Source organism: Oncorhynchus masou, chromosome 8 (assembly GCF_036934945.1).
Source record: "Oncorhynchus masou masou isolate Uvic2021 chromosome 8, UVic_Omas_1.1, whole genome shotgun sequence".
Taxonomy (NCBI): Eukaryota; Metazoa; Chordata; class Actinopteri; order Salmoniformes; family Salmonidae; genus Oncorhynchus; species Oncorhynchus masou.
In genome coordinates this window covers 19552029-19622272 of record NC_088219.1, presented here as the reverse complement: position 1 = coordinate 19622272, position 70244 = coordinate 19552029, and the positions used below count along the sequence as shown (strand labels likewise).

General features: G+C 41.7%; 4 protein-coding genes and 5 non-coding genes across 15 annotated transcripts in view; 7 read left to right on the top strand and 2 right to left on the bottom strand.

Moving 5' to 3' along the window:
• The window catches only part of LOC135544335 (uncharacterized), a 15619-nt gene extending 206 nt beyond the window's left edge, over window positions 1-15413 (bottom strand). Inside the window, exons 1-6 of one of the 5 annotated variants that reach the window (XM_064971870.1) lie at window positions 15004-15413; window positions 3179-3319; window positions 2404-2461; window positions 2118-2150; window positions 1030-1187; window positions 1-846 (exon numbers count right to left, since the gene is read on the bottom strand). The exon at window positions 1-846 is cut by the window's left edge and continues 206 nt beyond it. In XM_064971870.1, the coding sequence (XP_064827942.1) occupies window positions 169-846; window positions 1030-1187; window positions 2118-2150; window positions 2404-2452 (918 nt within the window). In that variant the 5' untranslated portion in view covers window positions 2453-2461; window positions 3179-3319; window positions 15004-15413 and the 3' untranslated portion in view covers window positions 1-168. The other 4 variants (XM_064971871.1, XM_064971869.1, XM_064971867.1 and 1 more) reach the window with 4 other exon arrangements.
• Window positions 15414-24772: 9359 nt separating this feature from the next.
• On the top strand, window positions 24773-34429 carry LOC135544334 (trimethyllysine dioxygenase, mitochondrial-like). 3 transcript variants are annotated; one of them, XM_064971865.1, is made up of 9 exons: window positions 24773-24893; window positions 25001-25099; window positions 25277-25451; window positions 29380-29556; window positions 30227-30506; window positions 31316-31435; window positions 32920-33156; window positions 33471-33609; window positions 33794-34429. In XM_064971865.1, the coding sequence occupies exons 3-9, from the start codon at window positions 25280-25282 to the stop codon at window positions 33923-33925; spliced, it is 1257 nt and encodes a 418-aa protein (XP_064827937.1). In that variant the 5' UTR covers window positions 24773-24893; window positions 25001-25099; window positions 25277-25279; the 3' UTR covers window positions 33926-34429. The 3 variants fall into 3 exon arrangements, with proteins under 3 accessions (XP_064827937.1, XP_064827936.1, XP_064827938.1); XM_064971864.1 differs by having other exon boundaries at window positions 25274-25451; XM_064971866.1 differs by lacking the exons at window positions 24773-24893; window positions 25001-25099 and having other exon boundaries at window positions 25362-25451; window positions 29069-29556.
• Window positions 34430-34932: 503 nt separating this feature from the next.
• On the top strand, window positions 34933-42019 carry LOC135544330 (H/ACA ribonucleoprotein complex subunit DKC1-like). Its single transcript, XM_064971859.1, has 15 exons — window positions 34933-35029; window positions 36071-36129; window positions 36304-36390; window positions 36744-36835; window positions 38086-38270; window positions 38384-38448; window positions 38834-38960; window positions 39046-39176; window positions 39456-39599; window positions 39711-39831; window positions 40030-40148; window positions 40364-40467; window positions 40816-40855; window positions 41000-41152; window positions 41539-42019. Exons 1-15 carry the CDS (start codon window positions 35014-35016, stop codon window positions 41596-41598), a joined length of 1503 nt encoding a protein of 500 aa, XP_064827931.1. The 5' UTR covers window positions 34933-35013; the 3' UTR covers window positions 41599-42019.
• LOC135544769 (small nucleolar RNA SNORD17) lies at window positions 36445-36657 on the top strand. The gene has a single exon (XR_010456390.1). It is a non-coding gene; the product is annotated as a small nucleolar RNA SNORD17 (small nucleolar RNA).
• Window positions 36883-36962, top strand: LOC135544761 (small nucleolar RNA SNORD83). The gene has a single exon (XR_010456382.1). It is a non-coding gene; the product is annotated as a small nucleolar RNA SNORD83 (small nucleolar RNA).
• LOC135544770 (small nucleolar RNA SNORD17) lies at window positions 38576-38760 on the top strand. The gene has a single exon (XR_010456391.1). It is a non-coding gene; the product is annotated as a small nucleolar RNA SNORD17 (small nucleolar RNA).
• On the top strand, window positions 39236-39368 carry LOC135544765 (small nucleolar RNA SNORA36 family). The gene has a single exon (XR_010456386.1). It is a non-coding gene; the product is annotated as a small nucleolar RNA SNORA36 family (small nucleolar RNA).
• On the top strand, window positions 39881-39958 carry LOC135544760 (small nucleolar RNA SNORD83). Its single transcript, XR_010456381.1, has one exon. It is a non-coding gene; the product is annotated as a small nucleolar RNA SNORD83 (small nucleolar RNA).
• A 141-nt stretch (window positions 42020-42160) lies between the features above and the next one.
• On the bottom strand, window positions 42161-59216 carry LOC135544333 (55 kDa erythrocyte membrane protein-like). Its single transcript, XM_064971862.1, has 12 exons — window positions 58809-59216; window positions 47605-47733; window positions 47373-47451; window positions 47114-47199; window positions 46901-46969; window positions 45155-45351; window positions 44268-44371; window positions 44049-44129; window positions 43853-43933; window positions 43553-43755; window positions 43366-43440; window positions 42161-43184 (listed from the first exon to the last, which is right to left on the bottom strand). The coding sequence occupies exons 1-12, from the start codon at window positions 58929-58931 to the stop codon at window positions 43008-43010; spliced, it is 1404 nt and encodes a 467-aa protein (XP_064827934.1). The 5' UTR covers window positions 58932-59216; the 3' UTR covers window positions 42161-43007.
• Window positions 59217-70244: the final 11028 nt, after the last annotated feature.

Here is a 70244-nt window from a genome sequence, read left to right as displayed (position 1 = left end):
GATGAAACTGAGAAATGTCAGACATGTGGGGAAATTGTTGTGTTTGTATACAATTGTGTTTGTTATGGTTTTGCTCACAGTCCAACCTGTATTTGGTAAATGATCTTCTGTTGTATTGCAGTACTAATGTGTTATGTTTGTACTTAGATAAACAAAACAAAAAACTGTCTACTGGGGGTCAGGTGCTGGGTCGGAATAGTGGTAAGGGTCAAAAAGGTCACGCCCCCAATCATAAGGGTCAGAAGGTGCTAGTGTCTCCTCTGTGGCCATTTCTTCTTCTTCTTCCTCCTCCTCCTCCTCAACAGGGGCCACCACAACAGGTGGGAAATTAGGGGGTGGTGGTGGCTCAGTCACCTGGACAGAGCGAGGTGGGTGATCGATCAAGCAGTCAGGGTCCCAGTAAGGGTCGCAGTCAAACTCCATCCCTTTAATGACAGTGGGAGGAGGTGGGAGAGACTTCTTAGGGGGGGGTGGAGATGGGGGAGGTGATTCAACAGCTGGCTCCGCAGGTCCGGCAGCGGCTATGACCACCTTGCCGGTTTGGGGTTTGCAGGTAGGGTTGTAGCGTGGGTCACAGAGGACTGGGATGGCCCCTGAAGGCAGGTAAACGATGTGAGCTTTACAGAGGGGATCTTTGGGGTTACACAGATAAAGGACATCAGCCTCAGTTAGAGAAAGTGGTGCTGGTGTAGTAGGAGGGGGCTGAGTGGTAGGAGGCACTGTGGTGGTAGGTGGAGGGGTTATCACACCCAGGGCATTCTGGTAGCCGGAGGCGTCTGGCCCATAGACCTGCTCTAGGTGACGCATCTGCTGATACAGTATCCTGATCTTGTCAATCTCATACAGCTGAGAGAAATGGAGAGAGATTCACACAGGATTTGAGAATGAGAGGGAGGGAAAGAGAAAATAAGTCATCAGATTGGTTGTGGGATGGGCAGATGACAAGAACCTGAATTAAATCTTGTTTAAAGATTCATTATAATGCTAAAATAAAATAAATCTCTCTCATGATGTGATCCCTTTACTCACTCCTTCAATATGGCCTATGCTGTTGTAGAATTTGTAGTAGGACTGGAAATCAGGCGTGCCACGGTGCCACTTGGGGTCCGGGTTGACGTTCCGTTTGGAGCGTGACTGAGACAGGAAGCCATGAGCCTGGGCAGAGTCGATGCTGACCTCCCCTACAGCTGCATTTAATGAAAGGAATCATGGTGGGAGAGAGGGTGGATGGAAACAAAACATTTAAGCAAAATAAATAGAAAAACACACACACACACGTCAAACATAAATCAAAGAGTAGGCTACCCAGTAAAACAAGCACATGCCGATGTTGTATTTTCTAATATTAGGGTCATTCCACGAAATGAGTGCCTTTTCCATCCCTTTGACATTTTAAGTAGAAAAATATATAGAATTTTAAACGCCTGCTATATTAAATGAAGTGCCCTTTAATATAGACCACATGGAGAATTCAATAAATCTGATTTTGAATACGAAAAAGCATTTAGCATTTTGACATGTCCCTCCATCAACCCTGTGTTACTTCTAGGAAGATTTTAACCCATTTAATCCCCAAAGTTTCACCATCTTTGTAAAGCCCTAGTTATTTTTTTGCTTTGACAAAGTTATTTCTGAAGATTATTATTTATTTCATGTGATTAGTGTTTACATTTACGTTTTTCCCTCATTTTAAAGTCAACCCTGTTTTGTGAACTGAACTCTCGTTTTAATATGGTGAAACATTTTCTTATTTTTTCAAAAGAAACATTGAACATCTAATAGTCAAATCATAGTGTATATGCAGGTGAGCTGTTCTGGCCATTTTCTGGTGTTTTGTGGTGGAAAACTGAGGGTGTCAAGCGTAACACATCAACCCTGTTACCCATAGACAGGCTAGAAATGTTTTAACAATTTCATTTTTTTCCTGCAGCTTGCAGTCAATGGTTACTTTATTTAGCACTTAAAAGGCACTAAGTCTTTCAACCTTTTGAGATGGGAAAATGTGTTTTTTTATTAAGTTGAATATGTGCTCATTAAGACAGAACGTTCCAATCAAAAGTTTTTTTGACCAAGTTACACTTCTCAAAATGCACACAATTGGTGGAACGACTCATTACTTCTAGCCTTCAGAGGTGTAGCATCCAGCAAACCTGCAGAGGGGGATCAGGGGTAGAGGAAACAAACAGGGTCAGAGGAGGAGAGGCGGCTTATGCTTTGGAAATATCTGCACTCAAAACTTTATGAAAACAATATAACATTTTCTATTTCATAAAAATCTCTTTGCATTATCACTTGCATCGACTGATAGAATCTTACTTTTGCAATAGAAAGATAATACCCCATTCTATAGGCTATATTTAGTTGCCATCTAGGCATAAATGTTGGTTTAATGTGGAAACAGACCTGGCAGTAGGCAGCATAGTGTCCCCGTCAGGAGAACCTGAACAATCATCCTTGCGCCCTGGAGAACACACAGGAAGAAGCATGACTGGCGTAAAATATAGCTTGAATTCTGTTTTGATTATAGAACACACTAACATGCTCACCCAGTAGAGTTGTACTGGCATACAGACCAGCTGCATGTGCCAGGATGATCAGAGATAAACTGACAATTCACAATGCTCCAGTTCCTCTCATATTTGAAACTACGTCAACATTAGCCTGTACTGCCTGCATAAAACAATAGCTCATCTAGATGACTTCACAACAAGATTTTAATTTACCCCATGAATCACTTCAATCATCATCATTGTTGTTCTTATAACAGATTAATTACATTACACAGGAGCCTAAACTGGAATATAAAGATTTTCCCACTTCACTACAGAAAAGGCTGTTTTAGGTACGCAATCAACCTTTCCCAATAATGATAAATATATGAATTGAATTAACCTAGCCAGGCCTCTTGACCACCCTAATGATCAAAGTATATATCATATTAAGTACATCATCTGCAAATCATATTCTTACTTACCTGTACTTGGATCTCTTCACAGTCTAGTCTCAGCCAGACAACTTTACAGTTCATAAATACTGTACTCAACACCACTCATAATTTGGGTGCTTTCCATTGGCTATTGACCCCAAGTAACTCCACCCCTTGCACCTCTACCATCATTTTCTTCTTGATATGTGGAAATGGTTAAAGCGCTCATTAAGCGCTATTATAAGTGCGTACACAAGGGTAATAAAGTCAAACTTCAAATGAAATCCAACGCGCTGTACAATGGTGACACCCAGGCACCCGCTGAGGGTTGAACATCTCCATGGGGAGGCAGGGTTCCTTGATGTTATGGTCCCACTCCTGCAGCATATGGTCCTGTTAGAAATACTCAGAAGAACATCTCAACTCACAAACACATTGTAGGCCACCTCTTTATGTCATATCACTACCAGTATGGTATGGCATGAACCTCATCACCTGACGCATGCATGTAGGTCAAATTTGTTCATACATTTCCCAATACAGAATACTTTCCCAAGTTTTTCAAAAAGGTCGAATACAGCCATTTTTATCTCAATATCAAATCATTTCTGGGTAAGAATTAAGTATCTTACTGTGATTCTTTTTGACCATTTTAATTTTAAACAAACAAAAACAGCTTCTTAGCAAGCAATTTCTCAAGCAAGAATTTTGCTAGGACTGTCAGGGAGTGTTCTGAGAGGGGAGGGGGAAACGGAAATTAGCTGTTATTAGCAGAGAGGGTTGGAACCATCTTTCTTATTGGCCTATTAACTAATTTGCCGCACGGTGATGTCACCATGGAAGGCCAAAACTCCCTTCCACCATGACATTTCAGACAGTCTTTTCAAACAGCTCAAACAACAGGGATTTATCATTATTTTCACAATTTCACATATTATTGCAACCTCAGTATGAAAATATATATAACACACAAGAAAATTGTGTTTTTGTCACACCCTGGTTGAAGTATGTTGTGTTTGTCTTCGTTTATTTGGTCAGGCCAGGGTTGTGGCATGGGTTTTTGTATGTGGTGTGTTTGTATTGGGATTCTAGCTTAGTGGGGTGTTCTAGATAAGTCTATGGCTGTCTGAAGTGGTTCTCAATCAGAGGCAGGTGTTTATCGTTGTCTCTGATTGGGAACCATATTTAGGCAGCCATATTCTTTGAGTGTGTCGTGGGTGATTGTCCTTATGTCCTATGTCCTTGTTCTGTGTTAGTTTACACAAGTATAGGCTGTTTCGGTTTTCATTACGTTTATTGTTTTTATAGTGTTTGTGTTTAGTGTGTTTGTCATTAAACATGAATCGTAATCAACACGCCGCATTTTGGTCCAATCCTTGCTACACCTCTTCGTCAGAGGAGGAGTTAGAAGAAAACCGTAACAGTTTTTGACTGCACTGGGCCTTTAAGCTCTGTTCAGATGTGTGTTGGACTCAAAAGGGGGTAATACAAAACAGCTATTTTCCTGACGAAACCTGGTTGAACGGCAAAAGTAACCCCTTCTCACAAAACGGATGGAGTTTTCCGTTTTAACTTCTGTTACTTGGCAAATTAAACATTTGGTTGGGGGTGTACGGTTGACTTCTGTTTCAGTAAATACTGCTTAAAAATTATATCAAAACCTCTCTTTACCACCTTGTTACTAGAAATGACAACACCTGCGTTTCTTTGATGGTCAAGTAAATATTTAAGTCAGGCTAAAAGTACATCGAACATAACCACATAGCACCCATATATGTCATCAGTAACAGTTTTCACTGTCAGACATTCAAATTTTATGGCTCTGGGTTACGTTTCCTTTTTTTACCCTTGCTTTGGGGAATTTAGCCAGAACACCGGGGTTAACACCCTTACGATAAGTACCATGGGCTCTTTAGTGACCACAGAGAGTCAGGACATCCGTTTAACCTCCCATCCGAAAGACAGCACCCAACACAGGGCAATGTCCCCAATCACTGCCCTGGGGCATTGGTAGAAAGGAGTCTACATGAGAGAAATGAGCATAGAAGGATACACACACACACACACACACACAGCAAGCCTCTGTCAAATTGCCGTCAGATTACATTGCGCTACTTTACGATCTCCCTGAGGGAGACAAATATCACAGAAAAACATTGTACCGCTGTGATCTTTAAGGAAAATACAGGTACCTTGTCATCATGTTCTCCACCGGGAATTGAGAAAGCAGTGAATCACTACCCTTCATAAACCAGACAGGCGCTGTGGCAAGGGGCCTCCTTGTTTACTTCTTTACTTTGATAACACAGTCACTACTATCTAAAACACATACAATTAGTTTTAGGCCTATTTGTAAACCTATAGAAATTATTCTTAAAAAAAAATATTTTTACATCAATGGAAAAGCGGGACTGAGGGGTGGCAATATGTCAGTAAGGGACTTCATCTGGGTTGTAGTCGTGGCAGAGGCCCCCTGAACAGGCAAGAGACGCACTTTAAGGAGGCGGAGGCGTCTCAGAGAGGTGCTTAAAACAGGTGTGAGTGGGGTGGGGTAGGAATCTTAGATATGCACTGAAACAGTGGGGAGAACCTGACAAGAAACATTCTCACCATAATAATCATATATAATATCCTGTAATGATACAGCAGAGGATTATAAACCACTTTCATGGCCAACCTGTCCTAACCAGTATATCCCCCACCCCCTTCAAAAAACAAACATTCCAAGGAAATGTTTGGGGCGTACATTAAGACAACATACTACCATTATATGGCAGACAGTAGAGATGACTCATATATACTTTTGTGATAATACTGTTAAAAGGTAGTCTTTTCCAGTCGTGTGTCTTTGATACCTCTACAATGATTCACATTAGGGATAAAACACTGTGGGCAACAGTATTTGGGGTTTTAGGCTGGGTATCTGTAAAGCACTTTGTGACTGCTGATGTATATTAAAAGACCTTTTTTAGATTTGATTGATAGATATAAACATCAATATGGAATTAAGTTCAAAATATGTTATTCGTCACTGGCCTTACAAGTTGGGATGTTGTAGCAAGGAGACTGCTATCCTCCTCAAGATAAAGGGAATCGATTGGTGTTGCGAAAACCTTGGTTAGTTGTCAACGTAATAATAAGTGCTACTTTGATTTACGAGTCAACATTCAAAGCTGTATTATTACAAAATACCTTCCAGCTACAGTCGAGTTCACGTCATACTTCAACAACACCTGGGGTGGTAAACTACAACTAGACAGAGTCTCAATGCAAGATGGATAGGGTCTGAACAAACACTTTATTTCTCACTTCCTCATCCAAACATACACTTCACATTTCTAATACCTTGTGTAGTGTTTGTCATGTGATCTTCCGATCTTCCACTAAACTCCTATCTGTATGAGTTTACGGGCCTGTTTGCGCTGTCCCTTCCCATGTTTGTCACATGCTTGGTAAACAACAGCTGTAGTTCCGCTCCAGTGGTCGCGCCTGGCCAGTGCTGTCAGACCGAGACAAGTGCAATGCCCCTTAAGATTGCTGGCAATTGCCCACGACTCCGTCTCTCAACACAAGCTAGTCTTAGTGGCCCCATTTAGAATGTAAAACCACATAGAAGCATAGCACATGATCAGCAACTAGTTGCACTAAATTCCAACAAATTAGACAAAACAGAAATGACTGCTGGGATGTTCACACTAGAGATCCCTGGCAATGTTATTTGCGGCAACTGTGACCAAGAAATACTTACCCTCTGGTGGAACTGGCTGAGAGCTGCACCTTATGAGTCAGAAAATGCTGGTTTTGCAGTAGGTCTGATGAGTTTATCTACTTGCACAAACAGCACTTTGGACACCAAGGGGCATAATGAACTAGTTCAATGGATGCCATCAATTCCAGAAAATATGTAATTGGGCAAATAGAATGAAGTAGACTTCTTGTTGGATGACCACGTCAGAGTTTAGCAGATAGGATGTCTGCTTTGTGACAGAAGTGCTCACATTGAGGTAGGTATAGGGAATAACCATTACCTGCACTGTAAGCACTTTATTACATAGTAGACAAGCTCCCCACAAAGCACCAGCACAAAACGTTCTCAGTAAACCTTGTGAAGCATCAGGGGTCTCCACACATTCATTCAATGAAATGTAATGTAATTAGGGGGTGAAGTGTTAAAAAGATGAAAGGAAATGTTTTATGTATAGACTCTTCCAATTTTCCACAGTCCACAACACTTACGGATGGTCAATTTGAACCAATCCTAGGGATCTGAAACCAGGCATCGAGTTGGCAGATATAGTTTCTGAAGGCACTGTTCACTCACACCCCTTGACTTTTTCCACGTATTGTGGAAAACGTATTGTTGTGAATTTATGGATAAAATTTTGATTTTCTAGTCACTGGCCTACACACAATACCCAATAATGTCAACGTGGAATTATGTTTTTTGAAATGTCTTGAGTGAATAAGTATTCAACCCCTTTGTTATGGCAAGCCTACATACATTCAGGAGTAGAAATGTGCTTACTTCTTAGGGATAGGGGGCAGTATTTTCATGTCTGGATGAAAAGCATGCCCAAAGTAAAGTGAGTGTTACTCAGGCCCAGAAGCTAGGATATGCATATAATTAGTAGAGTTGGATAGAAAACACTCTGAAGTTTCTAAAACTGTTAGAATAATGTCTGTGAGTATAACAGAACTGATTTGGCAAAACGCCGAGCACAATCCATCCAGGGAAACATTTTGAGGTCATAGTGTTTTCCAATGATTTTCTATGGGAAACCAGAATTTATTAGGGCCCAGATTGCAGTTCCTATGGCTTCCACTAGATGTCAGTCTTTAAAAAATATTTTGAGAAATGAAGAAGTAGTGCTGTTCTTTGTACGTGTCACTCGGAAGGTCTCTAGTATTTTGATGTGCGTGAACAGGAGCGCGCTCTGTGTTATTTTTCTTCGGTATTGGAAACAGATTATCCCGTCTTAAATTTTATTGATTATTTACATTTTAGGATACTTGAGGTTGGATTAGGAACGTCGTTTGAAATGTTTGGACCAAGTTTACAGGTAACTTATTAGATCATTTGTAGTCATGTTGGGCGAGTTGGAACCGGTGTATTTCTGAATCAAACGCGCTAAATAAATTGACCTTTTGGGGATATAAAGAAGGAATTTATTGAACAAAACGACCATTCATTGTGTCACTGAGACACTTGGGATTGCAAAAAGAAGATATTCAAAGGTGAGGCATTTATTATATCGTTATTTCTGACTTTTGTGTCACACCTGCCTGGTTGAAAATTATTTTCATGTGTTTGTTTGCGGGGCGCTGTCCTCAGATAATCGCATGGTGTGCTTTCGCCATAAAGCCTTTTTGAAATCTGATACAGCGGCTGGATTAACAAGAAGTTAAGCTTTATTTTGATGTATTACACTTACATTTTCATGAATGATGAATATTAATATTTCTGTAGTTTGAATTTGGTGCTCTGCAATTTCACCGGATGTTGTCAAATCTATCCCGCTAACGGGATTGGCGCGTTTAGTGACCACTAAGAGGATTTAACAAGTCACACAATAAGTTGCATGATAGTGTTTAATAAGTATTGTGGAGTACAATAAATATTGTTTAACATGATTTTTGAATGTCTACCTCATCTCTGTACCCCACATACAGATAATTGTAAGGTCCCTCAGTCGAGCAGTGATTTTCAAACACAGATTCAACCACAAAGACTAGGGAGGTTTTCCAATGCCTCGCAAAGAAGGGCACCGATTGGTAGATGGGTAAAAAAATAAAAGCCTCCATTCAATATCCCTTTGAGCATTGTTTAGTTATTGATTACACTTTGGATGGTGTATCAATACACCCAGCCACTACAAAGATACAGGCATCCTTCCTTTAGTTGCCAGAGAGGAAGAAAACCATTCAAGGATTCCACCATGAGGAGAATGGTGCCTTTAAAGAGGAACTGAAAGTGTTTTAACTACATTTCAGAAATAAAACAAAACTGACAATCATAATACCAGTCAACAATATCCAATTCCCAGTTGATGCTACAAAACCAACTTCATAAGAGGTTTTAAAAATACATTATATTTGACTAAAAATTCCATGACGTACAGTAGGGCACTGTTGGCAGAATAGATGGATGCAGTTCAATGCATGATTAATATAATTAACCAATACATATTTCTTGGTAGTCCAAAAAATATTGGTTGTAAATCACAGCTGGCCTGGTACATTGTTTGCTGCCTTCACCTATTTGGGATGCACGGTTTCAATGACTCAATATTTTGGACAAAAACGGACAAAAGTAACTAAGCCTGGGATTGTCAATACAATGAAACTAGCAAAGGCAATGATCACAAATCATTCATGTGGCTAATAAGCTAGCATATATATTTATGTAGCTATTTATTTAGCAAGCTTAACACACAGAGCCTAACTTTAGGTAGCGTAGCACCACGTATCATTGGCATATTCAACAGTGTTTAAGAAATATATTACCTTCAATGTTTTGTGATTTTTGATGTCATAAATTGCAGTGGAAATAACATTACTACTATAAGCTTTTTGATAATCCCATATTATTGGCATATGGTTCCCAGTTATTGGCCACCTTACTATTTTGTTCAATTACAAGATACAGTGGGGCAAAAAAGTGTTTAGTCAGCCACCAATTGTGCAAGTTCTCCCACTTAAAAAGATGAGAGAGGCCTGTAAATTTCATCATAGGTACACTTCAACTATGACAGACAAAATGGAAGAAAAAAATCCAGAAAATCACATTGTAGGATTTTTAATGAATTTATTTGCAAATTATGGTGGAAAATAAGTATTTGGTCACCTACAAACAAGCAGGATTTCTGGCTCTCACAGACCTGTAACTTCTTCTTTAAGAGGCTCCTCTGTCCTCCACTCGTTACCTGTATTAATGGCACCTGTTTGAACTTGTTATCAGTATAAAAGACACCTGTCCACAACCTCAAACAGTCACACTCCAAACTCCACTATGGCCAAGACCAAAGAGCTGTCAAAGGACACCAGAAACAAAATTGTAGACCTGCACCAGGCTGGGAAGACTGAATCTACAATAGGTAAGCAGCTTGGTTTGCAGAAATCAACTGTGGGAGCAATTATTAGGAAATAGAAGACATACAAGACCACTGATAATCTCCCTCGATCTGGGGCTCCAAGCAAGATCTCACCCCGTGGGGTCAAAATGATCACAAGAATGGTGAGCAAAAATCCCAGAACCACACGGGGGGACCTAGAGAATGACCTGCAGAGAGCTGTGACCAAAGTAACAAAGCCTACCATCAGTAACACACTACGCCGCCAGGGACTCAAATCCTGCCGTGCCAGACGTGTCCCCCTGCTTAAGCAGGCCCGTCTGAAGTTTGCTAGAGAGCATTTGGATGATCCAGAAGAAGATTGGGAGAATGTCATATGGTCAGATGAAACCAAAATAGAACTTTTTGGTAAAAACTCAACTCATCGTGTTTGGAGGACAAATAATGCTGAGTTGCATCCAAAGAACACCTTACCTACTGTGAAGCATGGGGGTGGAAACATCATGCTTTGGGGCTGTTTTTCTGCAAAGGGACCAGGACGACTGATCCGTGTAAAGGAAAGAATGAATGGGGCCATATATCGTGAGATTTTGAGTGAAAACCTCCCTCCATCAGCAATGGCATTGAAGATGAAACGTGGCTGGGTCTTTCAGCATGACAATGATCCCAAACACACTGCCCGGGCAACGAAGGAGTGGCTTCGTAAGAAGCATTTCAAGGTCCTGGAGTGGCCTAGCCAGTCTCCAGATCTCAACCCCATAGAAAATCTTTGGAAGGAGTTGAAAGTCTGTGTTGCCCAGCAACAGCCCCAAAACATTACTGCTCTAGAGGAGATCTGCATGGAGGAATGGGCCAAAAAAACAGCAACAGTGTGTGAAAACCGTGAAGACTTACAGAAAACGTTTGACCTCTGTCATTGCCAACAAAGGGTATTGAACAGTATAGAGAAACTTTTGTTATTGACCAAATACTTATTTTCCACCATAATTTGCAAATAACTTCATTAAAAATCCTACAATGTGATTTTCTGGATTTTTTTCCCTCTTTTGTCTATCATCGTTGAAGTGTACCTATGATGAAAATAACAGGCCTCTCTCACCTTTTTAAGTGGGAGAGCTTGCACAATTGGTGGCTGACGAAATACTTTTTTGCCCCACTGTATATCTGTTTAATTTTGTTCAAAAAAGAGACACCAACCTTGTATCCGAAGTGTTTACTAGATAGTTGACTGACGTTCGTTGGCTAGCCTTCCGGTAAAAAGAAAAAAATCACTTGCCTGAAATCCGTTAGCTAACGTAAACCCGTACATCGCCTAGGTCCGTACAATTGCCCTTATTTTAGCGCCCCAGAATCGTAATACTTCCAGATCAACTGTAATGTCAATACCATTGTAAAGCACAATTTCTCCCCTTCCCAACAAAATCAATTACATGACCTAAACTCTGCCCGTTTCTGCATAATTCAAGCAGGCAATGAGCCCCGTCGGGTCTTTTTAAAAATGGCGGGTGGGGAATCGAAACTAATGCGTGATAGTGAGAAGGAGAAATGTTGTGTGGGAAAATTGCTTTCTTTCCACTCGATCTGTCCAACTTATCACCTTATCGTCTCTAAAATGTAAATAAAACACTATAAAGAGTTTAAATAATGTGTCATTACATACCTATTTGAAGGTTTGTGTCGAATTTCAATCTGGACGGTGCTAAAGTGATCTTAGAAGTAAACAGCGGCTTTGAGAATGATGATCGCATGCAATGATGACGAAAAAATGACTAGGTATCCCCCCTTATCCCGGTCACTGTCCATTTCTTGTTTTTAAACGATGAGAGAAGTGATACACCAGGTGGAGAGAGATTGTAAGACAGAACTAGTTGCTTTATGCATGCTGTTAAGTTACGACATAACATGTCAACAAGTAATGGAGGGTCAGTTTTTTCAACTTTTCTCCAATACTATAGAGCCATTACCATGTCGATCAACGCTTGAATAGAAACCTAGTTCACACCCCCGATTTTGAAGTCAACACAGTCCCATTAGTTTTCTTTGTAGCCTCGTTTGAAAGTTGTGGTTGTGCACATTGGTACGGAATGGGGTGAATTTAATTTATATTTCAGAGGTAAAAAGTTGGATATTAAAATGGATGTGTCGCGCAGTCTAATTTTACAATATAAAATGTGTACCACAAAATGTATACATATAACTTTTTGGGTTTTACTCTCAAAACCTAACTTACATAAATTGCTATGAAAATTGGTGGTCAGCTAGCTAAATGAGTGTCTTTAGTCGCAAAACATACCGTTATTTTCCAGTACATTTAACGTTAAATGTTGCGATCGAGGTGATTTAATCCCCTAACTGCTAATGAGTGTCCGAAGTTAGGTGGTGTCCGATGTTGGGGGAAAATTAGCTAGCTGCTGGGTGGATGTCATGTCATTGGAAGAGTGGATGAGTGACCGAATTTTCCCCTCATATCATTTTTCGGTGGCAACAGCTAACTGAAGATGCAGGTGTCATTTGGTTTGCTAGTAAAAAATGTGAATGACTTTGATAGCTAGCTTGCTCTGCTGAACTTCAATGACTGTTATCCAGTTAGCAGATCTCTTGCATCATAAATTTACTCTGGCTGTCTACTCCGATTTCAGAGCATTCTCTTCTGAGTGTGCTAAAGTGAAGAATAACTGATGAATTTAAGAAGGCGCAACACCCGCTGAATATGACCATATGGTCAGTAAACAAAAGGAAAAAACAGTAACAGTCATGAACACCCTAGATAACATGTAAACAGCCTAATCAGCTTGCTATGGCAAGTAGCATGGTCAAAGTGAGGTGTTCTCTCATTTGTGTCGAAGTAGCTAGCACATTAGCCAAGTTTAGCCAGGGTCCTTGACTGCCATTGTGAGGAACGCCTCAATCAACCCTACTCCACAGCCAGAGCGTCCAGTGTCAACCCTGCAGTGTGCGCTCTGAACGCTCGGAGAGCGAAACACTCCTTTTACGAACAGACAACCTTACAACGCTTTGAATTTACGAACGACCAAGAGCGCACTCTTACACAATGACGGCAATTTATGAACGCACCCTGCATCTTGTTGTTGATGTCCATAACTAAGGGAGAGCCTACGTTTTCATTGTTGTTTGATCAATAGGACTGTAAAGTTCCCAGATGTAAGAGGACTCCCAGGGATATTTACATATTTGCAGAAATCCATTCAGGTGTATTTTGTTGCTTTTGGTGAAAGCGTTCTAATGATCTAAAGTTACGCTGTTGCTACTACCTGTAAACATACAGTCCAGTTAAATGTGAATGATGACAGACACATGTGGCAAATGACTTATCTACATAAAGGCCTACTGTCGCTCTGATTGGCTATGGCGCACCAGTCTGCGTAGACTCCAGTCCTGGACGAGACAAATGTTTTTATGAGGTTTTATTTACTGCAGTCTCTATTCATTGTCCAAACAATTCAACGAGAAACAGTCTGAATGACCTAAAATGCTAAATCCCATATTGGTCTTTCACAGTCAGGCCAAACCAAGCTGTACTGTGCCTACTATTGAAACAGATAAACAATCTGAAACCTGAATGAGTTTCAGGTTCATTCTCAGTCACATTTTTTTTTTTTATACAGAACAACTAAATGTAATGTTCTAAGTCCATAACAATAATTAAACCTCATCATGAGTCTGGGAAAAATCTACAAAATGTAGATTTTGAGAGTAGTGTAGATTTTGATTAGTGGTGTTTCTGTAGCACATGAGATGGAGTTTACGGAATAAATGGCCACTGGACTGATGCAAATAATCATCATGATATCATTCTGACAGGTAGGCATGTGCCATTTTGTAGCTAGTTAACATTTGATAGAGAACGTTTTCAGAAAAGCCTTTCCAGAAAACGGTTAGGCCTCTCATTAGCGTTGTTATATTTTTCCTATTCCTTAATTGTTTGAAACAATGGTAACATGTATTCACTCAGGAGGTTGAAAACCTATCTAATCAAGACATATGTTTTATTCTTCATTCATTTTTTACATTTTGACATTGGAATATTTTGTGTAGATCGTTGATGAAAAATGACAATTAAATCCATTTTAATCTCACCATGTAACAACAAAATGTGGGGGGGAAAATCAAGGGGTGTGAATACTTTCTGAAAGCACTATGTCCCACAGATTGAAATAGACTGCTCCAGGCCAGGTGCAGTTACTGGGGAAATAATCTTGTATCCACAACATTGGGCATGTTTAGGTCTGAATAGCATTTAATGAGACCACAATCTCAAATAACCTTAATAATACAACATTCATTGTAAAACATTTTTTTGTAGCCATGACCCTGGCTTGAACTAATTGGGGTGGGCGGTTGGTTAGAGGTTGATTGTAAAAACAAGCTTTTCACACACGTGACCATCCCCTCCCTCTCGCATATATCTACCTGACAGTCATGTAGTAATAAATGTATGCGCTATGCAACCTTATTAGAGCGCCAGTATATATATATTTCAGAAAAGCTAGCTGGTTTCGAATAAATAGGTTTCAGCGAGGAGTCAATTATTTGCCAACACACTGATTGTGAAAGTACACTTCTAAAATGAGGTAATAGATTACACATGACAGATAAAACAATATAGCTAGCGTTAGGTAATTTTTGCTAGATGAAATCAATCTGGTTATGCACTTTCAGACCTAAACAAACGTTGGGCTTATTGAGATTTGTCCTTACAAATTCAGCTAACATTTGTGCCACTTTCTTCAGGGGTAGCTATTTAACGTTACCCTCCTAGCTCAGAGATCCCTTTGTTGTGTAGCTAGCTAACGTTAGCAAGATGGATAGTGGCGCGTTTAGGTTTACACGCCTGATACAACCAAGTTGTGGACAAGCTCCATAGCTCAAATTGCCTAAAGACTTGAGCATGCAAACAATTTAGTTTGATGATCAAAGCAACATCGAGGCAACAAAAACAATCGAAAATAGGCGCGCATGCCAAACCAAAAACAATTCGTTACTAACCTTTAACTTGAATTAAAAACGCAGACTTTGTCGCCGTTTGTGAGGCTCACTTCTTACAAGCCCAAATTCCACGTTCTTCACAGAACCATTCACACAATCGCTCCAACAGTCGCTGTTTTGGTAAACAAAGAAGCACATGGCTTCACAACCATAGCGATATTCTTATTTTCTTCCGCTCATCAAATAGCTATTACCTGCACTCTAAATGTTTTTGACCTTTCAGACATCTCAAAACGTGTTGCTCTAGTGAAACTTCCATACTTTATCAACGAAACGATACATTTATACTTGCAAAAATATGAAAGTCTTCAACATGCTTTTTCCATGTTACAAAACAGGAATGTATTCATTACTCAGATTCCGTTGCCAAACATTTGGCAACAGAAACCGTTTACTTCAAACGGAAACGATAGCTTATATTGGGTCAAATGCAGGTAAACCCCTCCCGGTTCCGTTCGACGTTGTTTGTTTCCGTTTGGTTCCTAAAGTAAATGGTATAATGTTTTTGTTGTAAAACCAACAGACAAAACGTTTTGCAACAGAATTCGCGTGATGAATTACACCCCAGGGCGAGCAGTGAGTCGTCCGCAGAGATCCCTACCCGCGCGTACAGGATGGATTTTGAGGGGATTTGATTAATGTCACGGTGCACTTAATCGAACTTCCTCAGAGTGACGCATAGGGTCAGTAACTACGTACAACACTTCCATTGTACTTTTTTAAATCAATTTTATCCCTCGCGGGTCATCCCCTAATAACAATATATAATTCCCAAATAATGTTCTTAACCCATTTTAGAGTTATGTATTTTAAAGTAGTATTTGGTCTCATATATGTAGCCCGTAATGACCTCATCACGTTTGTGCTCTTTGTTTTGGTTGTGTTTCAGATTATTTTGTGAAGATAATGGTAAATTATGTCGTTTTGGAGTCACTTTTATTGTAAATAAGAAACACTTCTACATTAAAGTGGATGCTACCGTGATTATAGATAATCCTGAATGGGGGGTGTGTATTTGGGCATCTGTAACTTTCTCACTCATCATTATTCAAAATGATTCAGGACTATCGGTAGTCATGGTGGCATCCACATACTGTAAGGTTCTGTATTTCTTTTCTTAGTCAACCTTGTGTTGTTTCTTTGTGTTCTTGAACGTAGCCCTGTCTTTCTTTTTTGTTAATTGATTTCACCTGTGTTAGTTACTCACCTGGTCTCATCAGTTCCTTATTTAGTTCGATTCATTCTGTTTGTGCCTTTGTGAGGTATTGTTCGTTTTGACTCTACTAAACCTTTTCCTAGCTCGTTTGTGAGAACCAGTTATAGCATTCAGTCCTAGTTTTGATTCGCCTGCCTGTGTATGGCCATTGCGCGCTTTCTGCAAAGGTGTAATAAACACCTGCTGCCCTCTGCATGTGAATCTACACCTTTTTCTCCCTGAGTATTCATTACACATTCATGAAGGTGTGTTTAGAAACATTATTTTCTTATATACTCCAAAATGACCATTTCTATTGGGCACAAAATCGTCTGAAACACAACCAAAACAAACAACAAATGAATGCAACATATTTCTGGAGTCACAAGCTTGAAGTAGTCATTGTGTACTATGAATATGGGAACAAATACTTCACTTTTTACTACTTTACTGAAACACATTTGTGAATTTGTCAGAATACTTTTGTTCCCCCAAAATCGGGGGGAGGGGGGACTATGTACAAAAAGTGGTGTTATTTCTAAACGGTTCACCCAATATGGATGGAAATACCCCCACATTAAACCTGATGGTCTTCTCTTTAACCCCATAGTTATTGTTTGATTTCAAACCAAAACTTTTGAAGTATAGAGCCAAAAGAAGAAATGCTTTACCGTCCCATAATTATGGGGACACTGTATATTTACAGTTTGGGAGTGTGTGATATGGGGGTTGGAGACATGTTGATTATGACATTACTAAGAAAAACGTGTACCAACAATGGCAGCACTGAGCCTTGCTGTTGAAAAAAACCACATCAGTGTCTGACTTTCGGCTGTAGCATATGCACCTTCCCCGATTTCACTCCTCAGACTGTAGTCTGCAGTCGGGTGCTTCAGCCTTACCATTCAAACATTCCAAATATGGTATCCTCTATACAGCTCGCCAGTTTAGTAGTCCTAAAAAAAGAGTTTGTTTAGCCATTCCTAAGGGGAAAGAATAGTGTCTAAGGTCTGATGTTAACACAGGCTTAGGAGATCTTATATGTTTTGATATGAGATAAGTCAGTTAATTGCAGTCCCTTAAAATACTGAGTATCTCTGGCACCTCCCTCATTTGCAAAATTATATTGTGGGGCACTTAAAAATGTATTTTGTGAATCTTTCTTGGGCATACCAAGTGTTTGTTGTGTGAGATAATAGGATATAGGACAATAATGGTTTCTAAATGTTAAATATTAATGAAAAATAGCTTAATAAGCCTGATTTTGGCCTCGTGTTCTTTCGTGCGCGCTTCATACCTGTGGGAAACAGTCAATGAGAATGATGGCTCCAACATAGGCTACCCTCACTCGCCCACTATTCAATTAAGACTATTTTCGCAGATCATTTGTTTACCATTAGGCATATAGTAGAGCGAAAGCGTGCAATGTATTCGACAAGTAATGCTAATCTAGTATACATATTTATTTTACTCATTTTTCTCCCCAATTTCGTGGTATACAATTGGTAGTTACAGTCTTGTTTTATCGCTGCAACACCTGTACGGACTTCGGAGAGGCGAAGGTCGAGAGCCGTGCGTCTTCCGGAACACAACCCAAACAAACAGCACTTAATCCGGAAGCCAGCCGCACCAATGTGTTGGAGGAATCACCGTACACCTGGCGACCGGGTCAGCAGGCACTGCTGCCGGCAGTGCGTGATGGGCCAAAGACATCCCTGCCCGCCAAACCCTCCCCGAACCCGGACAACCCAGCTGGTTGCGACAGAGCCTGGACTCGAAACCAGAATCTCTAGTGGCAGTGCTTTAGACCACTGCGCCACTTGGTTGGCCCCAAGTAATGCTAATCTAATTAGAGGGGTCACAGCCAGCAGTAATAAACCCCGCCCATTTCTACAATTTATCTTCTTAAAATGTGATTTTAACCTAACCCTAACTCCTAACTCTTAAATTAAGACCAAAATTCGAATTTGTGCTTTGATCCATTTTTACGATATATCCAATTTTGACTTTGTGGCTGTGGTAACTAGTGGAAACCTAGAGGCGCAGTTCTGAAATGTTTAAGAAATTCAAGAATAGTTTTTCATTTTCCTTTTAATATCAGCCCTGCCTCAAATACATTTAAGTAATTAACATTTCAGAACCTGCACCAAAACTGGATTATGCCAGTGTAGTATACCAGAGGGAGGCAGAAGAAAACCGGAGGACGAGGGAATGTTTTGACTGATAGCAGAGATACTGCATATAGTGACGAGATGATCTTGTCTCCTCCCTAGAAATGGGAGTCGTTGCCACAAAGGCGGGAAGGCAGGTCGCCTGTTTATCGCGATGTATTCCCGCGTGGGCCGATTTTGACTGGAGTGGACGTTTTTCTCGGCCAGAGTGACAACACACACACGCACACACACACAATAACATACGCACTATACATACACATGAATTTATTACTTTAGATATGTGGTGGAGAAGGGGCCTGAGGGCACACAGTGTGTTGTGAAATCTGTGAATATGTTGTAATGTTTTAAAATTGTATTAACTGCCTTAATTTTGCTGGACCCCAGGAAGAGTGACTGCTGCCAATGGGGATCCATAATAACTACAAATTCAAAAGCCTGTAACAGAAAACTTGGACACACAGGTTCGACTTCAAACAAGGAAGCAAAATATAATCCATTGTTCTATATTGTGGTAGGCGGTTTTAGCCACAGCAGTGCTGGACTGTGGTCGACATGGATGATAGTTCTGATGGTATGGGTGGGATGATGAAAGTCACGGACCTGGATGGTCTGTGGGGAAAAAGAAAAGGGAAGAAAATGGCTCTACCATAAGCACTGCTGACAGCAGTGGTACTTCTAGTGTTGAGGACGTGAAGAGGGTGAAGGAAGTGAAAAACAGAAGTAATGATGTGTCGGAGTGGAAAGTTATAATCGTGTTTGATGCGTCCACGGGTCTCATCTACACCCTATTTGATTAACCAATGCTGTTAAGAAAGATATAGGGGAAGTCACATTAGCCCAGTTCATTGGTAATGGTAGAATGTATATAATATATATGTATATAATATTTGGTTCTGACCATGTTCAGCAATTGAAGATTCTGAACATGAAAACTCTCAATGGGAAGAAAATCACAAGTCATGTCCCTGGAGCTTCAGCTAAGTTGAGGGGGGTCATTTCTGGGGTTCTACTATCTATGTCCATAGATTATATAAAATAAAATGTAGAGGGGGGCATAGTGGTTGAAGCCAAAAGGCTGTTCAGAAAGAAAATGCGTCAGAGACCCACTCCAATTTAAATACCGCCCCAACAGACCCACAGATGATGCAATAACTATTGCACTCAGCACTGCCCTTTCCCACATGTACAAAAGGAACACCTATGTGAGAATGCTCTTCATTGACTACAGCTCAGTGTTAAACACCATAGTGCCCTCAAAGCTAATCACTAAGCTAATGACCCTAGGACTAAACACCCCCCTCTGCAACTGGATCCTGGACTTCCTGACAGGCCGTCCCCAGGTGGTAAGGGTAGGTAACAACACATCCGCCACGCTGATCCTCAACACAGGGACCCTTCAGGGATGCGTGCTCAGTCCCCTCCTGTACTCCCTGTTCATTCATGACAACACGGCCAGGCACGACTCCAACACCATCATTAAGTTTGCCGATGACACAACAGCCTGATCACCGACAACGATGAGACAACCTATAAGGAGGAGGTCAGAGACCTGGCCGTGTGGTGCCAGGATAACTAACTCTCCCTCAACGTAATCGAGACAAAGGAGATGATTGTGGACTACAGGAAAAGGAGGACCGAGCACGCCCCCATTCTCATCGACAGGGCTGTAGTGGAGCAGGTTGAGAGCTGCAAGTTCCTTGGTGTCCACATCACCAACACACTATCATGGTCTAAACACAATAAGACAGTCGTGAAGAGGGCACGACAAAACCTATTCCCCCTCAGGAGACTGAAAATATTCGTCATGGGTCCTCAGATCCTCAAAAGGTTCTACAGCTGCACCATCGAGAGCATGGTTGTATCACTGCCTGATATGGCAACTGCTCAGCCTCCGACCGCAAGGCACTACAGAGGGTAGTGTGTACGGCCCAGTACGTCACTGGGGCCAAGCTCCCTGCCATCCAGGACCTCTATACCAGGCAGTGTCAGAGGAAGGCCCTACAAATTGTCAAAGACTCCAGCCACCCTAGTCATAGACTGTTCTCTCTGCTACAGCACGGCAAGTGGTACCGGAACACCAGGTCTAGGTCTAAGAGGCTTCTAAACAGCTTCTACCCCCAAGTCATAAGACTCCTGAACAGCTAATCAAAGGGCTACCCAGACCCCTCTTTTACACTGCTACTCTCTGTTTATTATCTATGCATAGTCACTTTAACTCTACCGACATGTACATATTACCTCAATTACTTGACTAACCGGTGCTCCCGCACAATGACTCTGTACCGGTACCCCCTGTATATAGCCTCGCTATTGTTATTTTACTGCTGTTGTATAATTATTTGTTACTTTTATTTTCTATTTTTTACTTATCTATTTTTTACTTAGTTTCTTAAAACTTCTTAAGCATTGTTGGTTAAGGGCTTTTAAGTAAGCATTTCAGCTGTTGTATTCAGTGCATGTGACAAATACAATTTGATTTGAGTTGAGGAGTGAAAGCTTGTCAGTATTATTAATGTTTGAGAAGGTTGTACCTAAGAAAGTACAGATAGGCTTCCTGGCTTTCACTGTTAGAGAGTTTGTCCCACCTCCACTAAGGTGCTTTAAATGCCGAAGAATGGGACATGTAGCGGCTCTGTGCAAAGGAAATAAAAGATGTGCAAAGTGTGGAGGGGAACATGATTATGGTGAATGTGGGAACAATGTTAAGGTTAAATGTTGTAATTGTGGGGGGGAACACAGTTTAGCATTTGGTGGATGCCAGGTGAAGAAAGAAGCTAGAGATGCCCAAAGATATAAAATCACTCATAATGTCTCTTATGCAGAGGCTGCAAGGCAGATTGGTGGAACTATTAGGCAGAATGATGGAGACAATAGGGTCCGTCCTGGAGTAAGTGGACCTACTGTAGGAAATGTTGCTTATGTTGGTCCAGACACGGATATGAGACCTGCTCAGAAATCTTGTTCTCACAAATGTGTTGTTTCAAAGGACACCTTAATAGTTCATCAGATTGACTTCAATAGCCTTCCCTGGAAAGGTTATCAGACCTGCCAAGTTGAAGATCACTGTGGAAGTAGCATGAGTTTTTAGGAGTAACAGATGTTACTGTCGCCATGATTGTTGATATGTTGACTTCTAATGATGGAATGTTTCAGTATGATGTTAATAAGAGTTATGGTTTTTGTTATCCTTCAGTGGAATGCCAGAAGCCTTATTGCTAATGGTCAGGAGTTTTAAGAAATATGTAATAGATTTAGAGATCCAACCTGATGTGATATGTGTTCAATAACATGACTTAGACCACATCTTGATTGTATTATCCCTGGTTATTTTTCAATCAGATCTGATATATCAAATGGACAGGGTGGTAATTTTTCTACATTCATAAGAGAAGGTCTTGTATATCGTAATATAACTGCCCCATTTGAATATGAATGTGTGATGGTGGAAATCTACAGTGCAGGTAGTAATATTAAGTTACACAATTTTTACAAGCCTTGTCGTCAACTATCTGAAGCGATGTTTGATGAAATATCAGGAGAATTGGGCTCTAGAGAGATATGGTGCTACTGTTGCCTCTTCTTTGGATGCTGTTTTTACCAAAAATGAGATGCGTTCAGCCTTAATAGGCTTTGGAGATACAGCCCCATTTTGTGATCAGTTGTGCTGTAATGTTTAAGCATTTACCTGATGAGGTCATGCTTATTCTCCTGGGATTATTTAATAAGATTTGGAGTGAGGGGGTTATACCTTCTGGTTGGAAACGTGCAGTAATATTACCTTATGTAAAGCCTGGTAAGAACCCTTCATTGTGCTGATAGTTATAGACCAATTGCACTGACCTCTAACTTGTGAAAAGATGATTGTCATATTTCCTGGAGCATAGAGGTTTATTGAGTCAATGTCAAAGTGGATTCAGTAAAGGTAGATCTACTTTGGATGCATTAGTAAAGATGAGCAATGAAGTTGAGAAAACTCAGGTCATGAAAAAAGTGATGGCTACTGGGTTTTTTTCCCATTTAAAAGGCCTATGACACGATGTGGAGAGAAGGCCTATTAATTAAGATGGAAAGACTTGGTATTGGTGGGAGATTATATAACTGGGTTTTGGTCCTCTCGTTTAATCGCTCTTTTTGAGTTAAAATTGGATCCATTTTATCTGATGACTATGGAGTTGACAATTAAATTCCTCAAGGCAGTGCTATCAGTCCTATTTTGTTCAACATTATGATAAACGATGTGTTTTCAAATATAGGCAGGGGTATTGGGGCTTCCCTATATGCTGATGATGGAGCTATTTGGAAGAGGGGAAGGAATGTCTCTTGTGTTATCAAATCTTTTCAACAAGCTACAGTGGATGTTGACAGATGGTCAATTGACTGGGGTTTTAAATTGTCTGTGGCAAAGTCTTGCTGTATATTCTTCTTGAAGATAAAAGTTGCTGATAATATACAGTTGTTTCTGTATGGACAGTCTATGGGGAGGGTTTCTAAGTACAAATATTCAATGAGTGATATACATGGAAAGATCATGTCATAAATGTTGGAACAAAGTGAAAGAACGTGGTGAATCTTATGCACTCGGTCTCCGGTTATGATGGGGGTGCTGACAGACAGATATGTATAGAGCGCTGATCAGGACAACAATTGATTACGGATGTATAGTTTATGGAACAGCAGCAAAGACTTTGTTTCAGAAGCTGGACAGGATCCAGTATACAGCTTTAAAGATATGTATTGGTGCATTTAAATCAACATATGTATGTGCCTTACTAGTGGATGCAGGTGAGATGCCTTTGGATATATGGCTTAAAAAAATTGTAATTAGCTTATTGGGTTAGGTTGAAAGGATGTGAGGTTGAGCATCTCACTGCTACTGTTCTAGATGACTGTTGGGAATATACTAGTAGACAAGGTAGTGGTTTTGGTTGGAACGTTGGAAAGTTTGCTGATGAGAGTGGTTTGAGGGAGATGGAGTTTGGCCCTTCTGTGGTGATAGAGGATGTCCCTCCATGGTTACTCCCAGATCCTGTTGTTGATCTAACCTTGGTAGAAAAAATGAAAGATTGGTCAGAAGTCAGTGATATAGGGAAACTGGTTGACAATTACCAGTGGCGACCCGTCATTCAGGGCAGTTTTGAGCCCTACATATTTGGCCTGTTTTGCATGGTATTTTGGCATTAATACGTGTCACATATCAGTTTTCAAAAAAATATGGAGCATTGCACTATGGAGCGTTGCACTTGGCAACGCCAAGTCGAAGGTAGAGCTCGAAAATTCTAGCACCTTGGGTGCTGCCATAGAGTTACATTATAAGTGCCCATCCAAGAAGGCTCAAGGTCATTGGCCACAGATAAAATCATGCCAAATCACTTTATATCTACAGTAGCTTTGATTGGACTGATCATGTCAACATCATACTTTCTAAATCTTAGCTAGCAGTCATCATCATGAATCAAGTCGACAATCTACTGACAAATCCTTTTTAATCCTTGTCATATGAAGAGAAATAATGAAGAGAATTTATAGAACGTATCGGTGCTCACCGGCCATGGACATAAACATTACACAAAAGGTTGGAAATCGCAAATTCAACAATGAGTGGTTTTCAAGGAATCAGTGGCTAAGTGCAAGCATTGCAAAGCAATCATTAGCCTGCTATTGAGTGGAGTGTTTGTGTGGTCCCAAGTCTAAGATTAAGGGTTTCTTTTCCTGGTTTAAAATGATAAACATTCAACATTGGCCATGCTGTCAATGGAGCATGATTTGTGCCGTACTCCAAACAACTGTTAACTCAGAACTGCAAAATCTGACTTTAGTGAGTTCAAGACAACTGGGAACTCGGGAAAAACGAGCTATGACTGGGAAAATACGTTTTGAGTTCCCAGTTGTCTTGAAAGCACCATAAATCCAGAGAATGGCAGACTTTGATGACAAAATTTGCCCACGAAGGACTACCGCCAAGGTGAGTCCAAAAATGTATTGTATGGTGCTGCATAAATTATGTAATATGCCACTACTACACCCATTCTCTCAATTCCGCTTAAGACATTGTACATTGAACTCTTCATTACATTTGATTGGCAAGCATATGAATGGTTTGTGCCTGGAGTGCATGGTCGATGAAACAGTGGATCATGTGTTGTTATATTGTTGTAAGCATGTTGAAGAGAGGGAAAGATTGAAGTTTAGGGTCATTGAGGTCAGTCGGAAGGGATTTGGGGGATGGTGGAGGGTCTTAGAAGTTAGTAAGGCTCTTTTTTATTTTCTCAGTACTGAGTTAGGTAGGAGCATTTAGGAATGTTGTAAACCGTGATTGACCACACACTCCAGCACAGTAAGTGGCGGCATATACCTTTAACGTTGGTTTGCCATTATATCGAAGAAGAAGAAGAAGAAGAAGAAGAAGAAGAAGAAGAAGAAGAAGAGTGGATCCTCTCGCTTCGCCTCTTCCTCTATGCTGGTAGCAACTGTACCTCTTTGGTAGTCGCTAACTAGCGGTTCTTAGCGTCAACGTTAGCAAGGTACGTGTCCAAAGTTTACTATCCTGCAATGCTAGCCTGCAAAGTGTATAAACGACTTGGAAAAAACTAACTTGCTTAATAATTTATCTCATCGATTGTCAATGTAGCTTCATCGAAGGTCCAAGAAGTCTTCATTCCAGGTCACAGTAATTAGTGCTGCAAGCTACATAAACACAACTGACTGGAATCCACACGAGCTCCGTTGTGTGAGTATTGCATATTCTGATCAACAGAAGCTGAATTGTTATTAATCACAGCAATTAAGATGTGGAAATTATAATTTGTGCGGAGTCAATGTCAGACTCAATCAAATAACTCCTATAGTTGTGTTCGAAATTTGTCCATGAACAGTGTTCCATCTACATTTGATTTTCCATTAGCAGACAATGTCTTTGGCTCGGATGTTTTGCCGTTTAAATGGCTATTTGCAACCCATATCGAAAGCACGGGCTCCTTTGGTCTCTGGATTCATACGAACCCAGATTGAAGTGAGACATTGGCTGCATACTGTTCCACAATCGACGAGTTGTCACTGGCAGCTTCAGGAAGACAGCCTTGGTAAGTATTACACGTTGTATCAGCCCTTTACCAAACTCGAAATGAACATTTTATTTGCTCTACAGACTGTTTTTGAGTACAGCTCCATATGTGTCTGCCCTTCTTTGAGGCTTTTGAAAAGCTCCCTGGTCTTTGTCGTTGAATCTGTGCTTGAAGTTCAATACCTGACGGGGGACCTTAAATATGCTGTATGTATATGCATAAGCATGTAACTTAACTTTCTAAGCGCTTGTGAAGTCCCAGGAAAAGCTTTAAATTATTTTTTAATTTAACCTTTTATTTAACTAGGCAAGTCAGTTAAGAACAAATTCTTCTTTACAATGACGGCCTGCCAGGGAACCCAGGGAACAGTGGGTTAACTGCCTTGTTCAGGGGCAGAACGACAGATTTTACCTTGCCAGCTCGGGGTTTCGATCCAGCAACCTTTCAGTTCAACGCTCTAACCACTAGGTTACCTGCCTCACTGAACACTAGACTAGATCTAGACTAGATTGTTGACTTCTTTGGCGGCGGGCGTTATTTCTTAGACTAATAGACCAGGCAGGGGTCAGCAACTGGATTCAGCCGTGGGACGATATTTGTTTCTTAAGCGGATTGTTAGGGACCGAAACATGATTACAAATCATTTGTAGACTGTAAATTGACCTCAAGAAGCCCAAACAGATTTATTTGACTAAAACATAATTTCAAACCTTGCTTACATTTGTGTACAATGACATCTCTGTTATGCGTGGTGTTAGGTTCTTAATAACAGGGTGAAAACTGCCGGACAACTATGAAACGCTCAAACAAAGTTTATTCACCCAATGGGGTCACACAGCTGAAAAGACATATTCACACAAGCACTGGTATAACCCTTCCTTCTATGCTGAGTCTCTTCTTTATACATCTGAACAGCCATTGCACCTCTGTTGCTAGACATGACTTTAGTGCTGCATGCTCTGTCTCAATTCATTTGACCCAAACTCCTGTTGACTTGTACCAGACTGTGGCCCTTCTCCTTCCAATAGAATACCTGATGTCTAACAATAACATGTTCTGACAGAATGCGAACATTCTACATTCCCTCAGTGACATGAATAAGGATATTTCATATTCAAGTCAGAACCCATCAGTGGGAATATTTGAACAGGTTTCCTAAATGAAAATCACTTATTGCTGATTTCTTTTTACAGTCTTATGTCCCAAATGTTTTTTATATTAAAAAATATATATACAGTACCAGTCAAATGTTTGGACACCTACTCATTCAATGGTTCTTCTTTATTTTGACTTTTCTACATTGTAGAATAATAGTGAAGACATAACTATGGAATCATGTATTAACCAAAGGTTTTAAACAAATCCAAATATATTTTAGATTTTTCAAAGTAGCCACCCTTTGCCTTGATGACAGCTTTGTACACTCTTGGGGGGGCCAAATAAAACCGACCGTGGGACAAATTCGGGCCGCTAGTTGGGGAACCCTGTAATAGTCCATTTGAATGTTTAAATACAGCAGCCAAAGGAACTCAGAGTTTTTGAAAGAAGAGACCCACTGGGCACAGACGTCAGTTCAATGTCTAGTTTTGATTTACATTTGGTTGAGTAGTCAACTAATGTGAAATCAACAAAACATGTCAGTTTCATTGGATTTAGGTTAAAAGTTGGGTAAAACATTGATTAAATTCCACATTGATTCAAAGTCATCATATATATACAGTTGGGAGAACAAGTATTTGATAACCTGCAAAATCAGCAGTGTTTCCTTCTTACAAATCATGTAGAGGTCTGTAATATTTATCATAGATACTCTTCAACTGTGAGAGACAGAATCTAAAACAAAACTCCAGAAAATCACATTGTATGATTAAGTAATTCATTTGCATTTTATGGCATGACATAAGTATTTGATCACCTACCAACCAGTAAGAATTCCGGCTCTCACAGACCTGTTAGTTTTTCTTTAACATGTTCTCCACTCATTACCTGTATTAACTGCACCTGTTTGAACTCGTTACCTGTATGAAAGACACCTGTCCACACATTCAATCAAACAGACTCCAACCTCTCCACAATGGCCAAGACCAGAGAGCTGAGTAAGGACATCAGAGATAAAATTGTAGACTTGCACAAGGCTAGGATGGGCTACAGGACAATAAGCAAGCAGCTTGGTGAGAAGGCAACAACTGTTGGCGCAATTATTAGAAAATGGAAGAAGTTCAAGATGACGGTCAATTACCCTTGGTCTGGGGCTCCGTGCAAGATCTCACCTTGTGGGGCATCAATGATCATGAGGAAGGTGAGGGATCAGCCCAGAACTACATGGCAAGACCTAGTCAATGACCCAAAGAGAGCTGGGACCGCAGTCTCAAAGAAAACCATTAGTAACACACTACGCCGTCATGGATTAAAATCCTGCAGCACACGCAAGGTCCCCCTGCTCAAGCCAGCGCATGTCCAGGCCCGTCTGAAGTTTGCCAATGACCATTTGGATGATCCAGAGGAGGAATGGGAGAAGGTCATGTGGTCTGAGACAAAAGTTGTGCTTTTTGGTCGAAACTCCACTCGCCGTGTTTGGAGGAAGAAGAAGGATGAGTACAACCCCAAGAACACCATCCCAACTGTGAAGCATGGAGGTGGAAACATCATTCTTTGGGGATGCTTTTCTGCAAAGGGGACAGGACGACTGCACGGTATTGAGGGGAGGATGGATGGGGCCATGTATCGCAAGATCTTCCCTCAGTAAGAGCATTGAAGATGGGTTGTGGCTGGGTCTTCCAGCATGACAACGACCCGAAACACACAGCCAGGGCAACTAAGGGGATGCTTCTTACGGAGCCACTCAAGGTCCTGGAGTGGCCGAGCCAGTCTCCAAACCTGAACCCAATAGAAAAACTTTATATATATATATATATTGTTGTTTCGGTTGAAATGACATGGAAACAACATTGATTCAACCAGTTTTTGCCCAGTGGGGAGAATGCGCGATGGCGATAGGCTATAGCAGTTATTTACAGACCCATAAGCATTCAATCTTCATAAAGTGAAGCAAACGCTGTCTTCATCTTATTCTAGTCCTGTATTATTCAAACATGTCATTACAATGACGAAGATAAGAGAATGATTGGCCTAAGAAAAAAGCATCACATTTCATGTCTGTCATTCCTGATGGCAATTTCCCGTGTCACAACTGCATTCACTGTTATGCCATGATCAGCGGGAACTCTAGTCCATCCCCACTCGGGTGAGCGGATAAAGGTTTGGTAGAATAACCTGTAATGCAAAATATGTTGTATCTCCTTAACTGTTCCTGTGAATTTTTATGTGGCTAAGAAAGACCAAATGTGAACTTAAGACAAGGATTTTTGAGTATAAGAGCTCCATTCGCAACCACAATGTAAGGAGGAGATGGAGGTGGAGATGGGGGGAAAATGACTTATGGACCACTTGGGCACTCTTGCCTCAGCAGGTCTCAATGAGGAATGTTCCTTTTCTTGTTATTTTTTTTTTATTAACATATTTTTTCTCGCTCTAGACTGCTTTTTATTGTGGTAGATGTTCGACACAGTGTCCAGGTCAAACTGTACACAACAGTGAGAGTCTTATCCTCCAGTAACAGTCTGCTGGTCTTTCAGCTCCTTCAGTCTCCTGATGGCCGACTTCACTGTGACTGCAGACGTCGTGTTGTATGTCCAGGCGCCTACAGCAACAGTCTTCATGCAGGACCCACAGTGCCAGATACCAACAGCCTTCCTGTTCCTTTTCTTGTTTTTAATATACCCTCCTATAGGCTTTGACATCATAATGTATCATTATTGTGTGTTTGTGTATATATATATTTTACATATTAAATCCTAGTCTGGAACTGGCACTTCACACTTGAATTGGCCAGTTTTTACATTATAGGCTAATATGTACTTGTAAATCTGACATTTTGATTTGGCAGAGCTCAACTATGGAGGGCTTGTGATGCACTTTGCCTATGTGTGGCTACGGGATCATTGCCACTCTGCCTCCTGCTTCAACAGCAAGACCAACCAGAGGAACCTGGATACAGCAAATGTGGAGCTAAACATACGTCCTGCCAACACCAGGGTGGATGATGAGAATATCTTCCTCACATGTAAGTCTTGGTTTGAAGATGTATTTTCCCTACTGAGGGATGGAAAATATTCTCTACCCAGTTTCTCACATCACATACAGTAGGTGGCTTTCTTTGTTTTGATTTAAAAAATAATAATAATAATTCTCCAAATGAATAGCGACAGGTGGTTTTGGCATGAGAACCAGTTTTCTTTGGAACCAAAGTGAAGAATTGAGCTTGTTCTTTTCCCTTTTAGACCCCGTTGGAAGCCCACATTATGGAGTAGGCTAGCCCAAAAATGATCTTCTCCACTGCCAAACCTGAGATAGTTATTTTCTTAAAAACAAGCATCTTTTGTGGAGACCTTTGACTCTTCAAAAAAGGTTGTAATGTACTGCTGATATTGCTGCCATATGCTTTATTTGAATTACATGTTTGTACAATGGTACATCTTTTCACAAGGCATTGGTTAAACTGTAACCGTTCTCACTTACTCAGTGAGGTACTGAATCTAGGTCAGTTTGATGTTGTCAAGAACTCTAAATCCATGCCAGTAGTTAAGCCTATCATTTGATCATTTTCAATGGTGAACCGCAATCCCATTTTCTTTATGGCAGAACTGTGATCTATGCACCTATTGTTACTCATCCATTCCTTTTAACCGTTATTGAATCTATAATAGATGGAATTGTCTTTTTGTTTACCTCAGGGCCTGATGGTCATGTGACAAGGTACAACCTGAGCTGGCTTGTTCAGAACAGCTATGAGGGACAGAAGCAGAGTGCCATGCAGCCACACATCATCTGGAACTCTGACATCTATACCAGTGCCAAGGTGCCCTCTGCTAACTGGGACAAGTTTATGAGCTGTGATGATGAACTGAAAAAGTTCCTTGGGCGCTTTCTGCTGTACGGCATTGCTTTTGTGGAGGGCGTCCCGCCGACTGTTGAGGCCACAGAGACGCTTACCCAGAGGGTCAGCCTCATCAGGTATAGTAAGCCCCTCTGTGATTCCCTGGGGTAGGGAATGAGAAGTGGGGTTGAGGGGGCTTAAAGGTAATGGGCATACCACCCACCACAATGCATAGAAAAGATGCATGGTTTTAGAGTGGGGAGTTATTTAATAAGGATTAAGAATAAACACCCCAGATATCTATGTTTGGAGGGCATTAAAGAAGCTTGATATTTCTCAGGGTTGGCTTGTTTACACTCTATGTTTTGCAAAGTAACAGTGCTACAGAGAAGGTTTTGGTTTCCTTAACATCAACTTTGATGCGTTTGTCAAGTTAACATGCACAACAGACTTCTCTCTGCAGTTGGAATGGAGGGTGCTATTGTCAAAAGAATGGGCATTGTTGCACTTTGACAGTGTCTCCTCTGCCAGTGTAGTGAGAAAGGAGAAGTACTTTGCCCTCATTAATCCACCAGGTCTGTTCATTAAGGACTCAGCAGGTGGTGGGGTTTTGAAGTTTCAAACGCCTGAGCAAGCGCACTAATCCCTCTTTGTACTGGACTCTACTTTGGGGTGAATGGAAGGGAGGGAAGAAGCAGCGTGTTATGAGAAATGCATTGCTCGTGGTTGCCAGATGAGGGCATTTTCTTATTCTAGTCCAGTGAGTATATTTGGTTATCGGAAGTAATTGCTGCCCTCCTGACACCCCCAAGAAACAAAATATCACTCACTATTTGGATCACAGTTGCCATTATAATCTTGTTTTGAATTGTTATTGTACTGTGTAATGTTTTAGGTATCACCTTTGACTCCTCTACTTTTTGTTTTCATTTTTGTTTCCTTCTAGGGAGACTATGTATGGCAAGATGTGGAACTTCACATCCGATTTCTCCAGAGGAGACACTGCCTACACCAAACTGGCACTGGACCGTCATACAGACACCTCATACTTCCAGGAGCCATGTGGGTATGTATTTAGATGTTCACACATACATGGGTGTTATTTGAACTGTATTGGAGTAATCATGTCAGGTCAAAGTAGCAAGGCAGTACACATGTTGATCTGTCTATTGGTTAGGTTGAGATTCCTCAGATAAAGACACATGTATTAAAAATTAAAAACCTACCTTATTTACATAAGTATTCAGACCCTTTGCTATGAGATGCAAAATTGAGCTCATGTGCATCCTGTTTTCATTTGATAATCTTTAAGATGTTTCTACAACTTGATTGGAGTCCACCTGTGGTAAATGTAATTGATTGGACATGATTTAGAAAGGCACACACCTGTCTATATAAGGTCCCACAGTTGACAGTTCATGTCAGAGCAAAAACAAAGCCACGAGGTAGAAGGAATTGTCCGTAGAGCTCCGAGACAGGATTGTGGCGAGGCACAGATCTGGGGAAGGGTCACAAAACACTTCTGCAGCTTTGAAGTCCCCAAGAATAGCGGCCTCCATTATTCTTAAATGGAAGAAGTTTGGAACCACCAAGACTCTTCCCAGAGCTGGCTGCTCGGCCAAATTGAGCAATCGGAGGAGAAGGCCCTTGGTCAGGGAGGTGACCAAGAACCCGATGATCACTGACAGAGCTCTAGAGTTCCTCTGTGGAGATGGGAGAACCTTCCAGAAGGATAACCATTTCTGCAGCACTCCACCAATTAGACCTTTATGATAGAGTGGCCAGACAGAAGCCACTCCTCAGTAAAAGGTACAATTTAATCTATTTTAAAATGAGTCTGTAACCTGGAAAACGTCAGTCTGAATACTTGCCGACGGCAGTGTATGTATATAGGTTATTGTGTTAGGCTATTACAGTGATGTTACAAAAATTGACAGTTGTAACAACAGATCCAGCATTGACTTTTTAAAGACATGCTCCAGAGCTTTGGTGACTTGTATGTCTTTTTAAAACCTCCCACTTTGGGCTGAATATGTCAATGTGGAGTTCATATATACATTACTGTCTTATCTCAATTTGCCACGAAATCCCTAGTTTGAAAGGGACTGTTTTCTGGAAGTCATTTTCCCTGCTTTTTCCCCCATGTGGGCCAGCTACTAGCGATTTGAGTTCTAGCCAATGAGATTTAGCCCTTCGCCATTTGAGTGACCGCTAGAAAGACGCACGCACACACAGCAGAGCGAGAGCAATGATGTGGTGCACATATGTGATATGGTAGGCCATTTTCTGGGACCACTTTTGGCTTGTGAGCGCTACTTTCTGAACTACTGGCTAAAAGGTATACAAAAGTACCGGAGAATCTCTTCAACTGATAAGACACAAGCCAGACACACATTGCTATGCCACAGACATCTTGATAAAATAAGCTATAGTACAACATGAAACTAAGCTCTCCCTTGGCCTCCCATCAAATGACAGGGCAATAGCCACCTACTGGGCATTTCATAATAACATGTGACTTACTTTGATGCCATTGACTTTTACTTGCAGGATCCAAGTGTTCCATTGCCTTAGGCATGAGGGAACAGGAGGAAGAACACTACTTGTAGATGGATTCTATTCTGCTGACAAAGTGCTCCAGAAGACGCCTGAGAACTTTGAGCTGCTAGCACAGGTTCCTATCAAGCACGAGTACATTGAAAATGTCAGCGACCACCATAACCACATGATCGGCATTGGCCCTGTGCTCAACGTGTATCCCTGGAACAATGAGGTGTACATGATCCGGTATGACCAGTCTGTTGTAATTTGAGATGTGTATGTCTCCCTGAATGTCTTGCTTTAAACATATCTTCCAACGTCATTGGCCATACAACCTTACATTAACCAGCCTTGGTTACCTATTAACTTACAATGTTGTACACCCATCAATACAAATTAACTCACTTTGGAAGGTTCTTAGTAGAAGCCTCAGGATCTGGCGCTCATACGCAGCGAAACTTGTGTTATTCCAGCTCCTTTGAGATCAATGTCATGAATTATATGATCTGATATTGAGTATTAATATGGTATCACCTTCTGTTTGGTCACGTGTCTTACAGATACAATAACTACGACCGTGCAGTCATAAACACAATCCCCCATGACATTGTCAAGCGATGGTATGTGGCTCACAGAGAGTTGACCACAGAGCTGAGGAAGCCGGAGAATGAGTTGTGGATCAAACTGAAGCCTGGAAAGGTAAGGAAAAATATTTGCCTTTTCATTGATCGAGACAAAGGATTTAGCACCACTTGATCAGTTGAGTGAGATATTGACATGGGGGGGGGCTTCCCACACTTAACTGTAAACCAGGATTAAGCTGTAGGTGATGGGTGCAGTCTTACAAAATCTTAAACAAAAATGTTCCCTCTTTTTCTGTAAGGTTTTCTTCATTGATAACTGGCGTGTCCTGCATGGCCGGGAGTCCTTCACAGGCCTGCGGCAACTGTGTGGCTGCTACCTGACCAGAGACGACTTCCTGAACACTGCCCGCTCCTTGGGTCTGCACGCCTAAGTGAAGAGCCACCCTGAGTCTTCAACCTTTCCAGCCAACACCAAAGTTCTTTAAATAAAGCACCATCACCCAATCAGTCAGACGTGTTTAAGGAGATCGAAAAGTATTGTAGAATTGTTATGGTATGAGCATTTACTGAGTGAAATCAAGTATTTCCACTGCATGAATGCAGTTATATATTGTTAATGCGGAACTAAATTGTACTGTACTTTAAAAATATGCTCCACCCAGAAATATTTTACATGAGATATTGTTAGACTTGTTGAAGTCAAGAAAATGGACTGTGATCTGTTTGGGATTTGACATGCATTATGCTCTTGTCACAACAATCTTTTGAACTGGAACTTAACATATTGAGGTGTTTAACTACATTTTTGGCTTTGTTTTAGGGATTCGTTTCTAGTATTTCTGAAGTACTTTTGCTAGTCCTTTGTTTATGAATGTATTAGGAAATGTTGCCTTGTTTACTTAATGAAATAAATTGGGTGATTTTTTTTTTCAGCACCTTTTTTCCTGATTTCTATTGGGTGACTTTTTTTTTTTAGTCATGCCCAAACAAAACAAGGGAGTTGGTTATACATATCTCTGAAGCCATATCCAGCATTAAAATGAAATTACAGAGCCATGTTAACTTGGCAAAATGTTCTCGAACGTCGCAGATAGCAAACTCATGAATATAGAGCCGATGTGATTCCTTAAATCTACATGTCAGAGAGGCATGTTTGATCTACATTGAATTAGTTGAACGTTCCAAAACGTTAAATCCTGCTGAACGCGCCCCAGATTAGTTATTTGATCTGGTTGTCATGCATAGATCGTGTATATATAAAGGTAGCATGTTAACAGAACATTTATTTTATGTTGTCTCTCGAGCGCATAGAAATACACATACTACCATATTTGTTGAAACGACGCTCACTGTTCGACCTACTTTTTCTCGTTTGGTTGGATTTGGAATGAATTATCGCGAGGCTTGGTGAGGCTCTATGGCCTTTTCTTTAAAAGTCATGCGTACTGAGCACGTTCCGTGCCATCCGGGATCCCATTGAACACACGTTGTCTCAAGTCAGTTGCACGGCAGACCGAAGATGACGGACGTACAAAGTAAGTAGCCCTTGCACAGTCTAACAGTACAATCTTATTTCAAAGTAGCTACAACTGCTGTGGAATTGTAGTTCTTTGTTGTATATGTTTATTTACTAGGAAATTGTGAAATACTACTAGCAACACTGCACCCAACATTGAGGCATGATCAAACAGGCGGCCACGTTCCCATTGACTTAGCATGACCCATCGTAAACCATGTGGTTATCAAACTAGCTACACTTATAGCAGTATATTAATTGATGTATCTAGTTTAAGTTACATGCGTATACTCCCGGATCATGGTATTGCAATAGTGCTGAATTCTGATGATACGATGCCTAGCTAACTTTAACCACTAAGTCGTCATAGGTAACGTAGTTACTAAATACCGTTAGTTGGCTACTGTACACATCTCTAGGTGGCAAGTAACTAATGACGAAGTTAGCTAACTATCAACAAAGTACACGATGTTGTGTAACAGTCGTGCTCGACGGCAGCCTCGGAACGTTTTTTTATCATAGCTAGCTAGCGTTACGCCATTTTGTTAATAATCACACGCCACGAAAGGCTTCTTCCAGACGCTGAAAGCATGGTGGCCACGTGGTCTGAAACGGTACCGCGATTTCATTAATATTAATTAACGACTAAGTTAACTTGTTTACTTGCAATATCTGAGTTGTATATGTGTCGTTATACACGTTTCTCTAACTGCGGAAACCGTACACAATTGGGTAAAATTTACCCGTGAAGGCACATTCACACAAAGTACCACGTGCCCGTCGTGTCTGCCACGTGGGAGCGCGTTGCCAAATCGAGTGTTGGTATGCTGGTGAGACAGTTATTAGCTATCTATCAATTAGCCTGGTAAACTCAACCCTCCGATTGGGTTTAGTTGTATTTACGGGATGTGCATGGGTATACATCCAACGAAGTGCATACATTATGCACAAGTTTCTTCTTGACAATGCACTTCTGTTGAAAACTAAGGGGAATCATCCAGTATGGAAACGTCAGGGAACAAAACGTGTAATATTATCCATTTGTTTTTTCCCTTTCAAGTGAACTCTGCGAAAAAGCAGAAGAAGAAGGAAAAGAAAGTTGCTGTTGATGACGTTGGGGTAAGTCCTTACAGTAATTGACTGATGCACCAGTTGCTACAAGCTTTGTTCACTGTTAGATTGAAATTGTATAAACGTCTTGCACCAGTTGCTACAAGCTTTGTTCACTGTTAGATTGAAATTGTATAAACGTCTGGGTACATTTTCCCTAAATTCCTCATTTTTGGCATACAGGATATTCAGGAGAGTGGAGATTTCCTCATCAAACCAGAGTCCAGAGTTGCTAGTCTGGACACATCTCAATGGCCTTTGCTGCTAAAAGTGAGTTTGCCTACTCTTGTCCTGTCATCTATCTGTAAAAGCAGGATGTTTTTTTTGAAATGATGAACTTGTTTATCCATTCGCTGAGTGCTGCTGGGCCCTGGCCTTGTAGCCCCCTGTGTCTGTTCTTGACTCAGGGGGTTCAGCGGCTTGACTCTATGCTTTTGCCCCAGTGTTCTACTGGGGTTAACTGCGTTGGGGGCAGGTGTGCTGGTGCAATGGTTAAGGGACCGGCCACAACTAAGACGAGCGTAAACTCCTGATCACATCCCCTTCATGCAGTTACATTTGGTTATTTGTAAGGTAAATTCTTAATTCTATCATCTCCCCCCTTGACTGATTTTGTCATGCAGAATTTTGACAAACTCAACATCAGGACAGCTCACTACACACCCTTGCCAAATGGCTCCAACCCCCTGAAGAGGAACATTCAGGATTATGTCAGGTAACTTTTGGTCTTTTTTTGCTCAGTCTTGTAAAAACAGTTATGGAGCCACATGATGAATGTAAATAGATTGCACTAGCACTATATGCAAAGATGACTCCTTATCTATCACCCTTGTCTGATGGCTCCACTAGAGGTCGATTTTAATTACGGCCTATTTCAAGTTATAGCGATCGGTAATCATCTTTTTTGGATGCCGATTACATTGCGGTCCACGAGGAAACTGCGAGTGCAGTGTCAAAAGGACCCTGTGGCTGCAAGGAGCCACGGTAAGTTGCTAGCTAGCATTAAACTTATCTTGTAAAAAAACAATCAATCTTAACATAATCACTAGTTAAATACACATGGTTGATAATATCACTAGGTCAACGAGCTTGTCCTGCGCTGCATATAAATTAACAGGCACCGCATTGATTATCATTGACGGGTGATGATTTAACAAAAGTGCATTTGTGGAAAAACCACACTCGTTTCACGAATGTACCTAACCATAAACCCCTCGCCTTACTTACCACCAACACACAGAAGTGTATTTTTTTACCCTGTGTTTTTAGTTAAAAGAAATTAGTGTTAGCAGGCAATATTAACTAGGGAAATTGTCACTTCTCTTGCGCTCAGTGCAAGCACTTTACTGCGTTTTGCCAGCAGCTCTTAGTAATGCTTGAGGCACAGCGCTGTTTGACTTCAAGCCTATCGACTCCTGAGATTAGGCTGGCAATACTATAGTGCCTATAGGAAATTCCAATAGTCAAAGGTATATGAAATACAAGTGGTATAGAGAGAGATAGTCGACGTGTCATAATAACTACAACCTAAACGTTCTTAACTGGGAATATTGAACCACCGGCTTTCATATGCTCATGTTCTGAGCGAGGATCTTAAACATTAGTTTTTTTAGACGGCACATATTGCACTTTTACTTATCAAACACAGTTTTTGCATTATTTAAGACAAATCAAACATGTTCCATTATTTATTTGAGACGAAGTAGATTTTATTTATGTAATATATTAAGTTACAATAAGTGTTCATTCAGTATTGTAATTGTCATTATTACAAATGTATATAAAAATCGGCCAATTATTCGATATCAGCTTTTTTTGGTCCTCCAATGATCGGTATCGGTGCTGGAAAATTATAATCGTCCGATCTCTAGGCTCTACAACTGATGCCCTTTTAAAAATATTGAAGCATTGTTTGATTTCATTTGGCTCCACTCTAAACCCCATCTCGATCCATGTGACTTTCAGGACTGGCTTCATCAACTTGGACAAGCCTGCCAATCCCTCTTCTCATGAGGTGGTGGCCTGGATCCGACGTATCCTGCGAGTGGAGAAGACTGGCCACAGTGGCACCCTGGACCCCAAGGTGACAGGCTGCCTCATTGTGTGTGTGGACAGAGCCACACGACTGGTCAAGTCCCAGCAGAGTGCAGGTGAGATCCTTTGTATGCCCAACCCCTTCCTGCTCTGAATGTTTACTTCCTGATGGTGATGTAAACACATTAAGATTGGCCTCTACTTACTACTCTTCTGCCGTCTGTTTCAGGCAAAGAGTATGTGGGAATTGTTCGGCTGCACAATGCTATTGAGAATGAGCACACACTTGCTAGGGTGAGTTCTCTTGTTAATGCAGTTTTTACTCTTAGCATGGTTCGGAGTTTGTAATTTAACTGTAAAGGTATGCCAATAAATTGGTGACTGCTTTTTTAATACGTAGTTACTGCCTCTTGACATGGATGTGAGATGATGAACGTGTTTATCCATTCTCTGAGTGCTTGCTAGGGTCCTACTTTCTCTGTGGTGCTCATGCCTGTTTTAGCCACTCTTGCCACCTCAGTGTTCTACTGGGGAAGCTTGTGGTGGAGAAAGGGGCAGGACTGGAGGGCCCTGCGATAACCAAGACGAGTTGACACACCTGATCACACATTAGTAAAGAAATTGGTGTTATACCAGTGTTGTGTGACATTGTGGGTAATCCTGTGCTTTTTTTCTTTAGGGTATTGAAACCCTTACAGGAGCTTTGTTCCAGCGACCACCACTCATCGCAGCTGTTAAGCGGCAGTTGAGAGTTAGGACCGTTTATGAAAGCAAACTCATTGAGTATGACCCAGAGAGGAGATTAGGTGAGGAATCCAATTATTTATTTCCCTATGCGGAAGTTAAAAATCTTGGTCAGTAATGCTAATCTAACTGTATTGTTTGTTGCAGGTATTTTCTGGGTGAGCTGTGAGGCTGGGACCTACATCAGGACCCTGTGTGTCCACCTGGGGCTCCTCCTGGGTGTTGGTGGTCAGATGCAGGAGCTGAGGAGAGTTCGCTCTGGTGTTCTGGGAGAGAGGGTGAGTCTCGTACCTCTTTCATACTCCTTTGGCTGTGATTTGTCTGGTTACATTGTACGGTCCAAAGTGTTGAGTTCGGTTCTGGGTCTCTCCCCAGTCCTGGTAATTATTCTTTGGCACAGAAATGGCATAGAGTGGCTCTGAATAGAAAGTGGACATGCCAGCCACTTGATTCCACTCTAGCCAACATGTTATGGGAATGTTGATACTTAGGCCTATGTTCTGCTTAATGCGTCATATATTTTGAACTCGTTTGATGTTGGAATGTGTTCTCTGCAGGACAATTTGGTGACCATGCACGATGTGCTAGATGCTCAATGGCAGTATGACCACAACAAGGACGAGACGTACCTTCGCAGAGTCATCTACCCACTGGAAAAGCTTCTAATATCTCACAAGCGTCTGGTCATGAAAGACAGTGCAGTGAGTTTTTGTTTTCTGACTCTTAATTGACAGTCACTGTCATTTTCCAAGCGTGACCCCGTGTAGAGGACTGAACAGGTCTTTGAATGAGTTGTATGATTTTCTCCCCAGGTGAATGCGATCTGCTATGGCGCAAAGATCATGCTGCCTGGTGTCCTGCGATATGAGGATGGCATTGAGATCAACCAGGATATTGTGGTTATAACGACCAAAGGAGAGGCCATTTGTATAGGTGAGCAATAGAAGTATGCTGTTCTGCTAAGCAGATGGTTTTTCATAAGGCCACATGATGATCTCGTAGATGGCATTAGCACTATGTGCAAAGATGACCTATTATCTATCACCCTTGACTGATGGCTTTGAAAAACCAAATTTGTCCATATGCATATTTATGTTCCCATCTCAAGTTTGTTTCCTTTCAATTTTCCAGCGACTGCCCTCATGACGACTGCAGTGATCTCCACATGTGACCATGGGGTGGTGGCCAAGATCAAGAGAGTCATCATGGAACGAGACACCTATCCCCGCAAGTGGGGCTTAGGCCCAAAGGTAGTGTCTCATGTGCAAACTATTGGTTGTCTACTCATTTACATATGTCTATTTAGCAGCTGCTCTTATCCAGAGTGACTTACAGTGGTGAGTGCATACTGGTCCCCCGTGGGACTCAAACCCACGACCCTGATGTGTGAGCCACACGGGACTATAACAATTTATGCTTTTAGTCCTGTATCAGGAAGATTCAAACTCTGATTTGTAATGAACAGGCCAGCCAGAAGAAGATGATGATCCAGAAGGGTCTACTGGACAAACATGGCAAAGCCAACGGCAGCACTCCATCGAACTGGAAGGAGGGCTACGTAGATTACAGGTGTGAAACCAGTCTGGTAGGGGCCTTGATGGAGCAGTTTGGTATGCATGTTGTGAATCTAGTCAGCAGACAGTTATCCCTTTCTGGTCTGCCCTGTGGTCTCTGAGGGAGTCAGTCTGCAACATCAACTCTCATAGCTCAGCAGAGATCTGGTAATGCATTCTGCCTGGCTGGCAGCTGAGCTGTGTGAACATTCATAGCTACTAATTTCCACTCATGTGTGGTAACTTGCAATCCAAGTGTTTGTCAACCGTTGTTTAGTAGTTTGTGCGTGTAGGTGCATTTTGTTAATCGTTCTTAAGGAATGAGTCTAATACAAAAAGTGATATGTTGCCTTCTCCTTTTCAGTGCGTCCAAATCCAAGGCTGACGGAAATGGTGAAGCAAAGGTATGCTTACATGAGTTGATACTCTGGCATTGATTGATTTGATATTGATCAGTATTGGGACACACTCCAAAGAAGGTATAGTTTATTCCATGTATGAACTTATGTGCACAATGAGATGGACTAAACATTGTCACCGTCTTTCAGAGGAAGCGCGAAGACAGTGACAGTGATGCAGCAGCACCCTCTGCTCCTTCCACTCTGTCGGGAGAAGAGAAGAAAGAGAAGAAGAAGAAAAAGAAGGAAAAGAAGCAGAAACTAGAAGCTGATACAGAGCCAGCAGCAGAGACAGACGGAGAGGTGTGTTTCTGCTTCTGGTCTGAATGGACAGCAGTATGTCCTTGTGGTTTTCAGCAGTATTTGTCTAATATCCATCCAGTTAATGGAGTGCCTTCCCTATCACTGGTGCTTGCATTGGAATGTTTATATATCCCATGCAGAAAGTTATCCCTTTCCAACCTGCTTGTTGTCTTCAGAGGGAGTCAGTCTGCTACATTGTTGCGGGTGTTTTTCTAGCATGTGCATTTGGTCATGTTGGTTCCTTACATCTTCTACACCTATTTTGTTAGCAAAGTCACTACAGCTACACCCTACATGCCTCAAACTGTAGAGGGCATTTTCACTTAGGACACTTGAATTGCTTTAAACATTAGTCAAAGGAATAACAAATCTCTTCTAATGCACAGGTTGGTGAGAGTGCCAAGAAGAAGAAAAAGAAAAAAAAGAAGGAAGCAGAAGCAGAGTGAAAAGCTTATGAAGCACAAGGACAATGAAAAGGACCATAGAATGAGTGCCTGGTGATATTTGCCTAACGGATGCAATGGGCGCTGAAGAGGCAGCAGGCATAGCAAGAACCCAGGGTTTTAAACCTTTTATGTTAATCAAGTCTGTGTCTAGAATGGCCGCACATGGATAATCATAAGGGGTTTGGACTAGGTAAGGCTTGTGATCATGTGGTTAATGGTTGCCATCTCAACCACCACGGTATGACCATGTTTTTGTACTCATGACAGTGACATTTCGTTTTTACATGTTTTAAGTACTCCCTGTGTTGACAGCAGTATTTGTGTACCTCTACATGCGATCGGTTTTATTTTATATTGTACTGTAAATACAGAAACCAGCTGTGATCATATTGTCATTTGAAATGAATATTCTTTTTTGTAACTGCCTTGGTGTCGTTTTTCTACCAGTTGCTAGGATCTGAGGCTGTTTTCTAGTGTAATGAAGGGTGGAGTGAATAGTTGATGTCATTTCTTATTCGGACTTCCCTTTCGCACCAAATGAGTGTGACACCTCAATCAGTAATATGGGGTGGGGGAGTTTAATTGTTTGAGAGTGCCTTACATCATGACAGGTATATATGTCTGAGTTGAGACCAGTACTGAGGTTGTCAAAAAAAAATTGTTCACTTAACATGACAGACTTGACAATTTCATGTAGAACATGTCTCCCTTTATTTTTATACATCAGCTATGCAAAATCTCATGACTATTAAACCAGAGTTAAGGATACTGATAAACTTCTCAGGTAGTGGCATTGCCTTCACAGTAGTGGTCCACTTTAATTGTTAATAGACTAACAATCCTATCTGCAGTCGTATGGTACCAATCACTTGGCACCTAAAAAGCCTGATTCACTAAGGTTTTGCAAACATCTAAATTATCCCCTTGGTTGGGTTCATTATACTTTCTCTGAAATAAAATATCTATTGCTCTTTATTTTGTTTTGCTTCTGTGTGAAACTTAGTTACAATTACATAGTGATTAGCTGCTATGCAAAGAATGGTGTATGAGTGACCAGGGTCTGTATTCACAAAGCCCCTCAGAGTAGGAGTGCTGATCTTTTATTTTATCTTTAACTAGGCAAGTCGGTTAAGAAATTCTTATTTTTAATGACGGTTTAGGAATAGTGGGTTAACTGCCTTGTGCAGGGGCAGAACCAGATTATTTTTTACCTTGTCAGCTGGGGGATTTGATCTTGCAACCTTTCGGTTACTAGTCTGGCCATAATCTTTTCCCATTCTGATCTAAAAGGCAGCTTATCCTAGAACAGCACGCAGAGACACTTTGTGGATATTGACCCAGGTTTTGTGGGGGTGTGATATTGCACCAGTTTTTGTTAAATATATGATGGTTCTTCAGGGGTGCACAGGTCAGTAGACCCATGAAACAGGCACCCATTGTGGGGTGGAGGTGGCTTGCTCCATCCCTTCCTCCACTCCTTTCACACTCTCATCAACATCATTGTTAACCAGCTGCACATCAAAGAAGTGGCTGTAGCTGGAGAGGATGGCATCTGACTCCTTCTGGATCAACTGCACCGCTTCTGACTACAAGGAAAGGTACAAGTTATCAGACTACAAAGACAAACTCCTGAGGGGTTCAGCATCTCTCATTACAGACTGGAAATGTTGATACCGTAGTGTGATTGGTTGGAGAGAGCCATATTGCAAATGTTCCTTAACTGAAATCCCCTTCATTCCTGGATGTAAGAAATTAGCAGTAGCGTACCTGAGTAGCTGAGTTGGTGGGTGCAATGAAAACCACCAGAGGTGCAAAGTCTGCCGTCCGCAAGAGTTTCAATGTCTGCATAACAAGAAAAAAGAAGCCAAACCATCTTGTTGTTCATCTGACATCTGAAACAAATACCTTGTTCTGCTGACCTTGGGTTTGTGTAAATAGTTATTTCTATGCCTACCTGTGGTTCAACATCAAGCACAGCGATTTTTCCTTGCTCATGGATCTTCTGGATAGTCTCTATTTTGGTTCCAAACATGAATCCCTGGAAGCTACCATACTCCAACAGCTCATTCCCAGTGATGCACTTGGTCATGGTGTCGTTGGAGATGAAGTAGTACTCCTGCCCGTTCTCCTCGTCCTTACGTGGGGGTCTGGTGGTGTCTGTTGTTTGGATCGAGCCACAGTTAATGGTGGGTTTTGGAAAACAAATTGCTCTCAAACCAGATAGAAGACCATTAGAAGTAAAGGCCTTACTTACGTGGTGCTGGGTAGGCAAACTTCCCTGGGTATTTGGTCAGCAACAGGCTTTTGATATGGCTCCTTCCTACACCTGGTGCACCTGCACAGAGGGAGGTTCATCTAACCACTTTTAGTGTGACAATCTCAAATATTGGGTTTAAAATTAGGGTTAAGGCAGGCAGGTCTCGCTTATGATGATCATATATGGGGCTTACCAATAAGCACTAAGGTTTTTCTGCTGAAGGCAGGGAGCCGAACAACCTCTTCATAGGAAATCACGTCCAATTGGTCAAAGACTAACGAGGGAGAAGAGAATATAAATTGGTGGTTCAGGGATCTAAAACAATGCCATGCAATGTCAAAAACATTATACATCTAGTTAGTATAGGTAGTTCTCAAGATTGTATTGGGTATAAACAAATGGCAAGTCTTACTAGAGCTGTGCTTGGCCAGATACTTGTCTTTGCACTTTTTCTTCTTTCCAAAGGGGCTGCAGGATTGGGTGCCCTCTGTGGCCTTGCTTTTACTTGCCATCCGCCTGGAGCAGAGAGGAGAGACTGGGGGTTACTCACACACTGAATATTTTAGAGCGGGTCTCAACTTAATGTTGAGAGTTAGAGTAATAGAATACACAAGGTGCATTTTCTAATTCTAGTTGTGCATCAGCAGTTTTTCTCTTGTTATGTCAGTCACTGACTCACTCAACAAACTAAATTAGGATTCTAGGGATTTCAGTGCTTAAACATATCAATACAACAGCAGCTAAGATGGGGAGAAGTCTGTCCATAATAAAGCGTCACTCTGCCTTCTTAACAACACTATCAACAAGGCAGATCCTACAGGCCCTAGTTTCTACCTTCTTAACAACACTATCAACAAGGCAGGTCCTACAGGCCCTAGTTTCTACCTTCTTAACAACACTATAAACAAGGCAGGTCCTACAGGCCCTAGATTCTACCTTCTTAACAACACTATAAACAAGGCAGGTCCTACAGGCCCTAGATTCTACCTTCTTAACAACACTATCAACAAGGCAGGTCCTACAGGCCCTAGTTTCTACCTTCTTAACAACACACTATCAACAAGGCAGGTCGTACAGGCCCTAGTTTCGTCGCACCTGAACTACTGTTTAGTCATGTGGTCACGTGCCACAAAGAGGGACTTAGGAAAATTGCAATTGGCTCAGAACAGGGCAGCAAGGCTCAAGGCTGGCCCAAGGATGTACACAGAGAGCTAACATTAATAATATTCCAATTTCAGTGCTTAAAGCAACGTTGAGGTAATCAGAGTGGGTGTACTCTCCTACTTTGTGTACCATTACCATTCTTGAAGTTCTGGGGAGGGGATGAGTCCAGCGAAATCGGCGGTAGAGCTGTCCACCCTGCCTTGCCACCAATGTGGGTCCTGCTTGTTAATGATATGAATGATGTCACCCGTTTTGAACTTCAGCCCTGCCTCTTTGCATGGGATGAGGTCATCTTTGGCAGGGTCGTAGTCAACCTGAGCCCTCATGTACATCTGTGGAGGAAGTAACACAGAACTGCTGCACACATAGAGATGGCTGAAATGACACGATGCCGTGTCTGGAAACTGGGAAATCATGTTCGCCATCTGTGCATTGTGGTTGATATGGTTGTTGCAATGAAGTGTAGCACTGCAGTTTCCAGCATATGGTACAAAATGGTATATTATTTTGAATTAACTCAGGAGATAGTACTGTGTCTCAGATTAAATGTACCTGTCTAAACAGCATCCTAGATGTTAGTGAGTAATATTTATTTATTTTAATTTGACCTTTATTTAACTAGGCAAGTCAGTTAAGAACAAATTCTTATTTTCAATGACGGCCTACGAACACTGAACTGCCTGTTCAGGGGCAGAACGACAGATTTGTACCTTGTCAGCTCGGGGGTTTGAACTTGCAACCTTCTGGTTACTAGTCCAACGCTCTAACCACTAGGCTACCCTGCCGACCCCTGTTGCCCAATTAATGGGTCAGAGATCCTTCCTCTGGTATGCGCTATGATGCAACACAGAGGATCTAGCAGCATCCACAGGAGGGATTTGGTCTGTAAAAGTTTATTGATTTGTATATATTTACAATATAGTTTAGGACAGGCTACTAATATATCAATTGGCAAAGGGCTTAGAATTAGACTCTCATCACTGACCACACTATTCGTGCAGTTATCATAATGCCTGGACAATGTACATGCTTCTGTTATTATGGATTTGACAAACATGCATGCTATAACACTGTTTTCCAATGAGTTCACATTCATAAATGAAACTCATTTCTCGAAATGTTGAATTATTCTAGGTCGAGAGGCAGATTGATGGGGGAGATATGATTGCATAATGTGACCAGCAGATGGCAGAGTGAAACGCTGAGCACTGCCAACGTGTTTCAGTTCAGTTCGCCAGTCTAACATGACTGCTGATCTGTATATTAGACCATTAGTGTAATCTAACGGTTGCATAGTCATCTGTGTCTTTCATTGTCTTAAGGGTAGGGTTCGCCTGACAAAAGAACAAACTCAATTTAATCCAGAGAATTTGGGAGAAGACATGATTGGAGGTACAGGATGGTACCGTATCAAAGATGTGGTTACGCTTCAAGCATGATATCGTAGAGAAAGAACCTTAACACTGCGGAACCATGTTTATTTGTCTTATTACAATGGTGGTAGTGAATAATCCAGGAATTTGCTGATATGGTCAAAATATAATAGGAACAGACGATATAACACGTGGCCTGAGTAGGTTATGAGTCACCAAAAGATGACTAAATAAAGTGACTGATCTGTAATGACTGTCAACCCCTTGTCAACTAAAGGATATACTATTACCCTATGTACTATACCTGGTGTATTTCTCTGATGAAATCATTTGGGATATCATGGCAGAACTAGTATAACAAAAGAGTGTAACCCTGCTTGAATAGGAACCATTTCTTTGATCATGCATGCAGTTGAAATTAGATGTCAGGGTGCATAAAAATGATCAAATCAGTCCATTCACATAAAGGGGAAAATGTGCAGATCCAATGGGTCATTTATTGGCTTACCTCACACACAGGAGAGCACCTTGGTTGGTTGGGGATGATTTTCATTGTGACTACTCCGTTGGTATCTTTCTGTAATGGAGGATGATGACCATTTTACTTACACTCCACACCATCAAAACTAGGATTGTGAGATTACAACACGTCACCCATTCTCTCAGGGGCAGAATGCTCTTCAGTACAGTTTGTGTTAAAACAGAGATGGTAGCGACTTGCCAGGATCTTTTGCAGTTGGTCGACAGATTGGTTGGCCACACTCTTTCCATTGATCTCTGCTATTTCATCCCCTTCGTTTAGATAACCTGGAGATGGACAACAAATGATCAGCACAGTACAGAGGATCAGAATGACCAAAGAGTGTTATCAGGCAAATAACTATCTATTTGCTTTACAAGTATGGGAATACTGTTGCTTTTCTAATACAAATTCATTAGAATCACTTCAGTATGTCAGTCAGTGTGGTTGAGTTCTGTACCTTGTCTGTGAATCATGCCCCCATGTAATATTCTGGCCACAGTGCACTTCTGTTTTTCATTCAATTTTAGAGTCACCCCCTAAAGGCAAAAAACACATGACAATCTTTCCTCAAGATGACAGATTGAGTCACTGAGAGATAGAGACGAGAGACGAGGGAAATAACGGGGAGAGATAGCCAGAAAGGGACTGAGAGAGAAAAAAAGAGAGGAATTGGCATCTGAATGGTTTACCATGGGCTCTGAGGGATTTTTTTCAAACGCCACCTCACGCATCCTGGTTGGCTCAGTTCCGTTCATGTGACCAGCACTGCCGTTGGTGTATACTTCAGCTCCCGTTGTCTCATAGGCTGGCATTAGCCCCTACGGAAAAACATGTCAACACTTAACATCAATAGGCATAGGAGATGGATTCATTAACATGGCTTACTGGGGTGAAACATTTGGGTGAAAAACCCACTGTGCACACAACTGGAATGCACTCCTCCTATACAAAATGCCATTTTGGATTATCATCTTGGCAAAATGTCATAATCCATCCAAAACATCCAAGTTTGGAAGGTTACTATGTGTCAATGATTGGCCCTATTTCTTTTATAAATTGTGGGGCAGTGCAATCATGAAAAATGTTTTTACTATCTCGTGCCAAGCACCCAAACAACTCAAAATGATAAATAATTGCCAGTTGCAGCAGTACAGCTACAATTTGTAAAATGTTGTGGACTAGGAATAAATACATACATTGTTACAATGAGCTAAACGTCCTGATCACCTGATGTTTCATAATTAGAACACTGGCATTTCCAGTGGCGTTATTAAAAGCTTTTTTCGTCTGCACCCCAACAGCCATGTTTAATTTGCAGTTTCAGCATCTGTTCGAGGTTGAAAATTAACTCCACATTTTCACCAGCTCATTAGGCAGGGACAACCCATGTCCGCTACTCTGGTACTCAAGAGGTTGTCATGGCTACGCCTGAGTGAAATCGTGTTAAGAAGAAAAGTATTGATATGAAAAAACAAATTGCTCGTAAAGATGAAGACATACATTACATCCACAAAAAACAACCTTGACTATTTGACCTCTGTCTGGCTGTGAGAACACTGAACAGTGTGTAATGTCACTCAAAGGAATGTGGCCTTTACTGGTGATCCCTCCACTCCAACCGTTCCATTTCAACCAGGTTTGATTGAATCCAATGCCAAATGCTTAAGTACACCAAAAGTACACTATTATCAATGACCTTTTTATGACCATGAAATACCACAGCAGCCAATTCAAAACATGGATCCAAATGTACACCATGAGACTCTTTTAGTCCAGATTGGAGTCTTTCCTTTCCTTAATTCCACACAGCAATAATTGAAGTGGGACCTCCTTTGGGATTTGGCCTGTTCTGCTGTCTGGATGTCCCTCCATTACACATGCTTTTATCACATTAACTAAATCCCTTTCACTGCCCCCGGCCACATGGGCATTATCACATTGCTAGCCCTGCCAGGGATTAGTAAAACCACTCACGTGGATGGCCATCATACTAATCTAGCCCCTGACTGTTCTGTACATGGACCCCAGGGTGACAAAGGTTACTTACCAGCATTATTGTGCAATAATGAAATGAAGTCTCCTATACTCCCTGTAGGAACATGCTGCCAGCTACAGCGCAAAAGTTTGTTATCTAACATAGATACGTTTGATTATCTTTTCATAGATAACTGCTAGTGTTCCTTTACTGTTAGCGATCTCAGGCTGTATAGGGACATGGAAAGTAATAACATTCGTTCAGAGAAATCACAAGGTGACATCGTCAACCATGCAAACAGAAACAACTTTTCTTTTTAGATAGGTTAAGAATGTGTTCAATGTGTTTGACCACACAATGCTGACACAAATGAATTCTCAGTGACTCTGACAGCTTTGTTTTCACAGTTATCTGCTCACATAAAAATAATTAAGCCTATAAGAAGGGGGAATCTGTCATAGTTTTTTATATGAATGGAAATCAATACGCCAGTAGTTTTGTCTAGTCTAGTCAGATCCACTGGCTAAAGGAACGGGAGGTGGCCATGATGGCTTTGAGAGAAAACTACAAGGCCATAAAAATGATTAACAACTCCAATGGCCATGACCTGTTACTTCCATTATCATAATTTCACAAAGGCATTTCCTTTATCTTATTTGTTTTAGTCTCTCCTTGTTCCTTGTAACTGAATGTACCCCCTCTCACCACGGACCCTCTCTCACTATTTACCCTCTCTCACACTGGACCCTCTCTCACTATATGTACCATCTCTCACTATGTACCCTCTCTCACCACGGACCCTCTCACTATTTACCCTCTCTCAATATGTACCATAGCACTATGTACCCTCTCTCACCACGTACCCTCTATCACTATGTACCCTCTCTCACTATGTACCCCCTTTCACTATGGACCGTCTTTCACTATGTATCATCTCTCACCACGTACCTTCTCTCACTAAGGACCCTCTCTCACTATGGGCCCTCACTCACCATGTACCCTTTCCTACTACGTACCCTCTCTCACTATGTACCCTCTCGCACTATGGGCCCTCTCTCACAATTGACCCTCTCTCACTATGTACCCTCTCTCACTATGTACCCTCTCTCACTATGTACCATATCTCACTATGTACCCTCTCTCACTATGTACCTTCTATCAATATGTACCCTCTCTCACTATGTACCCCCTCTCACTACGGACCCTCTTTCACTTTGGACTCTCTCTCACTATGGGCCCTCACTCAATATGGGCCTTCACTCACCATGTACCCTCTCTCACTATGGACCCTCTTTCACTACGTACCCTCTCTCAGTATGTACCCTCTCTCACTATGCACCCTCTCTCACTATGTACCCTCTCTCACTATGTACATTCTCTCACTGTGTACCCGTTCTCACTACGGACCCTCTCTCACTATGTACCCGTTCTCACTACGGACCCTCTCTCACTATGTACCTTCTCACACTATGTTCCCTCTCTCACAATGTACCCTCTTTCACTATGGACCCTCTCTCACTATGGACCCTCTCTCATTTTGTACCCTCTCTCATTATGTACCCTCTCTCACTAGGGACCCTGTCTCACTATGAACACTCTCTCACTATGTACATTCCCACACTATGTACCCTCTCTCACTTTGGAACTTCTCTCACTGTGTACCCTCTCGCACTATGGGCCCTCTTTCACTATTTGTACCCTTTCTCGCTATGTACCCGCTCTCACTACGGACCCTCTCTCACTATGTACCTTCTCGCCCTATGTACCCTCTCTCACTTTGGACACTCTCACTGTGTACCCTCTCTCACTATGTACCCTCTCTCACTATGAACCATCTCTCTCACTATGTACCCTCTCTCACTATGGGACCTCTCTCACTATGTACCCTCTCTCACTATGGGCCCTCGCTCACTATGTACCCTTTCTCACTATTTACCATTCCTTCTATGTACCCTCTCTCACTACAGATCCTCTCTCACTATGGACCATCTCTCAATATGTACCCTCTTTCACTATGTACCCTCTTTCACTATGTACCCTCTCCCACTATGTACCTTCTCTCACTATGTACCCTCTCTCACTTTGGACCCTCTCTCACTAAGTACCCTCTCTCACTTTGGACCCTCTCTCACTAAGTACCCTCTCTCACTTTGGACCCTCTCTCACTAAGTACCCTCTCTCACTTTGGAACCTCTCTCACTATGAACCGTCTCTCACTATGTATCAGAGGTCGATCGATTATGATTTTTCAATGCCGATACCGATACCGATTATTGGAGGACCAAAAAAGCCGATACCGATTAATCGGCTGATTTTTAAAAATGTATTTGTAATAATGACAATTACAACAATACTGAAGGAACACTTATTTTAACTCAATATAATACATCAATAAAAGCTGATGTGGTTCCTCTTAACATGAGTCACGCAGAGTCAGGATTCCCCCTCCTCTTCCCTTCACCGTTTGTCTGAGACGGAACAGAACAAGGTCTCTCACACACGGAACAAAACAAGGTCTCTCACACACACACACACACACACACACACACACACACACACACACACACACACACACACACACACACACACACACACACACACACACACACACACACACGTGGACTAGCCTGCAGTGTTCAAGGAAAGCTTAGAGGTGTCTTATGGTCAATGTAAGTAAACGTGTTGTTTACTTTGCAACATAATACAGATATTTACATGACACCAGTAATAGGAGAGTAGAAACAGTCCCTGTCATCAATGTAGTAGAGCTCTCTCTGGACTGCATCCCTCGATAAACTCTGATGAAAAGATATCCCCACACAAGGGCATAGAATGCAGTAAAGAGTGCATAGAGCGCAGTATGCTGCTTATCCACTAAGATGGACCAGTCCTGTAGGAGACACCTGGGGCTTAACAGTTTCACCATCATACAGACAAACAGGTTGAAGCCTTGAACGTTCATTACATGACTCATATTGTTCAGCACACAGAACTGAGTCATAAAGAGACAGGGAGGGCTCACTCAGCCTCCAATAAATCCTCCTGCGAAGTGCTGACCCTGGTTGGACTGAGAGGGAAGTCACATGTCTAAAGGAAACCGTCAGACTTTGGTCTAAAGGTCAACTGGTATCATCTGGATAATTAATATATGTAATAGCAGAAAACAGCCGAGAATAGCAGGAGAACACACAGCACTGTAATTTATTGAATAAGCTGAACTTACAAAGTTGCAAAAACATTTTACTTTCCAATGTTGTGTTAATGATGACCAAGGCACACATGGTTCTCACTTTGACCTCCCATAGTCAATGAACTGTCTGTCCACTGGGCTAGGATTTTAAGATCACCTTGGTATAATTGACAAGCTCCAGTTGAGGACCAAGTTTTTTAAATATTTTTTTTACAAGATCCCATTTCCATAGTTACAAACAAGAATCAAAAAGGTGTGCATCTAAAGTGAGACATAAAAGGAGAGCTTACAGACTTTCAATGCCCAATAAAGTTTGAAAACTAATTTACCAAGTGAGCTATCAAAACAGTCCAGTTAAAGCTAAAGTATCTTCTTTTATTTTAACATAATAAATGACTGGCACCATATCCCGGTGACAAGGCCAAACAGTGCCTCATGCCAAAAGAGTCCTGTTACTACCTAATGTGAAATATGGAATTCGTTATGCTGTTACAGTGAAATTAGGCAGGCACCCACTGTAGGTATTGGCAGTTTAACAGTAAACACATTGCGTAGTCCTCCTTGTGCAGGTATCAAAGTTTGAATATAGCATTATTCAAATATTACAGCTACTCATTGTATTATCCCTCCTAATGTTGGAGACTAAGTATTCTCAATAACCCCCTTTATCTCATATTGCTGAACTAGTCAATGAGTCAGGAATGCAACATAGTTTGATACGCTATCTGAAAAAACAGTTACAGGCTCCATCGTGCCAGGGTGGATTCAACTGGGCAGTTCCTTGGCACTCACAGTCTCCCAGAAGAAAAACACTCTGTTCTTCTGTGGCTTCCTACTTCCACTGCACTGAGCCGTGTCAGAGGGGAGGGGGTCACGTGATCTCTGAGTCAAAGAAAAACAAGCTGTCTTGAATCCTGCACCAGTGACCGACGCAAAGTATGTACGGATCAATGTAAGTAAACATGTTCACAAATGAAGATAATTCACTCAGGCCATTTACCATTGAAAAAAATTGTGTTCCGGTATACTTAACTGGGTGTGTCTCCCATAGACACCAATGCAATAGCAGCTAGGTCTGGTCTACTAAGTTCATTGACTTTAATTGAACCAGAAAAAAAACAAGAGAAAGGAAAACAGTGAGTGGGGTTTCTCGCTTCCTCTTCCATCTCTGAAGGAAGCTTGGTTATTGAAAGGGAAAAGGAAAAAGTGGGGGAGGGGTATAAAAAAACAACAGGGCCATGTTTTTTACAAGACAGTGTTGTGTGTTCTTTCATTTGTCTGTGGTTCCCATAATCTAATCCAGTGTTGATGATGGCTGTGAATACACCATTTGAAAGAATAAGTTTTCCAGTGAAACAGGAACAGCACAATATTGCTAGACAAATAGTTTAAGGTGGAAACTGGATCTAATGTCTCTGTAATCATGTTTGAGGTATAACAAGGCCAGCGAAGTTTGATATGAAATCAGAGAGCCACATTGTTCATGGGGTCATGTTTTTTGTTTAAATAAGGGGATGTAACACAAGCACATTCACAATGTTCTAGTGTCTGTCTGTTCCTGTTTAATCCAATGAGTCCCACTGTAACACCTGCGCGTTTTGGACTTCTAACTTGTTGTACCATTGGATTTGTCTATTTCTTCTGCATCTGTAGATACCAAACATTTGTCTGTGTGATTACAGGGGCTGAGCTAGAGTGGTGTTTGTGAGACAAGGATGGATCCCGAAGGGGCCCGTACATTGTACAAAAAGTCTGTAGAGTCCCGAATGGTTTGCGCTACGAACTATTAAAAGCTACTGTCACTATGAAAAGCTGAGGCTGACGAACCTACACTTGTTCTGCTCTATGATGCTCACATGCTACACAAGAGTCATTAGAAAGTAAGACGTTCTTCTATAGAAGATCATAGGAAGTCCCAGGAAATAGTGTCTCTAATTTTGCAATAAGCTCACATAGTTGCTGTCACAAACTCCAAACAGTTGTCACTAACTAGTTGGATATTCATTTCCCATTGAGCAAACAATTTATATACTTACAGCATTCATATATATTTTATCAGGTTTTTTGCTTTGGCGGACCTATTTTTGATTTATTTACATTTGTCAATAATACTCATGACTGCAACTGTTTATGTCAAATTGTTTTGTGTTCTACTTGCAGCTATGGTTGTCCTGAAAAGGACTTCATTGGCATGTAGCCTCAAGGTTAGAACGTTGGGCCAGTAACTGAAAGGTTTCTGGTTTGAATACCGGAGCCAACAAGGTGATAAATCTGTTGCTGTGCCCTTGAGCACGGCACTTAATTCTAATTGTTGTACAATGGCGACCCTGGCCGTGACCCCACTCTCTGCGGGTGTCTCAGGGGGAGTTGGGATATGGGAAAAAACACATTTCCATTACACACTTGTCTATAACAGGACAAATATAAGCACCTCCAAAATGATTATTAAATATAAGGGCTGGACATGCAGATAAATGAAAGTCAGATAAATGAAAAGACGATTTTTGTTGGGGTCTCGGGACTGATAGGGTTAAACTGCACCAATGACATAGGGGTTTAGGATGGGAGACATTGTGTGTTAGGTAGACGTGGCTATGTGTCTATTTATAGAAAACTGCAGTTCTTTAGCCTGGATGATTAGGCTAGTCTCTAGTGAAACATGACTCAGTGTGTGGCAGGCAGGAGCAGGCTGAGTCTGCACACGTCAGGCGGGTAACACACACAGGAAGCCTTACAAACATACTGCACTCTAATTGATCTGGCTAGAGTCGCTTTTCAGTTCAGCTACAGACGCAAAATACACACTTGCAGTCCAAGGCAAGCATCACAAAGATGAAAAAGTAAAGTCAATGTTGGACACACACACACATACATGCAAACAACGAGACACCAGCACTCATCTCTACGATATTCCAGATTTCACAATAGATGCAGATTTCACATTTCAGCTTCACGTTGAGGTACACTTTAACATGAGGCTCTGCACTAGGTTATTACACATGATGTCAGGGAAAGAGTCCATGCAAGGCTTCCCTTCTCAGCACTCAACGTTTCACAATTTAAAGTTGCTACTTCAATGCCACTTTCAGACATACTTTGTTTTACATATCAATCAGAGGACATGTTTTCCTTTTTTTCCTCCCTCCCTCGTTTGCTCCTCCTTCACTGATCAAGCAGAGTGAGCCACTGGAACCTATGTTATAGAGACATTGAACCACGGGTCATTTCCCCATTTCACACTGCATATTTAAATATTGTATCCCCGATGTAGATCATCAGAATATTTCTACTACTGTACATTGTATTTTAATTACACTGTTTACACACACAACATATTTATTCATACACTGGATTCTTGACATTGCTTACTCTAATACGTCTACTGCTGTCCATATCATTATTAGTTGATCTTGTATCAATTCTCAAATCAAATCAAATCAAAGTTCATTTGTCACGTGTTCAACTCAACAGGTGTAGACCTTACAGTGAAATGCTTACTTACAGGCTCTAACCAATGGTACGAAAAAAGAAAGAAAAAGGTATGTGTGTGTGTGTAGGTAAGTAAAGAAATAAAACAACAGTAAAAAGACATTTGAAAAAAGAGTAGCAAGGCTATATACAGACACCTGTGCTCATACATATAGATTGAATTTGATTACTCCTACAGTCCTATTTGGCTTGTTCATCAGATTTATCCCATCGTTCTTGATTTCTTGTATTTTTTTCTGTCCATTACATTTTAATTGGTTGACATTTTATTGCATTGTTAGGAGCTAGTAACATAAGCATTTTGCTGCACCCGCTACAACACCTGCTGAACTGTGTACGCGGACAATAAACGTCCATTTTAAAATGTTTTTATTGAACCTTTATTTAACTAGGCAAGTCAGTTAAGAACAAATTCTCATTTTACCCCTCCAAACCCTCCCCTAACCCAGACGACGCTGGGCCAATTTTGCACCGCCCAATCACAGACAGTTGTGATACTGCCTGGGATCGAACCAAGGCTTGAACCAGGGTCTGTAGTGACACCCCTTGCACTGAGATTCAGTGCTTAGACCACTGCGCCACTCAGGAGCCTAAAATAGAGGGGTGACCCATTCCTCAAGTAAATCCCATCAAACTCCAGGCAGTAGGGGCCCTACAGGGCACTAGAGTTTGCGAATATGGGTGATTGTTAATAGGACAACTGATGGCTACAACCATCAAACTAGTAGTAGCACATTAATGGGGTGCACATTAATGTAATACATGTATCCTTATATGGATCAGTATTGCATCAATTCAGGCAATTTATCGCGATATGTTTTTTTTCCCTATCGTCCAGCTCTACCATGCACCCTAACCCTAATCCTCTGACCCTGACCAGGCCTATTGTCCAATCATCACATGCCAAGAAATCCCCCCTTGAGACAGACAAAGGAGAAGAGGGGCACGTTCGTTAACCTCCTGCCTGCTTTGAATAGGTACACCTGGCTCTGCATTTCACTCAAACAAGCAAACAAAGACAAGGATTTGAGAATGTCAACCTGATCAAGGGGAATGAGGGGATTAACAATCTGCCTGGCTAATCTACTACAGTAGTGCCTCATCAAGAGGCTGATTACATTAAGTCCTCACCTGTGGGGTCAAAGGTCCATGGTGAATTGTGTGGTTGCAATGGGATCATACTACTGCTGTAAGACCCTTAAAAGACACATGGAAGTCTATCACAAATAATTAAGAAGACAGATGAAAATCCATATTAAAACATCCAAAGCAGGTGTCTCAGTTTGGAAAACATCCCTTGATGTAATTGCAGCTTATTATAGGAGCGTAACACATTGTTGAATTGAGATGCTGTACATGGTCAACATATGTACATGTCTAAACAAGTGGAAAGAAGTGTTAAAAACAGTAGTAGGCCTATACTGTCTATGAGTACTAGTGTCAGTCCCCTCTTCTAAAGGATACAACCATTATGTAGACATCACATGTATCTTCCCTATTGCTGTGAAACAGTTAACCTGTTTCCTCTATGTGCCTGGTGTGTGGTTTCTGTTCCTTGTTAGAGAAATAGCAGAACTGAATCTTACTTATTATGACTTGTCTGGTGCAAATTAAGATGGGATTTGACGAGCACTGCATGTTTCATGATGCAGTAATGTCTTGGGAGTGACCTCGACTGATTTGCCACATGTCCCGCCCCAATATTCAGGTCAAGTTGACAACCCCCCCGGTCCAACTCCTACTTCTCAATTTCCAAACAGAAATGGAGTGTGCCTTTGGTGGTTCAGTGATGTGTAATTCTGGTAATGCGCACCGCAACCGACGTAGCTAGTTTGCTAGCTAAACTAGCCACTTGTAGCTAGCCAGTAACTCCTCCAGTATGTGTTTACGTCATTTCACAGCATTTGTTTTTGGATGGAAGCTGTAGAGATCGATAAGATCTGTAGCCAAATATCTTATTCATCACCTTTTTTTGTTGTTGCATTATATTACCTGGTATGAGGCGCATTTGTCAGTTATATGACTACGTTTGTTTATGTGTAACTATGTGTTGTTGTTTTTGTGGCACTGCTTTGCTTTATCATGGCCAGGTCGCAGTTGTAAATGAGAACTTGTTCTCAACTGGCCTACCTGTAAATAAAGTTGAAATAAAAAATTGATTAAAAAAATATAATTTAAAGCTGTTACTCTTGCGTTTTTGCCCAAAGTCGACCTTTAAAGTGCCTGTCCAGTGTTTCCAGATTTTTATGAAATATGCCTATTATTAATTACAGTTTTCCTTCCAAAAAAAGGTAATTAATTATGTTAAAAGCAGCTTTTCTGTTATGAAATGGTGTGGGTGTACTCCAACACCAGAATGGTGTGTGTTTATATCGGTCAGCGAGTCGACCGCTGACTGGCCAGCTCAACTTCCTCAGGAGGATGACGCCATCCTCTATGAGGAAATAACAAGCATTTTTTTAAATGGTCTGCTTGAGACGGTGTTTTTTTCTACAATTTATGCTTTGGACCCAAATATGAATATAGGATGGGTCATTATTTGGGTATGAGTTAACAAGATATTCACCGGACAGTTACTTTAAAACCGCAAAATGTTCTCTTAGCTTCATGGCCAAATTTGTAGAGTAGCAGGACATTTGCTTTAAATCTGCAAAATGTTCTCTCATCCTCATGGCGAAATGTGTAGAATAGCATGAGATGAGCAATACAACTGCAATTTTTTCTCTCTGCTCCATGGCAAAATGTGTTGAAATGCAAGAAGTTAGCCGTTTTCCTAACAACATTATTTGAGAATGAGTTAACAGAATATTCACTGAACAGTTACTTAAAAAACGCAAATGTTCTCTCAGCCTCATGCCAAAATGTGTAGAGTAGCAGGGAATTAGCTTTCAAACTGCAAAATGTTCTCTCATCCTCATGGCAAAATGTGAAGAATAGCATTAAACCTATATTTAATCATGTATATGAAAAACACAAAAAGCACATGAACACCAAGATGATCGTCTTAAACCGGGTTGTATCAGCGCTGACCTGCGCATCCTCTTACCCCCTGCGTCTTGAACTGATGCAATGAAGTTGATGGACATATCTGTATTGCTTTACAACATCACCAAGGAATGAATGTAGGCTACATACAGCCTTCCATATAGGCGTATAGGCCTACTGCTGATCTGATTAAGACATTTTATATTATATTATTACGGCAATGGTATGAATGTATTGTAGATTAAACTTCTTACCTTTTCCGGCTTTGGTTTATTTTGGAGGAGCTGCTCCAGGTACAGGTCGGAGAGGGCTGTTCGAGCGCTGTTGACCCGCTCAAGTATGACAGCAGGTTCGTTTTTATTGGATTTTAAAGTCATCTTTACCGGTTAGCAAAAAAATAAAAGTGAACGTGAAGCGCCCTTGTTCAAGGTCCGCAATAGGCTGGTCCTAAGGTGTAGCTGGGCCAGGGGAAAAGAGTGATAACGAAACCTGGCGGTCTGATCAATTGCTGTTCTAGTTTAAAGTCCGTGGTTTTGATCAATACGGAGGTAGCTATATTGCATTATAGGCTGCAAGGACACAGCTGACAAAGCAAGAAAACATTCCGGTGCTAAAGAAGGCTGGCTCAATGCAGCTTCCTCAGTGATAGAGCTCTTACGTGCTGTTGAGGGCAGAGGGGAATACGCGACGAGAGGCTACCTTCATGCATAAAGGCGGTATTACAGCGTCATTTGTTTTTTACATCGGACTGCTATATGAAACACCTGGGAAATGTCGCACACCATTAAAGACCACTTCAACGAAAGGATACCCCTCAGAAATGGTGTTTTCTTCTAATCTCGACGCAGTGTCTGCAGACACCATAGCAGACAGCCAGTCACATACACTGAAAAACTGTACACGTGCGCCAATGTTGCAAGGCAAAAGACTGAAACAAATAATGCTCATGAAAGAAAGTTTAAGGTAAATAACAGTCAAAATCATGTTTTTTCATGAAATTAGAAGATATTTGGATTAAACCAGATCAAAGTATGATGACCAAAGTAGGAAAAATGTTTCTACTACATTGATGAAGTTTGATCATAAAGTTACTGGTCCCCTCTCCCATGTCAAACACCTGGATTCAGGAGGCATGATTATTAAAGGATTAAGGTAACATCATTGCGAAACAAAATTACATAATTGATGCAATTTCAGTGTTGTTTGAATTGCTTTGTGTATCAACACATTTGCTTGAGGTGATTTTACTGCAATACTGCTTACTGCATCCACATTTCTTGATACATTGCCTTCAGAAAGTATTCAACCCCCTTGACCTTTTCCACATTTTGTTGTGTTACAGCCTGAATTTTAAATGGATTAAGTTGAACATTTTTGTCACTGGCCTACACACAATACTCCATTATTTGAAAGTGGAATTATGTTTTTCGAAATTATTCAACCCCTTTCTTATGGCAAGCATAATTTTTAATCACTACCTCATCTCTGTACCCCACACATACAATTATATGTAAGGTCCCACAGTCAAACACAGATTCAACCACAAAGACCAGGGAGGTTTTCCAATGCCTCGCAAAGAAGGTCACCTTTTGGTTGATGGGTCAAAAAAAGCAGACATTGAATATCCCTTTGAGCATGGTGATGTTATTAATTACACTTTAGATGGTGTATCAATACACCCGGTCACTACAAAGATACAGGCGTCCTTCCTAACTCAGTTGCCGGAGAGGAAGGAAACCATTCAGCGTTTAAACAGTTTAATGGCTGTGATAGGAGAAAACTGAGGATGGATCTACAACATTGCAGTCCCTCTACAATACTAACTTAATTGACAGAGTGAAAAGAAGGAAGCTTGTACAGAATATAGTATTCCAAAACTTGTTTGCAACAAGGCACTAAAGTAATACTGCAAAAAATGTGGCAAAGCAATTAACTTTTGGTCCTGAATACAAAGTGTTATGGTTGGGGCAAATTCAATACAACACATCACTGAGTACCACTCTCCATATTTTCAAGCATAGAGGTGGCTACATCATGTTATAGATATTCTTGTAATCTTTAAGTCCCGGGGAGTTTTTCAGGATAAAAAATAAACAGAATGGAGCTAGGCACAGGAAAGCTGCTTTTCACCAGACACTAGGTGTCACGACTTCTGCCGAAGTCGGTCCCTATCCTTGTTCGGGCGGTGTTCAGCGGTCGACATCACCGACCTTCTAGCCAGCACTGATCCGTTTTTCATTTTCCATTGGTATTGTCTTGTCTTCCTTCACAACTGGTTCCAATCCCATCAATTACATGTTGTGTATTTAACCCTCTGTTTTCCCTCATGTCCTTGTCGGAGATTGTTTGATTGTATGTGATGTGTAAGTTGTGTTGGTGTGCGATAGGTTTTGGACCCACTTTTGTTATTTTGTATATTTTGGTTTTTGGAGTTTTATCAGCACTTATTAAACGACTCTGTTTATACCAAGTTCGTTCTCCTGCACCTGACTTCCCTGCCACCAACACGCACTAATTACACAAGGAGATTATTAATGAATCTTTCAGCAGGACAATAACCTAAAACACAAGGCCAAATCTACACTGAAGCTGCTTTCCAAGAAGACAGTGAATGTTCCTGAGTGACCAAGTTAAAGTTTTGACTTAAATCTACTTGAAAATCTATGGCAAGACCTGAAAATGGTTGTCTAGCCATGATCAACAATCAACTTGACAGAGCTTCAAGAATTTTGAAAGGAATAATGGACAAATTAATACTTTCTGAAGGCACTGTAGGCTTTTCAAAGAACTGTCAGTCAACACAAGCTCATTAATTTAAGCTCCCCGCCCACTCAGCTTGTCTTTTCAAACTTCCCCTTAGTTAGCCATACATGAAAAAAAAAGTTCAGTATTTCGATCCCCCCAAAATGTTATGAGTGATATTTTAGTCACTCTAAATATTATTTTACATGGGATTCAGAATGATTGTTTGGGACCTTCAAAACATTTGCATCATATAGCCTAGGCCTAATAACCATGGTATAGGCTACTGGTGAAAACAGTCAATTTGAAGCAGCTGCTTATGTAATTTGAGATTAGAAAAATATAAATATGCCTAGGATCTGAAAAAGCGTAGTTTAGTCTACACAAATGTGCCCCACACTAATAAATAGTTAGGGACAACCGATAGTGGAAGCTAGATCTGCACTGTCTTCTATTATTGATTAGCCCAGCCCGGAACACACTCGTACAGCATCCTCCATTTAAGATGCAAAGGAATATTTTTCCTTAACTAGCTTTAATGGCAAGCCGTCTTAATAAAACACCATTTCCACCACCATTTTCAGATTTTCGGACAACCTAAAATGTTGCATACCCTAAACTGAACATTGTGTTTTTTTGTGGTTTATTAAGATGGTACAGATCTTTTTCTGTTTTTATTCCAACGGACCACAATTAAAACTAGTTATGGAGCGAAATTATGCATTTGCAGCCTGAATGGAGGAAGCTTTATGTATGAGCCGGTCCACGGGGGACATGAGTGTACTACAGGCTTGGCACATCAATCGGCGACGATAGTGCTGTCACGATCGTCGTAGGGAGGAGACCAAGGCGCAGCGTAAGATGAATACATACTTTTATTGAAGACGAAGAACACTTAACAAACTATACAAAACAACAACCCGAACGTGAAGCTATAATAATACTAGTGCAGACACAGGCAACTAGACATATACATAGAAAATAACCCACGAAATACCCAAAGAAGATGGCTGCCTAAATATGGTTCCCAATTAGAGACAACGATAAACAGCTGCCTCTAATTGAGAACCAATCTAGGCAACCATAGACATACATAAACACCTAGATAGTAAACAACCCCATAAGCCTACAAAACCCTGAGACAGTACAAAACACATACATCACCCATGTCACACCCTGACCTAACCAAAACAATAAAGAAAACAAAGAATACTAAGGTCAGGGCGTGACAAGTGCAGATCTAGCGCCCAGTATCCGCTGCCTATGTTAATAAATAGTGTGATAAATAGACCCTATGATAAATAACTCAGTGAGTGTGTTTAGTAAGCCTATTTGAGAGGCTATAGGGAGGAGGTCAGTGATCTGGCAGTGTGGTGCTAGAACAACAACCTCCCCTCAACGTTAGCAAGACAAAGGAGCTGATCGTGGACTACAGGAAATGGAGAGCCGAGCACATCCCCATCCAGATTGATGGGGGTGTAGTGGAGCGGGTCGAGAGCTTCAAGTTCCTCAGTGTCCACATCACTAAGGAATTATCATGGTCCACACAACGAAACACAGCAGTGATGAAGGCATGACAACGCCACTTCCCACTCAGGAGGCTGAAAAGATTTGTCATGGGGCCTCAGATACTCAAAAAGTTCTACAGCTGTACCATTGAGAACATCTTGACTGGCTGCATCACCGTTTGGTATGGCAACTGCTTGGCATCCAACCACAAGGCGCTACAGAGGGTAGTACGTACGGCCCATTACATCATTGGCCAGAGCACCCTGTCTCCCAGATCCTCTATACCAGGCTGTGTCAGAGGAAGGCCCAATAAATTGTCAAAGATTCCAGCCACCTAAATGATAGTGTTTTCTCTGTTACTACACAGCAAGCGGTATCTATGCACCATGTCTGGAACCAACAGAACCCTGATCAGTTTCAACCTCCAAGCCATAAGACTGCTAAATAGTTAACCAATTACCTGCACTGACCCTCCTCACACACGCTACTGCTACTGTTAATCATCTATCCTGTTGCCGAGTCACTTTATCCCTACCTATATGTACATATCTACCTCAATTACCTCATACCACTGCACATCGACTGTGTATATAGCCAAGTTATCGTTACTCTTATGTTTATACCTAGTGTTATTATTATTATATTATTTCAAATGTTTTCTCTCTGCGTTGCGTTGAGAAGTAAGCATTTCACTGTTAGTCTACACCTGTTGTTCACGAAGCTCGTGACATATAGATTTGGATTACATTTTGATTTGAGAAAAGCCCTGTCACATTATTTCATATCCGATTGTTCTTGGTAATTAACCCTTGTCTGCCATCCTGTGGTTTAATTACGTTAATGCACCCATGGTCAGTGCTTGTCACAGTGACCATCACATAAAATAGGCTAGTGGCCAATCCTAAAAAAGGCCTTTTAGTTTTTGATATACCCGTAGTCGAGGTAAAACAAAACACAACCGTGATTTTTTATCATCTGTAATGTCTCTCCTTTATAAAATGGATGGTTGTGGAAAAATATTTCACTGAATAAGTGGTTAAATTGAAGATATTGTGACACACACCCTAAACTCAAAACGTGCAGTACAATGCCTGGTTGGTTGTGGCAAGAACTGCAATGCTGCTGGGTTTTTCACTCTGTTTCCCATGTATATCAAGAATGGTCCACCTCCCAAAGGACATCCAGCCCACTTGACACAACTGTGGGGAGCATTGGAGTCAACATGGGCATCCCTGTGGAACACTTTGTAGAGTCCATCCCCCGACAAATTGAGGCTGTTCTGGGGGAAAAGGGGTGGGAGTGTCCTAATGTTTGGTATACTCAGTGTATCTCTCTATTATGCGTGGGAATATGTTGGAACAGATTTCTAAAATTAAAATGACTTGGAGCTGATTTGCTGTTGTTTTTAAAGTATTGTATGTCCGACAATAAAATATAAATAGTAAACACTTTTTTTTAGAGGGGCTCAGAAAACTTTGGGGAGCAAATAAAATGACCCACAGCCCAAATTTGGCCCTTGGGGAACTCTGCGCTAGGGGAATCACCCTACTCTCACACTTAACAAAATATTTTAGTGTCATTATTTGGCAACATTTGCAACACACCTATCGGATCAAATTAAAATGAGTTTCTTATTGAAAGACGGGAATCGGCAGGATTTCCCCTTGAGCATGAATTATGACTACATTTCCACCTTATAAATGATCAGTATTTATTCATTCTATATAGCTGAGCATCTCAAAGAGAACTCTATTGTCTTTTTTAAATCTACACCACATATACAATGTAGAACAAATTGATTTGAATTAGATCAGATAGGCGTGTTGTAACTGTTGCCAAATAAGGGCATTACTATATATTGCTAAGAATGTGAGAGTTTAAAAAAAAGTATTTCACCTTTATTTAACCAGGTAGGCGAGTTGAGAACAAGTTCTCATTTACAATGAGAATGAGATGTCTGAACTGCTGTGCCATCTTGGATTATGTGCAGTGATCTTTGAGCTGCTCTGACAGCTGGTGCTTAAAGCTAGTGAGGGAGATATGAGTCTCCAGTTTCAGTGATTTTTGCAGATCGTTCCAGTCATTAGCAGAGAACTGGAAGGAAAGGCGGCCGAAGGAGGAATTGGCTTTGGGGATGACCAGTGAAATATACCTGCTGGAGCGCGTGCTACGGGTGGGTGCTGCTATGGTGACCAGTGAGCTGAGATGGGGACAAATATGAAGCGTGGGCCAGCCAACGAGAGCATACAGGTCGCAGTGTTGGGTAGTATATGGGGCTTTGGTGACAAAACGGACGGCACTGTGATAGACTGCATCCAATTTGCTGAGTAGAGTGTTGGATTTTGTAAATTACATCGCCAAAGTCAAGGATCGGTAGGATAGTCAGTTTTACAAGGGTATGTTTGGCAGTATGAGTGAAGGATGTTTTGTTGCGAAACAGGAAGCTGATTCTAGATTTCATTTTGGATTGGAGATTCTTAATGTAAGTCTGGAAGGGGAGTTTACAGTCTAACCAAACAGATAGGTATTTGTAGTTGTATACATATTCTAAGTCAGAACCGTCCAGAGTAGTGATGCTGGATGGGCGGCAGGTGTGGGCAGCGATCGGTTGAAGAGCATGCATTTAGTTTTACTTGCATTTAAGAGCAGTTGGGAGTCCATGAGGAAAGGAGAGTTGTATGGCATTGAAGCTCGTCTGGAGGTGAGTTAACACAGTGTCCAAAGAAGGCCCAGAAGTATACAGAATGGTGTCGTCTGCGTAGAGGTGAATCAGAGAATCACCAGCAGCAAGAGTGACATCAAGAGTGGGCCCAAGGATTGAACCCTGTGGCACCCCCATAGAGACTGCCAGAGGTCTGGACAACAGGCCCTCCGAATTGACACACTGAACTCTGTCTGAGAAGTATTTGGTGAACCAGGCGAGGCAATCATTTGAGAAACCAAGGCTGTTGAGTCTGCCGATAAGAATGTGGTGATTGACAGAGTCGAAAGCCTTGGCCAAGTCGATGAATACAGCTGCACAGTATTGTTTCTTATCGATGGCAGTTATGATATCGTTTAGAACCTTGAGCGTGGCTGAGGTGCACCCATGACCAGCTCGGAAACCAGATTACATAGCGCAGAGGGTGCGGTGGTAACCCGAAATGGTCGGTGATCTGTTTGGTAACTTGGCTTTCGAAGACCTTAGAAAGGATAGGATAGATATAGGTCTGTAGCAGTTTGGGTCTAGAGTGTCACCCCCTTTGAAGAGGGGGATGGCTGTGGCAGCTTTCCAATCTTTGGGGATCTCAGACGATACGAAAGAGAGGTTGAACAGGCTAGTAATAAGGGTTGCAACAATTTCAGTGGATAATTTTAGAAAGAGAGGGTCCAGATTGTCTAGCCCGGCTGATTTGTAGGGCTCCAGATTTTGCAGCTCTTTCAGAGCATCAGCTATCTGGATTTGGGTGAAGGAGAAAAGGGGAGGCTTGGGTAAGTTGCTGTGGGGGGTGCAGGAATGTTGACCTGGGTAAGGGTAGCCAGGTGGAAAGCATGGCCAGCCGTAGAAAAATGCTTATTGAAATTCTCAATTATCGCGGATTTATCGGTGGTAACAAGGTTGCCTAGCCTCAGTGCAGTGGGCAGCTGGGAGGAGGTGCTCTTATTCTCCATGGACTTTACAGTGTCCCAGAAATTTTGGGAGTTTGTGCTACAGGATGCAAATTTATGTTTGAAAAAGCTAGCCTTTGCTTTCCTAACTGCCTGTGTATATTGGTTCCTAACTTCCTTGAAAAGTTGCATATCGCGAGGGCTATTTGATACTAATGCAATACGCCACAGGATGTTTTTGTGCTGGTCAAGGGCAGAGTAGGGTGACTACCCTACTGGGTCTTGAACCCAGACCACCAGCACCAATTTCAAATGCCCCAACCACGATCACAATAAAATATATCTTTAGGGCATTTGCTTATTGGGCCACTAAAGTTAGGCACTGCCCAGAAGAAACCTGAACCCCTCCTCTATAGGCACTTATGTAGATGAAACTACTTGATAGGCGTAAGAAAAAGGGTGAAAGCACTTTTAAATACATCTCAGCTCAGTTAGAAGTACACTGAAGAAAATGATTTTATTGATCATAGTGATTCAGTACTGTCATTAAAACAGGTTAACATACCCCACCAACATTAGACACCTATACAGAAAGGTCTTAAATGTCTGAAATTAGTATATTAAATCAGTGATCAGTGTACGTTTGGTGGGAAGTTGATGGAATATTCTAACCCTCAGAAAACTGGACACATTCATTTTCTTCCAACATTCCCATGAAATGTGTCTAAAACATTCATATATTAAACTCTGAGAACATGGTAACCATGTTCTGGGTAAGTTCTATTTGACATTAAGGGAATGGTCTCTTGGAAACATTCCTTGCACATCACAGGAACATTCATATGAAAACGTTAGTTAATGACCTAATGAGAGCCTTCTCTAAAGTTGTGGTAACATTTGATATTAGCTGGTATTATCTGAATATAGAAAAGGCAGCAGACAGCTTGGCATTTAAACACCTAGTATTCCAAGTCACAAGCCTCTTTTTGGATCAATGAGGCAACTCGGAGGCTCCAACGAAAGGAAAGAGAACTCTGGACACCCTCTCCCTAGCTCTACAACTTGTGGCATACTGACTGTGGTATAACTTGTGTCTCGTTAAGCTTTGACTCAATGCTAGGCCAAAACGGCTGCCTGAATCCAACATGACCTTCCGCTGCCTCACTGAATTTGTGATGCACATTGGGATGTTCCGGTGCACTCTTCTGCAGTTTGGGTTGAGCTGGCACATTTTTAAAACATTTTTAAAATCTTGTCCACCATCCTGGCTGTCTGTCCTGGAGTTGCTGTATGTTGACTTGTTGACATTATGGTCTAACACAACCATCAATTTACTGGGCCATCACGTCATAGGAATTGCACCTCTCCAGTCTGCCTTGGAGTTGCCGTACATGTTGATTTGGTAACGTTATGGTGTATGGGTGAGGATGCAACCACAAGATCATGTGTTCATCATAGTGAACCAACACACGTCTCCAATCTCGATCTCATCCGGAATCTCCCAGAACTGACATTGAAAGCCCCACTCCACCATCAGTACTCCCCTCTGGCAGTTACTACAGAAAGAGACATCATGGAACTGGACCATCAGTGGGCCATTCAACCGACCAAAATGCCATCTGGAAAGTGCATTGCCTTATGCGCTACTACCCATGGCTGGCCAGCACATGTGACACCTGAACTGGATTCGCATGGCTGTGGTGACTTATGCATTGGTCTGGGAAACTGTTGTAATGGAATTTTAATGTTTGTGCTTTTTTTATAATCCATTTCTGTGTTCTATTCATGTGCTGTTCTATAAACCAATTTTGTGTTCATGCAAGTGGCTCACTGTACAAATCCTCACTATCAGTAACTGCAATTTGGTAGTATGCCTAGACCTTGTTTTGTGAACAAACAAATGATATCTCTGTAATGTAATGTAATGATGAATTAATTATCGTAAATCATGCAAATATAACTTGTCTGTGTATAGCCACATATAAGACAACTGCTGGGACTTCCCAGGCAGAGTTCTTGATTGACATGTGTACTATGGTGCATTGAGTTGGTTGGAACCTCTCCAGAGCGAGAGGGGTTGAGTGGGGATGCCCATCTCAGATGCCAGGGTAATGTCCATGAGACTCACATCGGCCCACGAGTCGATGAGTACCTGGAGAGACTTGGACTGGTCGCCCCACTGCAGGATGGCACAGAGAGGGGGGCGAGCAAGGGGAGACAAAAAAATATCTTGAAGGCCCACCAGAGTACTCACTCCAACGAATGAGCTAGGTCTCTTGAAAGGACAGGTAGACACATAATAACCGGCAGTACCACAATACAGACAACTAATTCTGGGTCGCAAGTCTGCGTACATGTTAGGCTGGATACAGCCTAGCCCTGCCGAGCTGCATCGGCTCAGGAAGAGGTGAATCGGCAGTCTCCGGAGGCTCTTGGTGGGACTCGGGTAAGCTCGGATCCTCTCGGGGATGTAGACGCTGGGGACATCCGGAGTTCATCAGATGCAAGGTGGGATCCCTGAGTGAGCGATTGGGACTGCAATCGGAACTCTTCTCCCTCCTACGTTCCCGTAGCCGACCATCGATCCGGATGGTTACACCGATGACATGAGTGAGTCGAGATCCGACGGTAGTTCTCGGGCTGCCAGCTCATCCTTTACCTCCTCCGATAATCCGCGCAGGAACGTGTCAAACAGCGCTTCCGGGTTTCAGATACCCTCCGCTGCTAGCATGCAGAACTCCACCCCATAGTCTGCCACACTGAGGGTGTCCTGCCGAAGCTGAAGTGACCTCTTGGCAGCCTCTCTCCCGGACACCGGAGCCTCGAAAACCTTTCTCACCTCCCCCACAAATCCCAGGCTCCAGACTGAGGCAGATGGTTGATTGTTGCTCCCACACCGCCATGCCCTGGCGAGTGCCCTCCCGGACATCAGCGTAATAATGTACGCAATATTTGAGCAGTCCGAGGGGAACGAAGAAGGCTGCAGCTCGAAAACGAGGGAGCACTGGGAGATAAAGGCCCGGCGGGTTCTGGAATCACCATTGTAGCACTCCGGGGGAGGTAAGCGGGGTTCCCAGGAAACCGGGGTCAAAGTGCTGCTAGCAGCCGGGTTACTGAGGAGCTGGGAGATTACCGTCGTGGTAGGCTGCCTGGTAGGCAACCCACGGAATTGCTCCCGCAATGTGGCCAATGCTAGGTCGTGATGTTCAGCCATGTCCTGGAACCCTTCCATCAAACCGCAAAGCAACTCCTTGTGTCTACTAATGATGGCTCCTTAGGAGGAGATGGCATTGCAGAGCTGGTCCAAGTCTGCTGGGTTAGTCATGGCAGTTCGTACTATCAGGTTTCAGGTAAGACCCAAGTGCAGACTGTGTTGAAGTAACAATGTTTATTGCAACAACAGGGGCAGGCAAACGACAGGTCAAGGCAGGCAGGGGTCGATAATCAAGAGTAGCGGCAAAGGTACAGGATGGCAGGCAGGCAGGCTCAGGGTCAGGCAAAGTGGTCAGGCAGGTGGGCTTAGAGTCAGGACAGGCAAAGGTCAAAACCAGGAGGAGGAGAAAAAGAGAGACTGGGGAAAACAGGAGCTGGTTGACTTGAACAAACACAAGAGAAGGTCACAGTTGGTTTGTGGGGTATCTTTCATTTATTTGGCGTGGGCTACGGCCAAACAGTAGCCTGTGTAAAGTTGGGTTAATAAACCGCCAATTCGTAAACTCAAGCCTCAGTCTGGACAATTGTTCCTTTATGATCTATTCAGGTCATTACATTGGTGTCAGAAGTAAAAACGTTGTTAAAAGTTAGTCAGCTAGGTAGGTGGATTCTGTGGCTAGCTACCGTAGGTGAGAACG

Bases quoted from the DNA above. Each gene is read 5' to 3' on its own strand.
- LOC135544333 (XM_064971862.1), bottom strand. From the start codon at position 58,931: ATGACTTTAAAATCCAATAAAAACGAACCTGCTGTCATACTTGAGCGG. The intron at 47,200-47,372 runs GTACAGAACTCA...GTCCATCTCCAG, and splicing joins GGGCATGATTCACAGACAAG to GTTATCTAAACGAAGGGGAT. The intron at 43,756-43,852 runs GTAAGTAAGGCC...TCCAAACAACAG, and splicing joins GTTTGCCTACCCAGCACCAC to ACACCACCAGACCCCCACGT.
- LOC135544334 (XM_064971865.1), top strand. From the start codon at position 25,280: ATGTCTTTGGCTCGGATGTTTTGCCGTTTAAATGGCTATTTGCAACCC. The intron at 25,452-29,379 runs GTAAGTATTACA...TTGATTTGGCAG, and splicing joins GCTTCAGGAAGACAGCCTTG to AGCTCAACTATGGAGGGCTT. The intron at 30,507-31,315 runs GTATAGTAAGCC...GTTTCCTTCTAG, and splicing joins CAGAGGGTCAGCCTCATCAG to GGAGACTATGTATGGCAAGA.
- LOC135544330 (XM_064971859.1), top strand. The intron at 36,391-36,743 runs GTGAGTTTGCCT...TTTGTCATGCAG, and splicing joins AATGGCCTTTGCTGCTAAAA to AATTTTGACAAACTCAACAT. The intron at 40,149-40,363 runs GTAGTGTCTCAT...TGTAATGAACAG, and splicing joins AGTGGGGCTTAGGCCCAAAG to GCCAGCCAGAAGAAGATGAT.